The 70233-nt window shown below is 39.0% G+C and overlaps 13 protein-coding genes across 13 annotated transcripts in view; 9 read left to right on the top strand and 4 right to left on the bottom strand.

The window, feature by feature from the left end:
* The window catches only part of CBG02546, a gene marked incomplete at both ends in the record, with an annotated part of 292 nt that extends 184 nt beyond the window's left edge, over positions 1-108 (top strand). The window contains one exon of the mRNA XM_002630792.1: positions 1-108. This exon is cut by the window's left edge and continues 93 nt beyond it. Coding sequence (XP_002630838.1) covers positions 1-108 — 108 coding nt within the window.
* A 662-nt stretch (positions 109-770) lies between these two features.
* On the bottom strand, positions 771-10672 carry Cbr-casy-1 (the record flags this gene model as incomplete). Its single annotated transcript, XM_002630793.1, has 11 exons — positions 771-930; positions 1403-1536; positions 1810-1928; positions 1983-2064; positions 5755-5928; positions 7520-7681; positions 7729-8672; positions 8725-9616; positions 9666-9769; positions 10447-10551; positions 10597-10672. 11 exons carry the CDS (start codon positions 10670-10672, stop codon positions 771-773), a joined length of 2952 nt encoding a protein of 983 aa, XP_002630839.1.
* A 4772-nt stretch (positions 10673-15444) lies between these two features.
* On the top strand, positions 15445-15819 carry CBG25630 (the record flags this gene model as incomplete). Its single annotated transcript, XM_045242521.1, has 2 exons — positions 15445-15558; positions 15607-15819. The coding sequence occupies 2 exons, from the start codon at positions 15445-15447 to the stop codon at positions 15817-15819; spliced, it is 327 nt and encodes a 108-aa protein (XP_045098165.1).
* Positions 15820-27535: 11716 nt separating this feature from the next.
* CBG02550 lies at positions 27536-29696 on the top strand (the record flags this gene model as incomplete). Its single annotated transcript, XM_002630794.2, has 5 exons — positions 27536-27596; positions 27733-27885; positions 28937-29116; positions 29263-29391; positions 29437-29696. 5 exons carry the CDS (start codon positions 27536-27538, stop codon positions 29694-29696), a joined length of 783 nt encoding a protein of 260 aa, XP_002630840.2.
* A 433-nt stretch (positions 29697-30129) lies between these two features.
* Positions 30130-32038, bottom strand: CBG02551 (the record flags this gene model as incomplete). Its single annotated transcript, XM_045242520.1, has 8 exons — positions 30130-30240; positions 30669-30753; positions 30804-30925; positions 30976-31280; positions 31476-31573; positions 31619-31788; positions 31835-31926; positions 31984-32038. 8 exons carry the CDS (start codon positions 32036-32038, stop codon positions 30130-30132), a joined length of 1038 nt encoding a protein of 345 aa, XP_045092269.1.
* Positions 32039-43280: 11242 nt separating this feature from the next.
* On the top strand, positions 43281-43716 carry Cbr-ins-2 (the record flags this gene model as incomplete). Its single annotated transcript, XM_002630796.1, has 2 exons — positions 43281-43518; positions 43622-43716. 2 exons carry the CDS (start codon positions 43281-43283, stop codon positions 43714-43716), a joined length of 333 nt encoding a protein of 110 aa, XP_002630842.1.
* A 1362-nt stretch (positions 43717-45078) lies between these two features.
* Positions 45079-45486, bottom strand: Cbr-ins-3 (the record flags this gene model as incomplete). Its single annotated transcript, XM_002630797.1, has 2 exons — positions 45079-45164; positions 45231-45486. 2 exons carry the CDS (start codon positions 45484-45486, stop codon positions 45079-45081), a joined length of 342 nt encoding a protein of 113 aa, XP_002630843.1.
* A 4188-nt stretch (positions 45487-49674) lies between these two features.
* Cbr-ins-6 lies at positions 49675-50038 on the top strand (the record flags this gene model as incomplete). The annotated part of the gene is made up of 2 exons (XM_002630798.1): positions 49675-49912; positions 49959-50038. The coding sequence occupies 2 exons, from the start codon at positions 49675-49677 to the stop codon at positions 50036-50038; spliced, it is 318 nt and encodes a 105-aa protein (XP_002630844.1).
* A 1241-nt stretch (positions 50039-51279) lies between these two features.
* CBG02555 lies at positions 51280-51659 on the top strand (the record flags this gene model as incomplete). Its single annotated transcript, XM_002630799.1, has 2 exons — positions 51280-51532; positions 51580-51659. The coding sequence occupies 2 exons, from the start codon at positions 51280-51282 to the stop codon at positions 51657-51659; spliced, it is 333 nt and encodes a 110-aa protein (XP_002630845.1).
* A 4602-nt stretch (positions 51660-56261) lies between these two features.
* Positions 56262-56590, top strand: CBG02557 (the record flags this gene model as incomplete). Its single annotated transcript, XM_002630800.1, has 2 exons — positions 56262-56475; positions 56520-56590. The coding sequence occupies 2 exons, from the start codon at positions 56262-56264 to the stop codon at positions 56588-56590; spliced, it is 285 nt and encodes a 94-aa protein (XP_002630846.1).
* A 1367-nt stretch (positions 56591-57957) lies between these two features.
* CBG02558 lies at positions 57958-59156 on the top strand (the record flags this gene model as incomplete). The annotated part of the gene is made up of 3 exons (XM_002630801.1): positions 57958-58111; positions 58414-58704; positions 59005-59156. 3 exons carry the CDS (start codon positions 57958-57960, stop codon positions 59154-59156), a joined length of 597 nt encoding a protein of 198 aa, XP_002630847.1.
* A 5667-nt stretch (positions 59157-64823) lies between these two features.
* CBG02561 lies at positions 64824-67835 on the top strand (the record flags this gene model as incomplete). Its single annotated transcript, XM_002630802.1, has 4 exons — positions 64824-64888; positions 64940-65009; positions 65062-65239; positions 65287-67835. The coding sequence occupies 4 exons, from the start codon at positions 64824-64826 to the stop codon at positions 67833-67835; spliced, it is 2862 nt and encodes a 953-aa protein (XP_002630848.1).
* Positions 67836-68199: 364 nt separating this feature from the next.
* The window catches only part of CBG02562, a gene marked incomplete at both ends in the record, with an annotated part of 2654 nt that continues 620 nt past the window's right edge, over positions 68200-70233 (bottom strand). The window contains 3 exons of the mRNA XM_002630803.1: positions 68200-68261; positions 69139-69256; positions 69450-69674. Coding sequence (XP_002630849.1) covers positions 68200-68261; positions 69139-69256; positions 69450-69674 — 405 coding nt within the window. The remainder of the gene's footprint in view (positions 68262-69138; positions 69257-69449; positions 69675-70233) is intronic.

Here is a 70233-nt window from a genome sequence, read left to right as displayed (position 1 = left end):
ATCGTGATTGCTGTTTCGATTCCAATGATTCTCACTGCTACCGGAAACATGGATATTCCGTTCATCAAGGAAAAATTGACTGTAGTTGGAAATACGACGAGCAAATAGGAAAAATGAGAACTTGATTGTTTTTTTTTGTGATTAGTAGTGAAAACTACTGAACTACTGAATAAAACATGTACTAGTGATCTGGATTTTGAGTTTTTTTTTGAGAATATTGGTGAATCTGGTTTCGTGATATTTCACGGTGCGCAAAGACACGTGGATTAGGGCGTTCTTTTTTTTTGGACGGACGTTTTTATTGAGAAAAAGGAAACTGTAAAAAAGGAACAGACTAGAGAGAGGAACGGGGAGAAGGGAAAGGAGAAGGATAGAGAATTGAAGAAGACAAAATTCAGAGGACCGAATTTTGGGGGATGTGGAGTTTTTCTTTTATTTTTTTTTTCAAAATTTAGGTTTCCAAAATGAATGTTATTAATTTTTTTTGTTTCTTGGAGAGTAAACTTTTTTCTTCAAAAATTGTGTATATGTGTTGTAATCAACAGGGGGTTTGGGAAGAGCGAGGAGAAAAAAAATTATGACTCAAAAATATACAGAATACTTTTTTCAGTTAGAAACTGGATACCAGATGGTACGGGTTTAGATCAAAGAGTCATGTGGAAGGGTGGGAGAGATCGGTGAAAACAGACAGGGAGAGAGTGGAATGGCTAGGTAAAGGAGGAACATGTCAGAGATGGATGATCATAACTTAAAGGGGGAATGAACACGAGTTAGACACGATACGAGCGAGCATTTGTCGAAATGGCGTCTTCATCGTCCCACTCGAGACCTCCAACGACGCGTTGATTGGCATCCATATGCGGAAGAACTTCGGTTTGGTCCTCCTCATCCTCGGAAACGTCCTCGTCCTCCTCGCGGTATGAGCACTCGCTGAAAATTGATTGGTTTTTAAGACATTCTAGAATTTTCCAGAAAACGTGATTTATAATGTGTTTTCCTATTCCAGACGTTGGTTTTTCAGACCAACTTCTCTGGGTCAGCCATTTATACTTCCGGTTAAAAAATCAAAAAGGGATAAGGTGTTTGAACAGACAAATAACTCAGAAGGTACAACCATTCGGGGGTACATGGCGGTACAAAGTTATTTAGAGTTACAAAAACCAGAATTCGGGGGTAAAAAATTTAAAAAAATTCAGGTATTTGTATCTTCTGTATTAAGGATTTTGTACCCCTTAATTGCTTCGTACCCCAAAGACCCAAAAATTTTTGTACCCTCTGAATTATTTGCCGTTTGAACAGGATATGACCAGGACACGGCTGTTACTAAAACCTCAAAAATAAATAATAATTTCTTTTCTTTTGGATACAAAGACAACAAAACGACTGAAAAATAATTATTTACCTCTCTCCATCGGTTTCTTCTTCCTCTTCCTCATCACTGAACTCATCAATAGCTCCGCCGTTCTTCTCAACGTCGTCCAATGGATTGACAGTGATGTTCATGCCACTATCATCCCAATGCATTCCTCCGTCGCTCTGAAATACACGAAATCCAGTTTAGATTTGATTTCCTTCTTGTCGTCGCAAGCAGTCAAAGTGCATTCGTTTATATTTCTGCCTTGGCTAGAATGCCACCCGACTCGATTAGCGATTAGGGAATGGTCTTGCTGACCAAACTGATCAAAAAGTCTATAGCTGCTAGTTTTCCCTCCTTTGGAATGACTAATCAGTTATTTTCTCAGAACGAAAGTGTGATTTCTGGTTGGTTACAGATGCAAATTTATGATGATCTCTGAATCTGATTCTCACCTGTCTCTTCTGTCTTCGTCGTCGTGGCATCGGTGTATCGCGCATTTTGAGCACACCGATGACGAGGAGCACCAGAAGGAAACCGACACAAACAACGACGACGACGGCGACGGCGCCACCTGAAGGAATTCAAAATTATTAATGAGCCACATCATCTATTGATAAAGTCTTACCAGCGATCGCTCCTTGTCCGACATCGTATCCGTGGTGGGAGAGCAGCGCCTTTGGACGTGGAAGATCCATTTCCAGAATGTTCTGAAAAATAGCAAATTGATAAGAAATAGAATATTGAATAAACCAGAATCCATAAATCAAATTATCACACCTTGATTTTAGCCTCATCTAGTGAATACATAGAATGCCAAAAGGCCATTTCTAGAAGACGTGCAGTAGGAAGAAAAAAGTGGACGAAAGAGGAATTGAAGCGAAATAGGAGAAGAGGTGGAGGAGAATGGTTTGATTAAATCAGATTCGGATGGACGACCGACTGAGGAGATGCTCCTTTCGTTGTAGCCGAGAGTGTGAGAAGAAAAAACGAGAAGATGTTTTTGTTGTTAGTTTTTTTCTTCTTCTCGCCTTCTTCAGCTTCACTAACACCGTCGTTACGAAAATCAGAATATCAAAAAGTGGTGGTGTCTCGTTGGCCACCACCCCAGTCTTCAAATAAACATCTGCCCCGAGTGAACGATGAGACAGGACTCGGTTACTGAGAATGATAGATTCGTCGTGACAAAGTTTCAGAAACCCTGCCCGAGGGGCCATTTTAAGATGTGTAGACACACACTTCAGACGAAAAAAAGGAGCGAGAAAAACAGGAAACCGCGCAAACTAATTTCCTGGCGTCCGAAATATAAAAAAAACGAGGTGTTGATGGATGGAACGTTTAAATTTTTATTCAACGATCGCTTTTCTCAGATGAACTAAAAACAGAAATAGGCTGGAAAGGTACTGCTGCTGCTGTGCTCCGACGGCAGAAATCTGATGCGTAAGGGAAGGGCGCCATGGCGAAACGAGAATGAGCTGGCCCAATTTGTGCGATAAGATCATATTTCAGAGAGAAGGAGCCACGCAGTCTTTTCTTCTGAATAAGGGAAAGAAGAAATAATGAAAACTAAACTTGTGTGTGGTCAGTCCAGTCAGCTGGTCTCGGGGAAGAGGAATATGACATACATTTACAATTATTTTCTTCCTTTTCTGTGACTCTTCTTGACGAATTTTTTGGTTTTGAATGAATAGTGGAGTACTCTGGGAGTATGTTTCCTGTTAAGTTACAGTAACCGAAGAGGAGTAATTTCTGAACTACTGGTCCCAGAGAGAACAGTTTTCAAGTGGGCACACTTGAGAACACTTACCACGAACATTCTGGAATATAAGTATTGGCTTCAGAATTCTGCTCTGAAAGAGGGTATTCTGAAGAAAGGTGGATGGTGACGAGTAGAGAGGCTTCTTTCTGGAAGCAGCTTGTCGCTCCAGGGATGGAAGGCACAGGAAGAAGAGGAGAAAGTGGCGCTGCTTTCTTTTTCTCGCGCCCTTCCTTTTCCTTCTTCTTCTTCTTCTTTTGCCCCTTGCGCCCTCTTCCTCCAGTTTTATAGATTTGGTGCCAGAGACTCTTTCTGTGTATATGGAAGACTCTTTGCCCGTTTCTCGTCTTTTTTGGAGTTGAAAGAGTTCGAGAGGTGTCTCTGCGTCTTCGTGTGTATTCAGAAGAACACAGATTCCTCCAGAAGAAAAAGAAAGAAGAAGAAGGAGAATGCGTGTTTTTCATATTGTTGGAGCTCTAGAAAAACACCTCGACGAGAGAGTTTGTCACATTGGAGAGTGAATAGAAAGGGAATGTACTTGTAGGGAGAGGACTACGAAAGGTTAATGAAGACATCGATCAGAAATTCTGATGGATCTGGAGACCAGTGACTTTGGAAGACTGGTGACGCAAATGAAAAAAACCATCAGAAGCTTGGTTGTCTTTTGGTTTAATATGGAATTCTAGCAAAATTACTACAATTTCAGATACGAATCATTGGCACAAACGCTGCTTTTGCAAATAATTCCTTTATATCAATCCACCCCCGATACACCATCTGAATTCAAAAGAATATTCAATCTCCCTGGAGAGTTGCAACTTGTCAAAAGAGTTTTAGTTTCGAACTTCTTCACTAAACTTGACCCTTTTCCATCTGCTCTTTTTATTTATTCGAAATGAGCAATAAAAAAAAGAGATGGAAATTGAGCACATGAGAAGAAGCTCAAAACTTTGAACCACGTGATTCTGGATGACGATATGAAAAAGAAGAAAAATAAAACTGAGAGTGAGAGCACGCCAGGTGTAGTGAGAGAAGCTTTGAAAAAAATTAAAAAGTTGTCAAGAGGAGCAGATGCCAAAGGATGACGTCAGGTGAGCAAAACAGATTCTCAGAGTAGATAAAGTGCGAAATTAGAAAAAAAAAACAATTTTAAAATGGAGAAATTAAATGGAGCCGGGCTCAATGAACCGAAGAAATGTTGTTTTTTTCTAGAGATACGATAGGAAGAAGAAAAAGAAGAAAAAATCGCCTGGGGGTTCTATTTCGAAGGAATCGAAAACGAGTGAAAAAAATAGAAGACTGAAGAAGTCGCATTTATAATTCATAGTAGAAAGATGGACATCTCCTCTCGAGCAGCCGTCATCACTTTTTATCGAGTTGATGGAAAAATTCCATGGAATTTCATTTCGGCAAAAGAAGGAGAAAAAGGAGAAGACGTGGATTAATGGAAAGGTTGAAATCCGGAATTGAAAAAGTAAAAAAAAAATTTTTCGTATAATAAACGAAGGGTATGATTAAAATTTTCAAAAACGGAGCCATTTCATTTCCCGTATCTCCTATAATAAAAGCCCACCAAAACCGTCAACTTTGAGCTCAGTTATCTCGATTCATGTAAAGGATATTAAAAATTTGTCAACTGATAAAATATTGGTGATTTTATGATAGATAATATTTTAGTTGACCAATTTTTGATACCTTTGACAGGAATCGAGATAATTGAGCTCAAAGTTGACCGTTTGGATTGGCTTCCATTAGAGAAAATGCGGTAGTTTTTTTCTGAAAATCCGAAGCCGAAGAAAGTTGTAGATCCTACTGAAGAAGAGGAATCAAACAAAAGAAATATCCCTGTGATTCAAGGCTCTCGCTTTTATGAAAATGTGTTTTCAGTATCTTTCTTCTTAAGACATCAGCATTTTCTTATTCTTAAAAATACTCCAGAATGCATAGGAGTATTAGCAAAAAAAGAAAGAAGAAAATAATTAACGATCCTGGCCCACATGAATTAGACCAGCTGGAAAAGCGAGAAAATTAAAAAGTCCGAGAACTCTTCGAGAAGTCTTCTTCCGAAGACGTGAGCTTCTCATTTTGACTGGTTTTTGCCTCAGGCACATCCGAATGAAAGAGAAGAGCTCCTCACACGATGACAGATGGTTTGAGAAGAGACGCGGCGTCGTTGTGCCGGGGGTTTTAATTGAATTTCTGTGTTTCTACTGCTTTCATCTGACGGGCAACGTCGACTTTGTGCGTATGCTCTCTTTTGCCTCACTTCACATGTTTTTGAGAGATAGGAAATAACCTCACCGCGATATTTGGGAGCGGAAAAACGAGGAAGTTGTTCGTGGAACAATTATTCAAAAATTCAAAGGAAACAAAAGCGGAGAAGTCAGGAATAACATGTGAAAAGGGAGCTGAAAAGAAACGACCAATAGAAAGGATAACTGCACTGGTGACAGGCAAAAAAAAAGAGGGAAACGAATGAGCAGGCAATATGAAAAATGACAAAAAGGGAAGCCGAGAGCTCATTGGCTCTCTTTTCATTTTTTTTTCTCCTTTTTTGCTCATAACTTTCTATTCATTTCCTCTCTCTCTCCCACTATATTGTTCTCAATGGATTCTGGATTCAGACATCACTCTTTAAACTAACCTGAAGTCTTGAGCTTCCAAGTTGATCAAAAGCCGGCTCAAAGTGACGCTCGATAAGCTCCAAGCTGTCAAGAGCAGTTTCTCCAGAATTGAAATTGAACTGAATCGGATCAACTGCTTGAATTGGAGCTTCCGTGGTGGTGGTTGTTGTAGTGGTAACTTCCTCGATGGTCATCTGGAAAATTCAAATATCTCAATCAAAACAAGTACCATAGTCTTTTCGCTTCCTCTCTTCTTCCTGTGCTCATATTTGATGTAAACACGAGAATAAAAAAAGAGGAAGCGTATGAGTGGGTGTGTATGAGTAGGGGAGGAATCATAATTATGCCAATTAACGATGCGAGGATATTCTATTTTCTATCAATCTGAAATTCGTGCGCCGCTCTTTGAATCTGAGACGAGCGAATCTAGATGACGATGAAAGAAGAAAAAGATGGATATGAAAAATTAATGAGATGTGTTGAATCTGAAGAAAGGAGAAAAAAGCGTTGAAAGACAAGTGCAAGAGGATGAATCAGTGGAGAGTAAAATGATTGGATTCTAAGAAATCCTAGGTGTGGGAAAAAAGAATAAGTCCAATCTCGGATAATTCTAAAGAATCTTAAGATAGATTTTGTATGGGAAAGTGGCTAAGAAAATTAAATTTTCTTTTTGATGCTTGTATAGACGTTGAGGACTGAAATTTATTTGGCAACGAGGCTGTGCAAAATCACGGCCGCGGCTGGCTGTGACTTAGACCGTGGGTGTGTTGCCGTGACCTAATCAGTCCATAAAAAACGCTCAGCGGCCCAGAAACCACTAAGGCCGCTAGCTCCTATCTATCACTAAAAGGCCGTGGCTGGCCGTGGCACAGATATTGCAATTAATTTCAAAAAATGAGCATCTGAATCTAATAGAAATCCAAACAACTTGGACCAAAACTATTCGAATACAGCTCAAACTACAGAAAAATCCAACAATTGAACTTCTAAAGTCTTTCGACTAGTCTGACAGAAGAAGTTGCGAGAAGAAACAAGTCTTCTCCTTCTTCTTCTCTCAACATGTCGAATGTATCATCGCACTCCTGGGACTGAGAAAAGTAGAGCAATTATGGTTGTGTGAGATGTATGTGAGAGAGAGAGAGAGCAAGCAATGCCACACTCTTTCTCTCTATGAAAAATGCGCGAGTTCCGGTAAGGTCTTGTGATTTTATCCATAAGATGATTTTATCAATAAGAAAAATATGAAAGGATTATCCAGATCTCTTGGCAAAAGATTAGAGCTAATTTCTTATCAGTTTTCCAGAAGATTATGTCATAGTGCCAGGCACCAACGATTCCTAGAGTAGTGATATTTAGAAGACGTCCTGATTCTAGTAAAAACTGAGTATATTGATTCGGGTTTCAGTGAAAAGACGTATCGAGTGCGGTTTTGGGAGCTCAAATGAGGGCGATTCTGAATAGAAGATGTCTTCTCCTCTCACACCCGAAAACCCATTTCGAGGCGATGAAAACAGACGAGCCTAGTCATTATAGTCGCTGCTCAGAAGAGCAACGACATAAATGGATTTCAGAGGAGAAGAGTCTCGAGAAGGAGGGAGAAAAAAGAAGAAGAAGAATGGATGAATGAATGAGTAATGACTGTGGAATGTGAAAGATTGATGATTCCTTGAGTTATTTAGACGTGCGAGGTGCAGTTTGTAGCCTTTAACTAACAGAGCAGAAACCGATCTTTCGCACTCTCACAAAACTTTTTCTCATAGTCAGTATCACATGACTTTAACTAACCGTGACAAACAGCTGATTGCTGAGAACTCGTCCCTTGAGCATGGCACACTGGACAGTGTACGTTCTCTTGGCGTACGATTCTGGTCGAGTGTTGAAGTAGTGAACCTTTGAGAGAACTTCCTTGTATCCTTGAGCACTTTCCTCACCGCGGAGAAGAATTCCCTGGAAAATATAAAATATTTTTCTGAAGTTTCAGACTTCTTACTTACATCTTTGTCATGCTCGAACTCGATGTTCAAGGCGGCGATGAGTGAGGCTGGAGACGAGAAATACTCGACATCCATGTCACGAGCAGGTTGAAGGTGCATCTTACAGTAGTCGATCTTGTGGGATTGAGTTACGTCTTCCAACTCTCCATCAATATTGTTCTGGCTGATGGTGATTGTGAGATCTGGAACCATGGCTTGTCCGACCTTCACCATGTGTTGGGTGCTCTTCAATTGGGATGAAGCTGAGATCGAAAGAGTTGGTTCGGCGGCTTGTTGAACGAAAACGTATCCTTTGGTTTGTGGAAGCTTGACCTTCTTGTCATCCTGCTTGCATGTGACTTCAGTCTCAACGTGAAAGGCACGATGTCCTGGAGTTGGCTTCTCTTGGGTGTTCACATAAGCAATTCTCTTGAGCATCTGTCCCATTTGCTTTGAAGTCTCAGCCTTCAAGGTGAGAGTTGTCAAATCTGGAGAGAACGTGGCACTCTGTCCATCAAGAAGTTCATCAACTCCTGTGAATTGAAGTTGTTCTGGACAGGTGTGAGCACACTTGATGGCTCTCTCGCTCTCAACAGCTCCGGAGAGAAGATAGATGGCTGAAAGTTGTCCGCGGAAGAATTGAGCGAGTTTCTGTTGACGTCCGTGCCAGCATGCTCCGACGACAAGCTTCGTCTTGGATGCCTTGGTCTTGTGGAGCGGCCAGTCGTCAAGGATCTCAGGATTACGCTCGTCGGCCTTGAAGCTCTTTCCATCAACAATAACATTAACATCATCAATTCCATTGAAAAGAAGAGAGTACGAATGCCACTCGTTATCGCACACCTCTGGCATTGACCAACGCCATTCAGCAGCACGGAAATCAGCAGTGGCTCCTGATTCACGACGAAGAACAACCTCCAATTTGCAGTGACGTATGTAGACAGAGAAATGGTGGCGATTCATGTCTGAAATTAGAAGATGATTGGTATTTGTTCTGTCTGAAAGTGGTTAACTCACTGAAATCATCACTTTCACAGAGAATGTTCTGCTTATTGCTCTGCTCATCCTTGGTTCCAGCGGCATGTTTCATTGAGAAGCTCAAAGTGAAGTGATCCGAAATAAGTCCCTGATGAACATTATCATCGACGGTTAATCCTCTGGCTCCATCAAACTCGATTCCTTGGTCTGCCAAAATGTGATTTTCAGCGGAACTGGTGAGGGCTTCCTCGTTGAGAAGCTTGACGGTGGCAGTGGAAAGACCGCAAGATTGGATGGTCTGATTGTCGTAGACAGTATCCCTGGCGCATCCTTGAGTGACGTGTCCAGCACGGAGCTCAATGATGGATTGAATACTCTTTGGTTCGCAGACAGATTTCTTCTCACAGAATTCAAGAGCGACATCTGGGAGCAGAAGCTTGGATCCGGTTCCAGCAGCATAGTTCACTCTCTCGTTCATTGCGGTGATTCCTTGGACACATTTCTCATCAACATGAACTGTGACGAGTGAACTCTTGCTCTTGCGCATGGCACAATCGATAGCAACCACGGTGAGGATGTATGACTTGGATTGAGTGAAGTTGAGTGGCTGAGTGGTACGGAGAACTCCTTGGTTGTTGATCGCAAATGGAAGTTCCTTAAGTCCGTTGGTGATCTCATACTCACAGATTTCACCGTTAGGATGTCCACAGTCCTTGTCAGATGCTTTGAGCACACCGACTTCATCAATGACTTTTCCCTCTTCCACATGGAATGTGTACCATGGATTCTCGATTTCCGGAGCGTGGTTGTTGGTGTCCTTAACACGGATCTTGAGTGAGACTCCCTCGGATTTCACATTGTCGTTGTCGCACTTGACTGCTTGAACTTGGAGATTGTATTCTGGCTTCTTGCAATCAAGAACAGCGGCATCCTGAAAATTAAGTGTTCCTCCTATGCAGATGAGTCAGCTGGTGACTCACCTTGACTCTAAGAACAGCAGCTCCGGTGTACTTATCAACGACTTGGATATCGAATGGAACGTTTTCATTGTTTTGCGAAGTGAGAATGTAGTTGCAGACTGGTCCTGAAATCCCCAAGAGTTGCAGTTATTGTTGTTTTCCGAACAAAAAAATTCCAATTGCTTTTTTCCCTCAATTCATGTTCCCTCGAATCATCATGTCTGTCATGTCATGTCACATTTAATCCCTCACTATTCCATTTCTTTTATTTTTCAATCCCTACATGTTCTACATCAACGTCTTCTGCTTCTTCTTATTCTTATTCCTCACCACCAACGTTGTTGGTGTGGCTCCTAATCCCGTGCGTATTTGGAGCCAAGCGACGACGATGAAAAAGAAGCGAAGAAGAGAAGAAAAGAAGAAGAAGAAAACGAAACAATTAATGAGAAGGGGGCAGGCATTTGCCTTTCCGATGAGATTTTTGTGCAAATGAGGTGAGGGAAGGATAGAAAATGTAAATGTCATGAATAGTAATGAGCATGATTATTTGAGAGAGAAAGGAAGTTGATGAATTCCTTCTAGAATTTTCTAGTCCTCCCACTAATTAGTTTCGTTATTTTTCTTTTGAAAAATCACGAGGTGGACTCAATCAAATTCAAATTATAGTCTCTCTTCTGATTGCTGTCACAGGACAATAATTTGTGTGTTGTGTTCTTAGATTCTAGAAGGAATAAATAAAGGTGAATCAGTCTATAATCTCCCAAGAAGACAATCTGCTGTTATCCCCCTCTACCAGGCTCACCGGTTTCCGAGAGAATCGCAAAATCTGGCACTGTCGAGATGATATTCTCGTCCTCGCGCACCACAGCAACCAGCTCTTCGGCTCCTTGTAGATTTATGATTGGAGCTGAAAGTAAGATATTTTTCGTGTAGATTGAAGATTAATCTATACCTCGAGCAGCATGATGATGTTTGGCGTATGAGACGCCTAGAAGGGCTCCAACGAAAAGAAGGTAAGCAGTTCGCATATGTGGAGTAAGAGAGCTTTGGTTGGAATATGCGTCTAGAATAATTAGGTTGAGGGAAGAAGACAATAGAAATGAGTCGAAAAAAAGAAGAAGAAGAAAAGATGTAAAAAAGTGCAAAATGAGAACAATGAAAAGTAGAAAATTAACTACAGTAGACTAAGGGGGAGTGAAAAGGAAATCAGAAGAAGAAGACAGACGAGGAATTTTCAAGAGAAATAAAACGAATTGTAGGTTTCTGACTGATATTGTTATTGAAAGATATAAAGTATAGAATTATCTTTGAATTCTATCAAAACACAAGGAACTACATTCATCACTCAATTCTCGTCTTCTTTCCATTCCTCAACCCCACGTCATTATTTCATCTCCTTCTTTCAAGAATCGTTTCCAGCTCCTCCTGGCTTTTCCGGTTTTTTTTCCAGACGGTGACAAACATTTTGAAATGAAATGGTGGATGGCACGAGACTAGAAGAGAAGAAGCACAGAATTTTTCAATTAGGTGTCAAGAAAAGGTTTGTTTTCGTTTGTGGCAGGCCTGCTAGAGCTCTTGCTTTTCTATGCTTAAACTAAAAATAAATGGCAATATTGGATTCAGAAGAAATCGAGGTGTATGATGCCTCAATCATCAGAAACAGACCAAGTTCTGGAGCAAGCAAATAGAAAGATATCTCCTATGTTTTAGCTGGGGGAGAGGAAAAGCTGAAAGGCACAGGAAATGAGAAAAAAAGAAACCTGACGTTGATAAATGAAAAGCGTTCATAGAAAAGATGAAGGAGCTCCGTATAAGGGAAAGAAGTAGGGGGCGAGAAGAAGAAGAAAAAGAAGAAAAAAGTGGGCTGAAAATGAGGCGCGATGCTGAAGAAGAGTGGCGCGAAGGAGAGAGTCGGCTCCTCCTACTCCCTCATACCATATAATCTCCACACATCCGATTATCAGAATGCGAGAAATGAGAGGAATAGCATAGGGAGCTTGTGAGAGTTGCAGAGAAACGAGATGGTTGTCATGGTTGCGGGCTCGACTAGCAGAAAAAAACTCACAAGGCTGCGAAGAAGTAGGGGAAAAATCGGAGAAGATTCTTCTAGAAAAGGGAAGAAGAAAAAAGAAGAAGGCAGAAGTTCTTCTTCTTCTTCTTCTTCTTTTTCTTCTTTCAAGCATGTCGACTTGAATTGGAAATTAGGTAGCGGAGGTCTTCTAGGTCCGAACATGCAAAAATCGAGGATTCAAGAACAAGGGAAAGAAGGAGAAGAAGGTTGAAAAGAAGCAAAGCTAGCGCATGTGTCAATAGAGGTGGAGCATTCGGAAGAAGAGGCGAGCGGAAGGAAGAAGAAGACGACGGCAAGGAGAAGGAATAGAACAAAAAGTCAAAAGGCTGAATGATGATTCAAAGGAGCAGGTAAATTGACTTGATGTCTACTTCAGGTGGATTCCATATTTAGAACTGCAGCTGCCTACTACGTAACATGTTTTGATGTTTTTTCTGTAAATGCCACTGCATTACTTCCATCCAATTGATTCCAAAAACGAGGAAACAGTTCCTGGATGTCTGGTGGACGCAAAACAGTAGACACTCGATATGGCTATGTTGTTCTAGGCCCAACAACGACAGACGACAATAAATATTATTACTCATTCATAATTTATCAGCTCTCCTCTAAAACGGCCAAAACAGGCAGAGAACACGATTAGAGTTACCTGGTGTCATGTGAGAGAATAAATAGGAAGATGGAAGAGGTTTTCAAGAATCGGTCAGAGGAAGAATGAATCAGAGTTTGGAGAAAATAGAGGAAAATAAGGGGCTCAAAATGAGGGGAGAGTGGGCTAACTTAGAAAACGAAGGAAGTCATAAACTTGTCCGTTTTGCGGGCAAACCGAGAGAGGGAGGGAGCGGTGCCCTCGTTAATTTTAACGACTGGGGTGCTTTTTCGTAATTCGATTATCGGATTATGAGTTTTTGTGGGCGCATATAGCAGCATTAATAGCCAACGGGACTATGGGGGAACGTGCGAAGTGTCAGCAACAGATATCACAATGATCCAACTGGTTTTTTTTTTGAAAAAAGACATGCAATTCGTCGAAGAATCTCGAGTGATGGAGGTAGATGACGTTTCTGGAAATTTAGAGATTTGAGTTGGCTCGAGGGATGAAAAAGAAAAAAAAAAACGAAAAGAAAATCCTCGCGAGATCGGATTACGAGATATTGTCATGGAGACACATAATAGGGGGAAAATGAGGAGGAGGAAGCAAAGGTGGGACAGATTCTAGAAAATATGAATTTTGAGTTGATTGAAAAGTGTAGAAAGAGTACAAAATGGTTACTCACATGCCTCCAAATGGGTGGGGAAGAGAGAATCGAAGAAGAAGAAGACGCGTGATAATAAGGTTAGTCTGGTGGTGAGGGGGAGAAAGCACCAAATGTCGCTTTATTTGAGCGCATTCAGATGACTGAACAGTGTGTCAGTATTCGAGATATAGTGACAGATGAAATGAGTATTTTCGCGCATTTTTGAATCCAGGGATTAGGTTATTATCCGGATATTGAGATTTCATTTTGAGAAAACAAAATCACAAGAGCCCTTGAGAATTTTCTCGAGAAATCGAGTTTGGCTGTTCCGATTTTCAGACAAGTGGGCATATTCTGAAAAGGAATTAGCTGTCTATCATTGAGTTAAGTATTTTTGACGTAAAAACGGGGATTATGTCAGCTGTGATTGTGGTCAAGAGTCACCTAGGCCCCGCCCATTTTCAGAAGACGGTCTCTTTCCAATTATAGTGTCTACAAATTCGGTAATCTAGAAAAAGAAAAAGAAATGTACGAAATACAAAAATATGATGAAACCCAGCACATTTTTATAGTGATACTATAGTTGATACAATTTGAAATCATAGTCGAATCTGTTTTTTTAGATCCTTTCTATGATTCCAGCTAAGTCGTGGAATTACGTCAGTATTCAATCTTCTGTCCCAAGGTGACGATGGTTGGTGGAGTCAGAGAGGTTCTGTTTGTGTGCAAGATAGAAAACGGGAATAACGTCTTCCTTAATCGCTTGTGTGAGAAACACAAATTATCGCCTTGAGGCGACAAAATTAGAGGCTTTCTCTCTCCCATCGTCTCTCCTGATGTTGACACACGACAACGTGTATGTGCCTGTGCTTGGCTTCTTCTCCATATTCCATCGTCCTTCAACGATCGACAGAACAAAAAAAGAAGAAAAATAAGATGAAGGTTGAATTCTGTCTTCTGGCATGCCACAATAATTGGTAGCACGAGACGCTCGAAGAACAAAAAATGTGAGGAAAACGGAATGATGAAAGAAGAATGAGCATGGAAAAGGTGAAAAGAGAGTTGTTTGACGTCAAGAAACAATCGCTAGATGTGGACTTTCTGAAATGCGCGATGTCTGATCACAAAAGGGAATCAAGAATTGTGTCATTAAGATTATCTGAATATCAATGGAACTGATGAGTGCTAGTGTACTTGGAACATCAAGCTGGGGGATGAATTTTTAAAGTTTTTCAAAAAAGGTTAGAGGTTGGTCAGACTCTCAAACCTTTTCCAGCTTGTGACTAAAATTACAAGCCGACAGCTGAGGCAGTACCGGACATATCTATCATATTTTGATAACGTACCTGTAATAGGAGTGCCGTCACACTGTCAAGTTTTGAGCTCAATTATCTCAGCTCCTATGATATCTATCAAAAAAGTGCCAACCGAAAAAATGTTGCAATGTTATGATAAATAATGTTTATTTGTTGACAACTTTTTCATATTGAACGCCTTCTTAAGATGAATAGAACTTAAAAATTTTTCTACAAAACAGTTTTTTCTGTTCCAAGGTATCACTCAAAAATCAGACGGCCTGACAATAAATGGAAAAACAGAAAACAGTTAATAGAAGGGCCCCCAAACCGTCAAGTTCGAGCTCTATTATCTCAATTCCTATGCAATATACCAAAAATTTGTCAACTGACAACAAACTTCCGATATTACGATAAACAATTTATTACTTGACAACCTTTTCATTTCTTAAAGTTAGGGGCCCTTCTATTACAGGTGCTTACCGTGTTTTAAATGTACCAAAAGTCCTTAACTGACCAATTAGAAACAACTTGTTAAATGAAATGACTAGATATCTAAAACAGAAAAAATGATAAACATTTCTTCACAGAAGATAAACAATCGCATATGACCATATTAACCGGCGGGTTCTGCAAGAAATCACACCGAACAATGATCCGCATTTTCTAAAGATAACATTGGATACGGTATCCTTCTGTTTCCCGTGTTATCTCAAAATCGATTTCCCTTTCCCTTATACTGTTTCTCGCGAACGAATGCCTGTCCTTCTGCCTATGCGATATTATTAAGCAACTATCAAAAAATGTTCTCTCCCTCACTCCCACTCTCTCCTTGCCTTCCATCACTTTTCACTCCTTCTTCTTTTTCTTCTTCTGTCATTTTTTTGTCGCTTTTCCGTATTCTTCCCCTTCTATCTCCAGCTACCAAGCACCGCTCCACACTATCTGTCTCCACTCTCTTCACTATTTGCTCTATCTATCGATTATTTTTTCTGTCACGGGTCACTCTCTGATCGTCATACTTCTTCTTCTCCAACTGCGTCTATGTCAACACTGTTTTTCGAATAGGCGCAGCGACCCGCGAAACAACGGAAATTCGAATACTGTTACACCCCTCTCGCTCTTTACCGTTTTTGCAGAAAACCACATTTCCTTATCGCTATTAAACTAATTTTCGGTTGCTTCTAAACTCCAACATGGTACCGAAAAAGTCTTCGAAAACTTCTGCCCCAGTCGTTGCTCCAAATTCTGCTCCAGTCGCCGAGCAACCAGCTGAAGCTCCGGCGCCGGCAGCGGTGAGAGCCAAAAGAGTGAGCGAATTCATCGATTTCTATCTTTATGCTCACTTATGTTTTCAGCGTAGTGAAGCCGATCTTCTCGATCTTAACAATCCAAAGTTCGAGCTTCCATTTGTCACCGACAAGAGAGCCGCAGCTACGGGTCCAAAGAACTACGACATGGGCAAAGTGGCTCCAGCTAAAACTAAGAAGAAGGCTCAGAAGACTGACTCAAAGATCCCAAAACAGGCGCCGAAGAAATCTGCGAAGAAGGCTAAGAAGGCAAAGAAATAAATAACTTATAATTTATCCAATTTTGTTTAACTGGAGATGAAAAGTAGAAAGTCGGAAAATAAAAACATTATCAGAAAATTGTGTCAAATGATATAAAGTGAAAAATTGAGAATAGATTTCTGTGATCTTGGGAAAAGAGTATAGGAAGGAAAAATAAACTTTCAGATATGTTCAATAAACAAATTACAAATTACAGATAGTTGGAGTATAGAATAGTGACTGAATAGGAAACTGTGAGTAGTCAGACGATATGATGGAGGAGCAATAAAACTCCAGAATATGGAGTTACCGTAAAACAGATAAATCGAAAGCCTACTGAAATCGAAGGTCCATCTAATTGAAGGGAAACTTTTCTAGATTACTATGGTACTAGAACGGGTCTTTGAAATCTAATATTTGACATCTCTAGGAAATTGGATAGTTCATGGAGTAAAGTCATTGACAAAAATAGGAAATATGCGCAATCCATCAGTGGAAGTGTATCTGAACTGGAATTCAGAAGCAAGGAATCATATTCCTGTTGAACTTATCAATCAAAACACCTATTCACCAAGGGGCCCTTCTAGAAACCACACGAAAAATAGGGGAAAATGCATTGAAAATCATAGCTAGAATGAATGCTGTACAGACATATTAAGCTAGAAAGAGTAAATATTTTCTTAGAAAAAGATTTTCCAGTTCTCATAAATAAAAGATTTCCGAGAACTTTCGAGAACTTCGCGCCCACAAGACACTTGATTTCATTCAAAGAAATTATAATTCAGAGAAGAAGCATGGGTCAAACTTCAAGAGCAGGTTTCATCCGGTTCGAATCATGAAATATTCAAAAAACTAATCTCCTCTGAAAAATAAAATCCGTCTCGAATTTCCGTTTCGACTCACATGAGAGCACACCTGTTGGGGAAAAAATGTGAATAGGAGAGAGGGGAAATATGGTGTTCTCTATTCAATCGAGAATATTGTTGAAAAGGAGAAATGACACCAACGAGTGACTCATAGGAGACCGGATATGCTTACTCTCAAACTGACGATCGATAAAAAGTGTGAAGAATGGGGGGGAGTCTTGGGGCGGGAGGGCGTCAAAAGACTTGACTCCTTTTTTCTTCTTTTTCGTGTCAAAGAAATGCGACATGGACAAAAAAGGGGGAGCAAGAAAAGAGCAAAACGTCAGATAGAGACATAGGAATGACGAATAAGTGTGAATTGAGTTAGTAGTAGAAGAAGGAATCCTCAAATTCTGTTGTTTTTTCTCGTTCCCCTTAGCAATAGATATGTAATAGTTGTCTTTTCTCGGAAGAAGAGCTCTTTCAGGATCCGTTTTCCATGGAACACATACATATTCTAGTTGTAACTTGACGCCCAATGCTATTGGGAGCCAGTCGCCACGTCAGCATTCGGAAAGAAAAAGGAAAAAGAAGGGAGAAGAAGAAGAAAGTGGAAAATGAGATGTTATTTTGACGTCGTCCGTCGATTGCCGAGGCGTTTAATTAACGCTCTCGACCCTTCGGAGAAAAAAGGAAAAAGACGAAGATATCTGAAAAAGAAAATAGAAGAGCAGAAGCCGAGGAGGTAAGTTGGAAAAGAAAAAAAAGAAAAAGAGGGGTGTTCTCCCTCGGAAGTAATGTCGTTTTTTTGTCTGGATAATTGCCACAAACCATCCACGAATGGCCAGAAGATGAAGAGGAAAAAAGAAGGGAGAATTGATAGTGGAAGAATTATTGAGCGTTTTTAAGTCACATTGAAAAACGAGAAAGGCCGGGTTCAGTTCTTTGATGAATAGAAAAATTGAGAATATTAAAAGAGATCAATTTCGAGAGTGGGCGGAAGCAAAAGGAAGCAACAAAGAGAGATGTGCTAGTAATAATAACTTATCAAATATTTCAATATGATCAGTGAACACATGAATTCTAAATTATATCGTTATAAGGATTCTATAGTGGAAGCTTTAAGAAGTCGCTATATTTTTTGTTCCTTGAGATTTGAAAATGAAGATATTATGAATTGATCTGGTCTAATTTCAAATTTGAGTTCCACCGAAAACGAGGATGAGCGGAGTTTAGGTAGCAAAATCCTTAAAGGAGTATGTATCATTCTGAATGGTTTTCTGGTCTGTCTTTTCGATTTTTCAATAATTTTCATTGTTTTCGTGCTTTTTTTTTTATTTTTGTTTGAAAAAAAGTTCAAAATCGATGGAATTATCGAAAAATCAAAGAAACATGGCATAGGTCTTATGCGATTATTGTAAAAATTCACAAAATCGAAATAAAAAGTCAGCAAATTGCCGAAAATTTGAGTGTCGGCGGAGCTTAGGTCCGGCAGCGAAATCCTCGAATGAGCATATATTTTTCGATGAATTCCATCGATTTTAAACTTTTTTCAACAAAAATTAAACTAAAAATCACCTAAAACAATGAAAATTATCGAAAAATCAAAACATAATATTATGCTTGTCTGAGAAAAAAAAGGTTAGAGAGTATTTTTTGCAGTCTGAATACGGTATCGATATCGAAGCGGAGAGCCTAAATAACACACAAACGGTGGAGGCGCAGACTTTTTCTGTGCGTCTCAACCTTTTTTTCTCAGACAAGCATAATAGACGAGGAAAAATTTCAAAAAATACATGCTTCAAAATCTCGGACCTAAGCTCCACCCACGCTCGAATTTGCGGTCGTAAAGTGTATTGGCCTAGACCAAAGTGTTAAATTATCAAAGATTCGATCAGTGAACACAAAACTTCTGGATGACACCGCTATAAGGATTTTATAATCAAAGTTTCAAGAAGTCGTTATACTTTTCGGGACGATCTCGGGGACGTGACAACAAATTATTATGCGATCTTCTTTCTAGACAAGATGACGTGGAGGTATTCGAAGAAAAGTGAAGAGAAACTTGAAAAGAAGTTGAAAATAAGATACCGAAATTGAAACTGGTTTTGGTTTTTTTTTGTTTGGACACAATTTTAATCGAATTTGTTTGAAATTTCCAAACAACCCACTTTAGTAAAAAAAGAAAAGGTGATAAAAATCGAGATGGTGTTCTTTCCTTAGTTTTACTAATACATCCATCAATAATACGAGTCTTTCGGTTTTTTGGTTTTGTTCTCCATGTTCTTCGCCAAAGAGCCTTGTGTCAAGTATTTCATCCATCATAACGCATATCATGTGTATGTTTTTTTTCGAAAAAAAACGGACTGAACAAGTCAATTGAGTAGACGACAACGACCAAAAATGGCAAAAACAAAACGAAAAAATAATGGGTATGAGTGTGAAGATGATAGTTGGAAAATGGATGTAAATCTTCTTCTTCTCAGAAGTGTTCTCGAAGGAATCGAAATGGATCACCTAAAAAGAAGGAAATCGGAAAAAAAAGGGAGAACTTTAAAAGATGGAAAGCAATGTAATCTCGAAAATTAGAATCGAGAAAAGCAGCGTTGAACTTTTGTGCAAGTTTTCTTTTTCATTATGTTGACATCGTCACACCGAATCCCTGGGGTATACAGGAAGAATGGGATGGATTGGCGGTGTAAACGGAACTCACTCGAATAAAAAACACACCTGCGTCCGACAGAGTGTCTGGGTACTAAAATCTAGAAAACGTCAGAAGAAGAGACTTTGTGACCGTGAGAGTTTTCACTATAGTCTCTGATTGAATGGGGGAATGAAAATGAGTTTTGGAGTTGGTGGGAAAAATATTGAGATTTGATTTTTAGGTGGAAGAGAAGTAAGGAATTTGGAAAGGGGACTTTCTAATCATGAATATTAAGTGTGACCAGACATTATCACGGTAAATATGACGGAAGATATAATACCAATGAATTCCGTCAGAAGTTCGAGAAGTCTGATAAACAAGTCTAGACAGATATTGTTGTCGAAGAAGGTCAAAACTTTATGTCAAGAGTGAATAAAAATAAGGAGCACATACCGCAAAACTTGGATTAGAAAAGCAGGCCGTTATATTGTTCCAATGTATTTTTGGAGAGACCATCTATTACAGGGGCCCTTCATTTAAAGTGGTATAGTTTTCCAGCCATTAAAAGGGGGTCATTTTCCAGTCATTTTTTTAAACAAAAATTTTCGTTACGAAAATTCAGTCAACTTTCGATTAAAATTCATAAAAATCAGTCAATTTCACTGAAAATCAGCAATTTTTATAGCAAAAAAAAGTGCTTCAACGAATTTCTGTAAAATTGTGGAATTTCAATAATAACACATTTTGGAGGGGGGACGTTTTATTACAGAGGCCCACCTTTTTTTTCAAGCCCACCACGGAGGGTTCTTCTATTAGAGTGTCCTTCTAATACAGGTTTTACGGTAATATTATTCTGGTACAAAAAATCGGAATTATGTAAGAGAAATATCGGCGGTCGAGGCAGAAGGTCCCACAATGACAATTACAGTAATCTAAAAATATGTTCATTTTTCGCATTTATTTTCTCGATTTTCGTCCGTTATCCTGCAATTTTTCAGATTTAGAAAATTTTTGTTTTCCTACTTTTTCGGAGGTTTCAATAATTGTCTAAAGGAAATAGTAAACGAGAAAAAAATATCGAAACTTTTAGGTTACGGTAGTTTTCGTTACGGGAACTACGACCACAAGCTTTTCTCATCCAAAGCTCCGATTTGTTGAACCAGAATGAAAATATTTTCGAGAGGGGAAACTACCAAAAGCATTTTTGACACCAATAATTGTTAGCAACTAACAAAAAAAAAGAGAAAAATGTGCAAAAAAAGTGTGTGGGTTTTGGTAGACGAATTCTCTCTCACATTCGCCCTCTCTTTCACTTTTTATCGGAATCGCGAATCTCAACGACAAAAACGCGTTGAAGCTCTTTCTTTTTTTTCTCTCTGTCGTTTTTCCTCAACGACTACATTTATTTTGTGTGTGTTGCTTTTTATGCGCCTATAGTCCTTTGGGGAAGTTTTCGGAAAGGAAAGAAAGTAGGCAAAGAGACCGGCACAGAATATTCGTCGAGCTGGAACAAAACGGACCAGCAGAGCCAAAAAAAAAGAGAAAGAAGGCCATCAGTTGTTATTAGAGGGAGCGCTAGTGCTTCAGAAGGCGAAGCGCACCTATATAATTGTGTAGTCATGCATACCTCCGGACCTCTCTATGTATTTTTTCCTGAGCCTTTTGAGCCCAAATGGAGAGAAAACAAGTGAGAGTAAAATGGGAAAGAAGAAGAATAGGAAGGGCGTTTGGTATTAAAATAAGCTCAATTACAACGGAAAAGGCTATCGGCTCTCGCTTCACTCCGGGAGAGCCTCCATTTGAGTTGGCTTATTAGGGAAAAGAGTTTGAAAAGAGTGAGGAATCGAGAGAATACTCTCGTACAACTACTCGAAAAGCAATCAAATTTTGTTGAACGCGCTACTCTAATTGTTTCCGTTCCCACTCTTCTTCTTCTTTTTATGACTCGAGGGAGAGAGAAAGAGATGTTCAATAATATTTTGAATTGGGAAGGGATATTACTAGGTGTCTTTGTTCAGAAATTCAAAAATCAAAAACTCGATTTCCTTTCCTCAATGACTAAGTTTCAACCCCCGCTCTCTTGTTTTCATAACTTTCTCTCTCAAAATCTCTTTTTTTCCAGATTTTTGAAAAAAAAAAAGGGAAACGAGTCTCTTCTGTTTGCTTTATATGAGTGGATGTGAACGAGTTCTCTGAAATATGGAAAAGGAGGTTTTTGAGTTGGGATTATTATTTTTAAAGAGATTTTCTGAGAACAAAGAATGGAGGATGATGGAAATGAAATTCTAGGAATCTAACAGGAAATGAGGGAACTGAAAAAAATATGAAGATTTCTCTGTGAAAACTAATATTTGAGCTAATATACCATAAACACTCTAATAGAAGGCACACTTACACTTTGAGCTGAATTATCTCAATTTCTATAAGAGATATCAAAAATATGTCAACCGATTAAATGTTGATGATATTATGACAAACATTTTATCAGTTTACCTATTTTTGTGATCTCGTATAGAAGTTTAGATATTCGATCTCAAAGCGAAGCATAGGGTGGCCTTCTATTAGAGTGTTTACAGTATATTAGCTACACACTTGGGTCCAAGACAACGGGTCAAAAAACGCGCCCCAAATAACTTTTAGGCCAATAGAAATTTAATAATTTCAAAGTTGACGTGGATTTGATCTAGTTAATTTTAATCAACGAGTTGCAACGCGTCATTTTTTCGCGCAGCGTTTAAAAGTTTGATCCTCAGCCAAATAATTCAGCAGCGAATTTTTTTCTAAAATCTCACGTTTACTGGGGCGCGATTTCTGACCCGTTGCCTTGTACCCAAGTGGCTACACGGCTATTTTTTGGAATGCCGATTTACCAAGTTAGCAGTGGTCTCAACACGAAAAGTGTCAATTGAACTGCCGAGTCTTGCAGTTCTGTGATTGCATTCCGGAAAAATCGAGAAAAATATTGTTTCGTTCTGGAAAAATCAGAATGTAGCTAACAATAAGATTTTAACCGAGACTCGAAACAAAAAGTAATGTTAAGAAATTCGGTTTTCCCATTGAAAACAGATCAATCTTAACTACTAATACAAACTGAAGGATATATATGAAGCGAAATAAAAATAAAAGAAAACGGGACCACCAAGCGGGAGAGCACAAATAGAAAGAAAAGGACAAATGGAAAAAGGTTTCATGGCTTTAGAGGGAGGGGAGAAAACGGGCCGAGTGAGTACCCAGACACCATACGAATTCGCGCACGCATGGACGACAGCTCCGGATGTCAGTGAGAGATGAAGAAGAGCTGGAGACGCATGCAATCGGTTACGAAATGGGCCGATGGAAATAGCGTATAGGATGGAGAGACGCAGCATGAGTTGTCAGGGGAGATCCGAGGACATCTTCTGTTGTTTTTTGTTCGGGATGAAGGTCGGAAATCTCAACCAGAGAGAGTCGATTTGATTGTATTGTTCCTCGAAATTCGAGACACTTGATCTTCCACTTTTTTCTTGGAAGAAGAGGTCGAATTTCATTTTATTGCATGAGGGTGGAAATGAGAAGAATCAAATGACCCGGGATCGTTAATTAAAATGACACGCGGACATCTATCAATCTGTATCATATAATTATGCAATCGTAAAGAGATGATTGACAAAGTTATTATGAAATGTGTGAATAGACGACGTGAACAACAAAACAGAAGAAGAAGATAGAATCTCGATTTTGGACTTCAGGGAATGGGACTTCAGATGTTTTTCTATATGAGTTTTGAGCAATGCCACCTGATCAGTGGTTGCCAGACACTCTCATTTTTTTTTCGAAAATTGTTGTTTTTCGAAAATTCGCTCCTTCCATAAGGTTACACCGATTATCCATTCCATTTATCTACCCACACTTCACATCGCCTCACTCACACACAAGTAAAAGATGACAGATGGCTGTGTCATTTAGGATAACATCAAGAGAGAGAAGCGTCATAACATGAATTTATGCTCTTATTAGGAGGAGCACGCTATGGGGAATAACATTAAAGTTTGCAGATTTCATAATTCTAAACGTTTCGAAGTTGGCGAGGGGTATAAATTTTCCCAGCTCAAAAGTGCTTAAAACCGAGCATAAACATGAATAGTTTTCTTGAAATTTGAATTTTCGAATTTTCGTGGCATGACCCAAGTTTTCGAGAAGAATTTTTCTTGAAACATTTCAAACCCAATGTCGAAAAGATGGACCTTCATAAAAATAGGTCAAATTCTCACATTTTAAAATTTTCAAGTGAAAAGAATTGTTATGTCTACGTGAGCGCCTAGTTTTTCAATTTTTTTTGATGACGTGGTTATGAATAAAATAGTATTTAAATTTATTCCAACTAATTCAAAGAAAACGCTCTCCGTTTTGAAAAAGGTAATTTCTTTTTTGAAGAAATTCTGAAGTTCTGAAAATCTGAAATTCTGAAATTCTAATTCCGGAAATACTGAAATCCGGAAACTCGAAAATCTGAAAACCTGAAATTCTAAACTACTGAAATTTTGAAATTCTGGAAGTCTGAAATTTTGAAATTTAAAGGTTCTGAATGTGTGAAGTTCTGAAACTCTGAAATATTTAAATTTCAGAAATTCAGAAATTTGAAAAAATTAAATTCTGAGATTCTGAAATTTTAAGATTCTGAAATGTTATAATACCGATATCCTGAAATTCTTAAATTTTGGAATTCTGAAATTTTAAGATTCCGAAATCCTGAAATTTTGAAATTATGAAATTCTGAAATTCCAAAAATCTGTGATTCCTTTTTTTGAATTTCCAAAGTTTTCAGACTCATGAGACGTCGCAGCTTTGAAATGATCCAACAAACCCCCCAGAGCAAAAATGAATTCTCGGAAATCGTTGAAATATGGGTCTGTGTCAGTTGGTCGTGGTCGGCGCACACCGGCAAACCGTGTCAGTCTGCCTCGAAATGTGTAAACCAGAACTATCGGGAAAAAAACTGAACCTAAACTTCCCTAAGACTCATGAGTCTTTAGCGAGCAGAGACGGGGTCGTTTTTGTCTTCAGTTTTTAAGGGTGGTACAACTGATAAGAGCTGCAGAAAGTTCTTGAATTTTGTACCGGCGTTTTGAGTCCCAGATACTGTATTTTGGCAATTCAGCCGGACGCTTGGAAACTGAGGGTGCCTCCGGCCCCATCTGACACATAGGGTCGTCGCCTTGGTACTCTTTCGTATCATAAGACGGGCTCTTGCCCACTATCTGCAATTTTTCGCCAATAAACCTTGAGGGATCTATCTGGAGCTGGGTGACTTGTTAGATCCTGCTGATAGGGGCGGATCCCAGTAACCCTGGGTAAACGTATTATTGCACGCACTCGGGTTTTATTCCTGTTTGCAAGCAATGCCATTATGGTGTAAATGCGGAGATGGATATTTTGACTTTACCGGAAATTCATTGAGCTCTGAGGGGTGGGAAGAACAACAATCAGCAGGTAAATTTTTAATTCCAAAATTCTAAAATTCTGAAATTCTGAAACTCTGAAGTAATGATACTCTGAAATTCTGAAATTTTGAATTTCTGAAATTCTGAAATTTTTGAATTTCTGAAATTCTGAAATTTTAAGATTCTGAATTTCTGAATTTCCGAAATTTTGAAAATTTGATTATTTGATGTTAAAAAGGTGAACTCGATTATAACCAAATTTTCCAAATTATTCATTTTGTTTTTTTATTTAATTTTAAAAACTATTTTTTCAGAACTCTTCGATCTGGAAAGCTGATTTCTCCAGCGGATCCAACGGAGATCGTAGCGTTTCGATGGAGTCGAAAGTGAGAATTTTGAATTTCGAAATTTAAAAAATGGAGGGTTACTGAACTTTTTGAAACTTGAATATCTAGATCCTGTGTTTTTTTTGATTTTGGGACTTTCGGAAAAATTTGAAAATATTATTTTTTTCCTATTGGTCCCAAACCATCACATTTCAGAACGCCCCTCTAGCAGCTCCATCGACGTTTTCACAAAGTTAGAAAATTGGGAACACTACAGTAAGAAAAAATTTTAATTTTCTCAAAATTATGAAAAAAATTTCAGATGCATTTTCCGGATTTTCCGAGATGTGGACGGACTTCGTCTGGAAAATTATCAGAACTTTGTTGATTTTTTTGTGATATTTTTTTCTTTTATTTCGTTGCGCGGGTTTTCTCCGGTTGTCGTGGTTTCTTGTCTTTGTGGTTTGGTTTTGGTGGTTGGATTTTGGGATTAAGTGTTTGGTAAAGTAGCTAGTTCCCTTCGGAAATTCGTGAAGACGTGAAATAAAATTTGTCGGATCGTTTGGACGGAAATCTAAAAATTGGACTATGATCTGTAAATTGGACTAAAATGCAGGAAATTGGACTTAAAGTTGGACTAAAGTGTTTGGACTAAAACCTAAAAAATGGACTAAAAATTACAGTGATAAGAAAAATATATATTTATTTATCAAAAATATTGGTTTAAAGAAATGCGAAAGGTGTAAATAGGGTTCGAAAAAGGTGTAAAAGGTAAAAAAGTGTAAAAGGTCAACAATAAATGCTAAAAAAGGTGTCAAAGGTTAAAAAAGTGTAAAATTTATAATGTTAAAAGTCAATAAACAATGAACCTGTATATGTTGTTTTGTTTAATTTGTTTGTTAGAGTACCGTACAATCTGCACTAAATTAAGCAACTTTTGAGCAAAAAATAGTGTTTCAACAAATTACTGTGAAATTTCGGAATTTCTGGAATATTTTCCACTGAGAACGTTCAGAAGTTTTTATTCCAAACACGTTTTATGCCCTCAGAGGGCCCATCAATTAAATGGGCCTAATACATGTTTCACGGTATTTATGTCACTCTTCCATTCAATAACTATATATAGTTTTCCTCCATACTTCTTGGTGCAGCTGAACTTCTGATATCGGACACATACAATTCTTCGAAAAAAAAATTTATTTTTTAGCTAGCTTCCAATCCAAGCCCTACTATTTTTCTCCTCAGTTTCTTTTCTAAACCTGTAACTATAGTTATTTGCATATTTTAAGACATCCAACCTCAACATATGACACCTAAACCATCCTCCCTCATCCTCCTCCCCCATTTCAAATTTATTTCGTTGTTTGTAAATGCAAATTGGGCTAACAAAGCAATAGGTGTAAAATGGCATCAGAAGTAGAAGAAGAAGGGCAGTCTCTCGTGGCATCGTCTTCTTCATTCCTCTGCCTCTCGCTCCCTCTCGAATCGGTTTCAGTTTTGTATCGTCCGCGGATTCAAGAGTTGACCAAGGTCAATTCTGCGGTCCGCCTTTCCCATCGTCTCAAAAACTTGCCAAACTGACCAAATGCTTTTTACCCTTTCATCGTCATTTTTTTTGTGGTTTCCGCTTCTTAAACACTTCATCAAAGTCATTTTGTACTACTTTCTTAACCAGTATATACGATTACTTTCATTTTATCTTTTTGGTAGACTACTCAAATACCTTTATACGGGGTTTTTCGTTTATAGATCTAGAACTATGGTTAGGCGATTTCGATATATTCGTTCTTTTTTATTTTGGTATGAATATTTTCATGGACACAAATTTTTGAAATTGTACATGTTTTTTTCTTGGCTTTTAAAACTGGATTTGTTCCTCTCATTTTTAAGCATTTGCGTATATTACCGTACAACCTGTAATAGAAAGACCCCCCCATAATCGCCAACTTTGACCGTTTTTATCTCTGTTCCTGTGCACGATATCAAATATATCTCAATTGATAAAATGTTTGTGATATTATGATGAACAATTTATCAGTTGACTACTTTTTGATATCTGTGACAAAAACGGAAATAAATGGACTCGAAAATAAAGGTTAGGGGACCATTCTTTCACAGGTAATCTTGAATTGCTAGTTTATTAAACCTTTTTCTAAATTTTGCCTCACTTTTATCATCATTCACAATTCGTTTTGTACTTTCAGCTGAAAATAGTACGATGAAATCAACGCTGCTTCTATTATTCTTATCATCATCAATCAAGCAAGGTACGTGTTCATTTTGCCTCCTGAATCACTATTGTCCTCCTTTTGAAATGACATCATCATGATTCCTTTCTTCGAGACACAAAACAGTCATGCTGTTATCTCTGAAACCATCCATGCCAATTCGAGAATTTATTCTTCATTTTCGCCCCCATTTGTTTGAAAGTATACAGTTGGTTGGAAAGAGGGTTGTAATGAGTCAGGCACCCTATTCTCGAACAATGGAATAAAGAATTTAATGAATGGAAAAGGACAAGGTGAAGAAAAATGTGTAATATTGGGGCACGATAAGAATGACCGTAAGGGGGCAAAACACATGATCAGAGAGAAGAAAATGAGGAGAGGAGATGAAGCAGACAGATTGGCGGGAGGTCTCACATGTAGACCGTCCCAATTCGAACTTTTTCAGGCGAATTTTGAAAATTTTACTTCCAGGCGGAACTCAAATCAATCTCGGATCGTTTTTCCTTCATCCACAAAATGGTGGCGGATTCGATATGGGAATGGGACAAGGAGCGAATATTCTCGGGTTTGGAGGTGACCGTAGCTTTAGTTTAGCTGGTAACAGAGCTGGATTTGCACTAGGATGTAAGTATTAACAGACACATTACGGTATTCATGGTAAGTTTAACGGATCGAAAGCATCGAACATGCATCAGGGGCGTTCGGAACCGAGTTAGGAATTCCGAAAACTTTGACCTGAATATTTCCGAAATCTTGGAACTATTATTAATTTTGTTTGCGTTTCAATCAGTTTTTCAATTTATAAAAATCAATATTCTCCATTTAAAATTCTTCTTTTTTGAATATTCCGAAGATTCCGAATTTTTGAAACTTTGAAAATCGAAATATTCCAAAATTCCGAAAATCCGTAATTTTTGAAACTCGGAATTTTCCTCATTCCGAACAATTCCAAAAAAGCAATTCCAAATACCCCTGACTTGCATCGAGCTCATTTATCGAACTGCAGAAACAATTAAATTGTAAAGCATTGTCCATAAAAAAGCCCTAAAGCCTGAACTTTATTTCAAAGTCAAACATACCAGTGTCGCTAACCTTCCACAGTTTGTCTTACAATTTCCAATATACCGTAAAACCTCTAATAGAACGACACCCGGATCGTCCACTTTGAGCCTATATATCTCATTTCTTTTGAAAGATATCAAAAACTGGTTAACTAGTAAAATGTTTATCAGGATATCAACAACATTTTACTAGTTAGCCACTTTTTGATATCTTTCACAGAAAATGAGATATATAGGCTCAAAGTGGACGATCCGGGTGTCGTTCTATTAGAGGTTTTACGGTAATTACACATTTCTTTTTTAATAATTTTCCGTATTTCATCTAATAGAAGCCCACCAGAACCGTTAACTTTGAGCTCAATTATCTCGGTTCCTGTGAAATATATCTGAAATATGTCAACTGATAAACTATTTATCATAATATCATCAATATTTTAATAGTTGAAACAATTTTGATATCTTTCATAGGAACTGAGGCAAGTTGGCTCAAAGTTGACTGTTTGTGTGGGTACTGTAATAATTTATGTTCAGAAATTTGTAGTGATTAACTGTGTGTGGTTTTTTAAATAACTGATTTTTAAACTAATTTGATATCTTAAATCATTGAATTTCAGCAAACAACGGTGCCCTTGTTGGTGGTCAGCGTGTTGGTGTAGATGGAGGAATCGGCGGAGGTCGTGAAGGAGTTGAAATGGGAAGTCAAGTGCAATTTGGAAATGAACCAAACCCTGGACATCCAGCAGGACAGTTTGGAAGCTTTTTGGACAACATGAAGAACTTTTTCTCTTTTCTCGGTAAGTGATTCGGAAGAAGCAACCATATGTTTCGTGTTATCTTGATCAACCATCATTCTCTTTTTCTTCTTTGTTTCCTGCCATCATCAAGAAAAACACGTACAAGACACATGGACTTTGAACACTTACAAGACTGAAAGTTTCAGGTCGTGGAATGCCGATGCCTCCTCAACAGCCACCACCATCTCCACCATTCTCGTTGGGTGTTACTCCTACTCCACCAACATTGATTGGAACCGAGGGAGCTGCTGGAGAAAATGGAGGAAGACATAAGCGTGAGGCAAAATGTTTTAAGTTTGTTTCTAGATCCGGATTTTCAGCTCGTCCATGGTTTCCAGAACAAAGACCAGAAGAGAGACTGGATGAGACCGATATGGGAAGTGAGATAAGACCGAAAGAGGGAGAAGTAAAGTCTTTATCAACTGAAGAAGCAGAGCTTATTGGTCCCAACAATGGAGAAGTTCTACGGAAATCAGTGGAATTCAGTGTGGATCGGGAGCCAGAAGAGTTCACAGAAGACCTCTTCACTGCTCAAACAAGCCGACCGAGAGAACTTCCCGGACTTGTTGAGTTTGCGTAAAAATCCAAAATCTGAATGATATTCCAATTAATCTTCTTCTCTCGAAATCCAGTTTCATGACTTTAATCCTAATATCTTTAATTCCATACGGGTTATTTTTATATATCCATTTATGTATTAGTTGATCTTTTTATCCATCGTCATTTTCTCTTATAATTTATGTAAGAAATCATGCTTTGTTGACTGAAGCTTTATGAATAAATCTTTGATGAAACCACCAAAACGCACTGAACTATGAAATGGTATTATTTGAAAAAAAGAAGAGAAGGGACAAAAAAGAAACACATTGAATGTGTGGTAGTCGTAAAGTATACATATTCATGAATTGAGAAAAGAAAAAAGTCACAAAAAAGAAGGAATTGGACCCGCAGAGTGGTTTTTGTTAAACAAAATAAAAGGATCACAAATTGTGTATCATACATAAAAATGGAAACTATACTAAAATTTTTGCAATAAGTGAGAAAGTTTGGTGCATTTTTTGTTGGTGTTCGCTCTTATGGGTGAAGGATTTTTTGACAGCTTTTCGAAGTTCCGGATTGCAGAGCTGGAAAAAATATTCACTAAATAAATAGGGACACCGAAACAAATATTTTATTGCCTTAAAAGCTATGAGTTCTCTGATATTATTGTGGAAATCCAAAAGAAGTGCAATTTTTGCTTGAAAAGGGGGCGAATAGGGACGAAGATTTGAATTCCCGCGCAGTGAGAAGTCTAGGCCACGGACGGTTGCAGGACACCATTTTTTAAGTGGTTGATGGAGATAAGAGTGGAGAAAATCCAGAAAAATCGTCATATAAAAAAGGCGTCATGCCGCTGTGGCCTGGGTTTCTCACTGCGCGAGAACTCAAATCCTCGTCCCTACTCGCCACCTTTTTTCATTTTTAACGTTATTTTTTTGGGGGTTTCGGATTTTACTGAATTTTTCCCCCCTTCACCCCTTCATATACTCTCTGCCAAAAAAATGAAAATTACCATATAAATTGGAAGTCGGAGTGCACACGCGGTCACTACCAGTACAGATGATAAATCCGCAGACAGCATGTACTCTTCCAAAAACCTGAATCATTATTTTTCATATTATTTCCATTGAATTCCCAAAAGGATTACCTATTTGTTAATGAATCAAGATCCACAAATTCCCACGCCGTGATGAACACATTCACAACGTTCGATATCAGATAAATGACACAAATGAATAACATTGTGGCTGTCGCCTGACGTACGTTTGTCTGAAAAAAAAAGAATAGTAAAATTCTCAATGACATCATTAACAACTCACCCGACTTTGCATTCTTAGCGAGAAACGTCTTCTTGACCTGTTTCCAAAAGCATGTTCCATTTGGGATCGAAGTTCCAACACGATTCCCAAATTGATTAACAGTAAAAGGAAGAATGGGAGGAATACAGTGACAATGTTGCGGAACCAGAATTTGTAAATACTACCGTACCAGTTGGATTTTGTGATTTCGGTTACATCCACATAGTACTCCATAACTGTATTCTTACAAGTGGGATCCTCATTTGGGAACACATCCAACTCCATTAACATTCCACCTTTTGTAAGAACTCCAATTGCCAAGCATGCTAAAATGAACTTAGTAACTTTATAACTTTTTTTGGCCTCCCTTCTAGAGTTCTTCAAGACCGAAGCTCACTAAACAAGGAAACTAAAACTTCTTTTTTCGTCATTCCTCTATCTCTCTCTCGAAGGACACGAGATTCTGCACAATGACTTGACTATGACTATAATTGGCCCAATTTTATCGTAGTTTCACTCACCAAAGCACCACCAGCTTCTTCGTTTTTGGAACTGCTTCAACATGTAACTTCTAACTGTGATCAGATATCTTTCGTAAGCAACTGCTATCAGAATATAGCTGAGATTTCTGTTGTTTTTTCAAAAATCTATTTTCAGTAATTACCATGCAGTCGTCATACAGACGTGTGTCATTGCCAGTCCATAGACAAAAAATGGCCACCAAGCTCTGGCAAGTTCAATCCATTTCGTCCAATCTTTCAAAGAATCCACGAGAATTACAGGCATATAACATACGGAAATGATGATGTCAAAAAAGCACAGGGCAAGAATGAACTGAAAAGTTTGAATAGAAAAAAAACTCAATTTTCAGACTACTCACATGAAAGTAACATTTGAAGCATCGATTATTTCTAATCAGGGAGATGAAAAGAAGAACATTGTTGGAAATGGATATAATTGAAATTATGGATCCTGAAAATACCACTATATTCATTTTTAGCCACTGGTAAAATTGCTCAAATTCCTCACCAGCTATGACCATAGCAAACGAAATTGTCGATTTTGGACCATCCTCTTCGCACATTTGCTCGGTTTTCTGCAACAGTATATGATGAGAAATACAAGGTACAAATAAGAATGGAGGCGGATTCAGAAATTCTCGAATTTCACTAGAATTCTGATGAATGAATGTACTCTTCTCTATGCGAATAAGGACCAACAATTGACGTTTTGTTTCCTCATTACAGAAAAAAAATGAGCGGAGAGAAAAATGGCTGAAAATGAGAGCAAAAGGATGAAAAAGAAAAAGGAGAATAACTGAAAAGAGGATTTTGTGGTGTGAGGTGGGGATTTGGTATATGATGCGATAGGAGGGATCAGATAAGGACACATTTCTATTAGAAATTTTCTAATACAAAAAACAATTAAGGCTCGGAAGGTTAACAAAGAAGGAAGAACAGTAGACATCAATAATAAATAAGGAACTAGTTCTTTCAAAAGGGATCTACCAGAAATGTCAGGCATGAATTTTTTGAGAAGCGGATTCTGGTATCCGGATTTCGGAATACCGTAAAACCTGTATTAGGAGGGCCCCTCTAATAGAAGGGCCCTCCGAGAGAGGCTTGAAAAAAATAGAAGGGCCCCTTCAAAATAAGTTGTTCTAAATTGAAAATGTTCGTACGTTTTCAGTGAAAAATATTCTGAAAAATCCAAAATTTTATAGAAATTAGTTGAAACACACTTTTTTACTCAAAAACGTGCTCAACGAGAGATTTTGGAAAAAAATGTTTTTAAAAAAAGAAGGACCCTCTCTAGTTGAAGAGCTCCTGTAATAGAAGGGCCCTCCGGAGGTAACTTGAAACAATAGAAGAACGGGCCCTTCCAATACAGCTTTTACGATAAATGATTATTTTCGGGTTCCGGAATCCGGAATTAAAAAAAGCGGAATCCAAATTTCGGAAAAATGAGTTCTTTCAGAAGCTTCCCATTTTCATATTACCAGACTACAATACGTATCAAAAAGTTCATAAGAATTGACTAAACTCAAATCCTCCGAGGAGAAATTTTGTACTGGTAGAAAATTTCGAGAATCGCGTAATCCATTTCTAAAAAAAACTAGAAGAAGGGGGCTTTTCTGAAAAACAAAGAGATACACCTGCTAACCGAGATCAACTCATTGTTGAAATTGTGGAAAAGTGAGAGAGAAAACATTAGAAAAAAGTGATATGAGAAGGAGATGACAGTTGTTCGGGTAACAGGAGATGTCGAAAAAAAGAAGAAGAAGAGAACTGAGCTTTCTCATATCTATATTCTCTAATTGACATAACCTATGAGCTCATAAAATGGGCTAAAGTAGCTATGGAGTGAGCCAGGATGTAATCTTTTTCATGGCTATGTTTTCTATTCTTGAGCTCTTTTTTTGTGAGCTCCATCTAAAAAAACCGATTTTCCAGATTGCTCCGGGAGCAAAAAAAAGACGAAGAAAAATAAACAGAAAAGTAATGTATAGGGATTGCATTGGTCTGTCATAAAACGTCTCTGCTCATTGAGTAAATTGAAACAAGTTGTTCAACGGGAAAAAAAGAAGAGAACAATTTCTAATTCCAGTCACACACAAACATATTATCATCAAATCCTAAAAGGGACCCCCTATGATGTAGGGAGAGCACTTAGAATATTGAAAAAAAAGAAGAAGAAGAAGCTCGCGTACGTTCATAAACGGAAAAGTTATGAGAGACATTTTTTTGATTGTTGTGATTTTCTTTTTTTTTTTCAAAAATGAGTCACTCAAAACTGACAAAATGAATACTTCTGAACGTCTCGTGTCTGGAGGTAAAAAATTGAAAAAAAGACTTTAAAAAGGGAAGTATCTACTCGAGAATACATTTAGATCATCCAAAAAGTAGTTCCATTTTTTTTTCAAAAATGATTAATTCAGTGGTGGGAGGTAGCCATTTTTGGATTAAGTGAATTTTGAGATCATGTCACATAAAACAAGGAAACAAGATTGTCGGGAGACAAGATAATTGAGAAATGTACCAGTGATTGACACGTACATGTTCTAGTATGAATATAACTATTTCCTTATATAGGTCAAAGGTTTTTGGAAAGTGTCAATCAGAAAAATACAGATGAAAAAATGGATCTAGACATTTGAACCCACTCGAAATCTCTCATTGAAAAAACTGCCACAACTTCTTCGGATTCAAAATACGCCCATGTAAAATGTTATCACAGGAAAATTCTGACGAAACTACAAAAAAATAATGAAAAATATTTACATACTTTAAGTACAGTGTCCCGAACCAACAGAAACAAAAAACAAGGAACTCTTCCTTATGATCAAAAAATAATAAATATTTCAGAAACAAATTAGCTACATTACAAGTTATGAATGATTTGTTATTGAGGATGATGGTTCCCTTGGGATGTGAAACGATGGAACTACTTGGTATCCGTAAGGCTGACAGGAAGGAGGATGAGTGACGCAAACCAGACAATGTGAAAGTTCGAAAAAAGTTGCTCTCTGGGAGAAGAGGTTAAGGAAGTTTAAGATTTACTATAAAGATGAAATGCGAACTTTTGGTGATCTTTGAAATGAGGAAGTTCTTTTTGGGTTTTTTAAAGTCTGTGTGTGGGCACTCGAAATGTTGCGGGCTTTTGAAAATTCGGCCTCCCAAGGGTATGGAATAGTACGGAAGTGATGATGTTTTCAAGATGATGATGTTTTCAAGAGCCCCATGTTAGACAGTAAAAAAACAGAAGTAATTGGTAGGCCGGTCTAATTTTAAGACTCCAAAAATTTTCAAAAACTGCTCGCCCAAGTCAAACTTCGAAAACTTCAAAGAAAAAAAAGAAGAAACGAGTGGAATTGAATATCCGAAGACGTCCTCGCTAGAAGAAGTGTCACGTAGTTTACTCTAGTGACCCGATATTCATGGTATCGCTTACAACTGACGACTCCTATTTTAACTTTCCGGTCAAATGTCGAAAATGAAAAGAAGGAAAAGAAGATTGTACTGATCGATGTGACGATGTCCCCCAAAAGAGTGCTAAATCATGACACGAACTTTGTGCCGGGCCCCCAAAAAAGGGCTGGAGAGAGGTCTCTTGAGATAGAGAAAAAGAAAGACAATGAAAAAGAAGAGTTCCGTTCTTTTTTGTAGATGCAAGATGGAGAAGAAAGGGTCTAGTAGTGTGAAACGAGGAAGCGATTAGATTGGAGTGCACCGCATGGATGGCACGTCAACCCCGGAAGAACTCCTTCTTCTCATCAAGAAAAATAGAGGTCCAGATTTATATTTGAGAATATGAGGAAGGGTTCATAAATATGCATTATTCCTTTTCATTCTTCTTCCAGCTCTTGTTGTTTTTTATGATCACTGCTTTTTCATCAGGAAGTACGTGACAAATCGAAAATCAGAGGATTATGATCACTCGGTAAAACTGTCAAATTGTATCTTGAAGTAATCAGAACAAAGTGATTCTCTAAAGACATAGATACAGAGTTTGTATTGTAAAGTAAGGGTACAAACATGATGAATATTGAACTTTGAAAAACTATTTTGAAGTTAAAAATAATAGAAAATCGATCCAGATGAACCGTTGGGATCAGAAATGTTCGGAATGGCCTTTTCGAAATTTTTCAGAATGTCGAAATCTCCGACTTTCGAAATTTCCGGTATTTAGGAATATTCCGGTTTAGAAAATTTAGGAATTTCGGAAATACTGAAAGTCATTCCGCTCGAGACCCGCAAGCGCTTGCGCCTTTGCCATATCGTAGTCCGAAAAGCAGTAATTCCGAAAATAAAACATTTCTGAGTATTCCGACCGGGATTTCATTCCAAATTTTTTGTTGTAAATGCTCGGAATTTTCGGAATTACGAATTTCGTTCCGAACATCCCTGAGTGGGATACCAAGAAGAGAGTGATGATGGTGGATTTTCAAGGACGTAGGGATACAAATATTTGAAAAATTATACGACTGTGGTATTAAAAAATTCTTCTTGATCTCTATTTGCAGAAACAGGAAAACCATGGTCAGACTGTAAAACGATTTGAGTTTCAACTTTTAAGAAAAAAACAGTCAGTACCAAGAAGAGCCTAGAAGTTAGTGACAATCGGTGACTCTTCAACGGATGTTCGTCGGAAGTTCGGGCGTAGATTCCACACCACTTTCTTCTTTTTCTTTTTTCTTTTTCTTTTTATTCTCTTTTTTGGAATGTTTTTTTATTTCAGTTAGACTGCGTAAAATCCTGAAACCAACTTCACAGATTCTTGTGCGAATGACAGGCAATAGGAAAAAATTCGAAGAAAAACAACCAAATGGATTTGGTGTTGATAGTGGAAAGAAGATGAGTATTTGAATTATTTTATCAGTATAACGTCGCCTGGACTTCATTCATAGTATTCCGAAAATTCCAATGAAAAAGATTAGAGAGATTATTGCCCATCGTAAAAATATTTAACCTCTGAACAAGCCTGAAAACCAAATAAAATAGGAAAAAGAAATGGAGCCGAGTGACGGCTTCAGGATTACGGTTGGAGAAAGAAGGAAAGAATAATAGTGAATCTCTCCCCGTCCAGATGGATGATCACGTATTCATTTCGGATTAGTCAAGTACAATCAATTCGAGATTTCGACAACCAATACTAGATATTGTAAAATATTCATTTGGAGAGAGCTTTTGCTTCCTTGTCTTGCAGAGATGATTGAAAATTTGTCAGTGCTGATTCAAAGATGTGGGGGAAGACATTGCAGAGGCGTAGGGTAGTAGGATTAAACCTAGCATTTTTGAAACGAATCAAAAATTGGACGAAAAGTGAAATTCGAGACGTTCTTTTTTGACTTTGAATATTTTGATGACTGTTTACTGAACATTATCTATAAAATATTGATACCGTAGCAACTGTCTTACTAGGGAATGGCGTGAATAGGGTCTGGAGTTACGTCACATGACCTATATCATTGGAAAGCTGATAAAAAGTTATGGACGAATATGCATTCAAAATTTGCTATATATATTTGACCAATTTTGGCTATAGAGCCACCAGCTCGGAGGAAATCAGGTCTAAAACTGTAAATTCTCTACTGTTTTCCTTCAATTTCAATAGAAAATATGGACGCTGGTGGCTCTATAGCAAATTCTGATTGCATATTCGTCCATAACTTTTTCTCAGGTTTCCAATGATATAGGTCATGTGTCGTAACTCCATACCCGATTCACTACATTCCCTGGTTAGAAGGGACACTGTCAAGTTTGAGTTCAATTATCTCAATTCCTACGCCGTTAGGTTGGCAAACCTTTTCATGGTCAAATGGGTTTGTCAACAATATATCAAAAAATGTGTCAACTGATATCATGATAACAAACAATTCACCAGTTGACAACTTTCATATCTTTGACAGGAACCGAGATAAATTAGCTTGAAGTTGAAAGTGAAGGAACTCTTCTATTACACGTACAGGATATAAATATGGAGACTTCGGTTTTTGGGTCTAAAACCTAAAAAAGAGGGTGAACTTTATTTTCTGATAGAAGAGAAAAACCACAGTTATTCGAGAAGCTATTCGAATTTAGATATTTTGAACTCGATGCATGCCTTCAAATCTGTCGAAACTGATTTGACTGCGCGCCGCAGATAGTCCGGGTCCAAATCGTTTTAGACTTTGAGCAGGGCACGCTTCAGAGACTCCAGATTTGGATGACATTGAGCCATAACACAGGTTCCAGGAATCCCCAAACGTAAAAGTCGAGTGGGTTGGTCCAGCGATGATGTGGGCCACCTTGTCTCTGTCACCGGGAAAATGGGCTCCGAGCACTGCCAGTCGATTTGGAGCCATGGGACGGATCACAATCTTGTTTAAGAATGAAAGGTTGCTGTCCAAAGTGACTAGTGACCCTCTGAAGTAAATACCGTTTGGTTTTCTGAAATACAGCAATGTCCTAAAAGTTTCCGAAAATCGAACTTGGTGCCGTGTCAGCAGCCCATGCACAAAGTCTCCGTACTTATGAACCAACCAGGCATTTATTTTTTGTGAACTTTTGCTGAGTGTACATAATTTCTAAAATTAAAGTTTCAGAATTCATAGAAACCTGCTCAATGTTCAGGTTTTCTTATCGAGTGCTATCACCATAATTATTTTTAAAACCCGTTTTATTTATTTTTTACAGAATTTTCTCTTTAAGCTTTTTTACTTGGTATTTCGTTTGAACGTTTGTCTTTTCTTTCATAATATCTGTCATTTCTACTATAAATCTCCCCTTCGAAACAATCTTTGGTCCCCGTAGTCTCACCAACTTACATAATAATAATTCATTTTGTGAATGTTTACGTGATCAAAATTCACCATCGTTTGTTTGTCTGTTATCACTCGACCACCGCTTGTCTGCGATGAGTTTATCAATTATACACTTTACATCTATTTCTCCAGAAGAGAGAATCTTCAACCGAAATACAGACATATTACAACTTGCACCGGCCGGGTCCTATTGTTATATTGTGCCCTCTTGCGTTCTTCTTCCAATTGCTCAATCCAATTGGAACATCCACTCTTCCGAGAAGAATCAGATGGACCCACGTGGTTGGGTACCAACTGTCGCTCTCTTGTCATTTAAAAAATTGAATGTTGAATGATTTCCGATAATACACATTTCTCAGCTGGAAATTATATGTTTTATTGAACCGGATTGCACTTGCTTCTCAGAACGTCTCTAGAGATAATGCCTGTTTACGCCCATATCTGAATGTTATCTTGTTCTTGACATTTCAAGTTTCCATTCTGTAGTTTGCTGGCAGGATAAATTCTATTTGAATATACATCAGATTAAGAGACCAAAACAGTTAGGAGAGACCAAAACAGTTAGAAAGAGACCAAAACAGTTAGGCAAACTGAGACGGCATAGAATATGAGTCAAGGGAAAGAGAAATCGAGGAAAGAGGATACCGAACGAGTCAAGAACAGTTCCATTGAACAGAATTGTAAACCAGTTGTCGAACAGTACATACATTTCGCGATTTCATGTAGTGCGATTTGGTGGAATGGATTTGAAAAAACACCCAAAAAACCCAAGTGGTCCTTCATTTTACAGGACCAACAGAAAGGTAGTTAAAAATTTAAATTTGAAAATTGAAAATTTCAAATATCCTAGAAATCTCAAGCTTCATACCACTGAGCCTCTATGTGGCGAAAGGGATCAACAGACAAAAGTCTTGCTAATCAGTACACTTTGTTTAAGAAAATCATGGCGTTATAGCATAAAGTATTTAAAATCGTATTTTTGTTTTTCTATCTCGATTTTTTCAATTTTGTAAATCAAAAAAATATATACTTCCACACGGTCTCCCAGAGTGAAAATTTTTGGAAAAGTTCTCTCGTTGGTTGCACTCTAGCCAAATTTTAATTCTTCACGCGCCTCCCCTTTTCTCTCTAGGGTTTCCATTTGGGTGCGATTCACCCGACCGCACCCACCCGGGGCCTCCCTTTTTATTAAAATTCACACGCATTTAATTGCGAAGGGCCGCGGGGGGCCGCGGGTGGGAGCCGCCCGGGTGGGTAGCGGGTAGCCCGCTTCTTCACCCGCCCAAATGGAAACCCTACTAATAGAAACTTATCACTAGTGTCATGGAAATCACAGAAAAGTACGAACTTGAGCTATTTTTCAGAAGAAAAATTATTTGCTGTGTTACTGAAGACGTCAGCTATCAGCTGCACAAAATTTTTTTTGAAAATTGGAGCATTTTGAGCATATGAGTCAGTGAACACCGAGTTGATAAAAACCGGTTTCATTCAACCGTGCATAAGTCTATCAGGTTTTTACGAAATCAAAAAAAAATAAAAACGTCATCAATACCGCAGAGACATTTGCTACAATTCCTTCGTCTTCGATTTTTTACTTAGGTCCTCATTTTATTGAAAATCTTGAAAAAGTGTCAAAAATCGGGGGTTTTTGGGAATTTTGTACTGAAATTTGTACCCTTCACAACTCTGCGAGTATCCAACCGATCATAATGATCAATAAACCAAAAGTTTTGTAATAGGTTTGTAACTTAATTTGCTCATAGAACAAGAAGAGTTGCTTAAAAACTCGGAAAATCCGAAAAAGTTATTCAAAGCTTCATATGTTGCTTGATAGTTTGAGACAAGTGTTGAAACTTCTTACAGACAATCTCGGGTGTGATTTATATCACCCATAAAAAATTTTCTAAAAATATCCATCTTTGAACGTTTTTGAGACGTTCTTAGCTGTTCATCCAGGTTTCCGATTAAATCTGTGGAAAAAAAAGTAGTGGCAAACTGACGAAATCTTTATCGTAATATCAGTAACATTATGTCAGTTAACCACTTTTTGATATATTTTACAGGAACCGAGATATATAGGCTCAAAGTTTTGTACTGAGAAAAAATAGCGTGAGAGATGAAGAGACGCAGAGACATTTTTTCTCTAGTTTTCAAATCAAAAATTTTCACGCTGGGAGAACGTGCTTCCATCACTTTAACTCAATCATCTCGGTTACTGTAAGAGAAATTAAAATGTGGGCTCTTCTATTACAGGTTTTACAGTATCCCTTGAATGTGGTTCCCTTTTTTTTAGTCGTTTGCACAATTGATGCTCATTTTCAGAAACTACTACTGCCCTAAAAGGTCCTCTTTACTGCAAAAGGGCATCGTAATTATCTGTCTACCCGCCCGCTATGATAATCAAGATTCTTAAGAAATCTGGCTATCTGATCTCCCGAGAAACCAAGAATAAATCAAAAAACAAACATTTATTTGATGTTTCTGAATGCGAATACTGTACTCCTATGGAATGACCACACTATGTACCTTTTAACTTCGAGCTAATTTATCTCGGGACCTGTGATAGATATCGAAAAGTAGTGGCAAACTGACGAAATCTTTATCGTAATATCAGTAACATTATGTCAGTTAACCACCGTTTGATATATTTTACAGGAACCGAGATATATAGGCTCAAAGTTTTGAAGATCCCTTTTCAACTTTCTCATTTGAATTTTTTCAGTGTTTTCAGATATCACTGAAATTTACGTTATCATGTTTTGTGTTTCAGATTTTTAGGACTTCAGTTAATTGAAGACACCAAACATAACAAAAAAGGTTTCAATAAAAAACTAAAGTGCCCTTTAGTATAAAAACAGAAATCAACAATCTCGCGTTTCATGTGTTTCACAAAAGGTTTCCATTTGCTGTGTGATGATCATGACGTTTTTTTGTGATCAGCAGCTCAAAATAGTGCAAATATACTTCTCAAACATGGCAATTATATGAATTTACTTGGAAGAAATATATTACAAGAATCCTTCACGAGACGACTAGAAGTTGAAAAACGTCAGCATCGCCAGAAGGATTCAGAACTTTGCTGTTGTTTTGGACCATTTTGACTGTGATGTGGCGAAATAGTTAACTGCAGGGAGCAATCAGTGATGACGTTGTTAAGCATTTCAAAAAAATTGATCATCTGTTGATCTGGAAAAGAATTTACCATAAAACATGTAATCGAAGGGCTCCAAACTTTTAACTTTGAGCCAATTTTTCTCGGTTCCGGTCAAAGATATAAAAAAGTGTCAACTTGTTTATCATAATACATATCAGAAAATTTTTGTCAGTTGACTTTTTGATATCTAGCATAAGAATAGAGATAATTGAGCTCAAACTTGAAAGTGTGGGGGGTCCTTCTACTACAGGTTTCGCGGTACCTCCCACACCGTTTCTGAACCGAATAGCTGAAAATCTGCAGAGCAATGTATACAAATTCGGAGAATCAGAAATCTGAATATAGGTTCTAGTCTTTTTTTTAGGAATTACAGCCTTGAAATTTCTTAAATCTTCATTTTTCTAGTCTTGCATTCTTAGATGTCTCTCCATGTTCAGTGTCTCATGACCCTTGAAGTTCGGAATTCTGATCTGGCCCCTTCTCTCGAACAAAAAAAAACACAACATTCTTGCACTTTTCGTCTTCCCCTTTTTTTCGAATTCTCGAATTGGTCTGACGAGATTGATGCCCGCCGGACCGTGAGCTCTTCAATCGAATTTTAAATTGTGTTTTTTGCAAAAAAAAAAAGGTTTTTGCTTTGCAGCAAGCCGAAACGTTAAATATGAATTATTTTCAAATCAGAAAAAGAACAAAAAAGAAGAAGAAGATTAGTTAGACAGGGATTAGCAGATTTAGATATTTTGCAAAAATTTCGAAACTTTTTTCTGACTGCTGCGGGTGGATTCTTGAAAAATATTAAAATGTATTTATTGGAAATATGATTTGAAACCTTTGACATCTGATGATTAGGACTAGCGTCAAGGATCAACTATAGGATCAACTACATCCTGCTCTGTCGATAACTTTTTCTGTTGTTGTGTTGAGATTCACCTACAAAATTTCTGACGATGTCGTGTAAATTTGTCTGTGATTAATACATACGTCGTCTGTGACACACAACGTATCAACAATAACAAGTTACCCCAGGTAGAAACCACAATTTGGAACTGAAGCAGAATAACAATTAAAAGAGCGTAGACATGAAAAAAGAATTTTCTCGAGATTCCATTCATACAAGACCCTTTAGGAGCTGAACTTGTGGACCCAACACTGGAGGTACCGCGCAAATACCGACTGACCTACGGTGGCGTAGGCTTACACCGCCTGACGGGGTAGAAGCGGCACGATAGCAATGCGATATGTGAACACCAAACACTGTACACGTTACTGCAGAATGCACACCATAGCTAGAAAAACTCCTGAAGATCTCATGTCCCCCTCCTTTAATTATTTGGAAGATAATGAAAAATTCTTGTAGAAAAAAGAGAAAGATGCACTACCAATCCTTCACAGTAATGGAAATGTTCTGAAAAAAACAGTAGGAACATGTACTGTCAATCCTTTGCAGAATAGCTTTAGTGTGAAACAGGAATTCTTCTCGGGTTCCCATTTTCTGACTTATAAGACATTCGCTCATTCCATTTGTACTGGATACAATTCAAAAAGCTACAGTACCACCTCCAATGCAAAGAAATTCAAATGCACACTTTTGACCTCTTTCCCTATTCTCCATCTGTTTCAGTTCAATTCCCTGCTACCCACCTGTCCCACGTACCAGCCGTTGCGCAATACCTCCATACAGTGTGTCCATGTGCTACGTCTCCTCTTGCGCAACATCTTCCACCCGATTGCCACGTACCTCTAATCCCCAATGGGACGGGAAGAATGGGAAGGACACCTTGGACCACGCCTTCTTTTGTTTGAAAGCTACTATAAAAATGGATGAATACGCAAAAGGACTACGCAAAAGAACTTACTTTTCCTAAAGAAATGAACGCCCAGGTTCTCGTTCTTCTTCTAATTCTTGACATCGGTGCTGCCGCCACCAACTTTGACTATTTGAATGATCACCTGGAAATCAACGAGTTGAAGAACAACCAAGTCGAGCATCCAGAATTAAAGCATCTCACTTCTACTCGTGCATCCCGATTCCAAGAGAACAAGATACGGTTCTGTGGAAGACGTCTCGCTTTGTTCATCTTTGCCACTTGTGGAGAATGTCAGACAGGTAAGCTTTGATATTTTTCGCACCGTTGTTTTTCAGAATATCTTGTAAATGCGCTCGGGCGCTAAAGATGTTTTCGTTCTTCCAACAAAACCTTAAATTTCAGACAGTGGGACAGATCTATCAGTTCTCTGCTGTGCCCAGCCATGCAACATAAAAACGATCATCGACGCATGCTGTCCTGATACTCACTTCAAATGATCCATAATATTCTATGCCAAAAACGATGTTCAATCTTTATAATTACGGTTTTCAGGACAATATTAATGTATTATTTTTCTCGGTAAATATTTTTCCATCACGTTTTTTTCTCTAATTTGGCTTAAAACTCTTCAATTGTATCTTGTGCTATCAATGTTTTGTTTGATGCCAATAAACTATTATTCTGTGTGTATTCTGGTAGAGAAATGTGCAGGGATGTTTGGAACCGAATTTGGAATTCCAACTGGAATTTTTCGGAAGCAACTTTTCGGAGTTAAAAATTTTCTGAGTACTGTATATCAAACGCAGGCGAACAGTTTGATTGCAGGTCTCAAGAGGTTTTTTCAATTTTGCAATGAGAAAGTGGCGTTTTTATTATATGAATTGAATGTTGAAAAGATCCGAAGATTCTGAAATACCGAAATTTGGAAACTCCGAATTTTCGACATTCCGAAAATCCCTGGAAATGAGCATCCAGTAGCGCTTTTCTAGGTATTACAGACTATTTTCTGATAGGTTACAATATGTTCCTCGTTCTCTATGTCTATGTCTAGTTTCTATATCTAGTTCTATAGTTCTATGTCTAGTTTGAGCTTGACGTTTTCTGATTCTGGCTTTCTTTGAACCACGTTGGTGGGCTGAAACTGGTACTTCTGTTCTCTGTTTTATCCCAAAATTCACTGAGTTCGTGTTATGTTTATGTGCCATTTACAATTGTCGTTCTTCCTCGAAATTCTTCAAAAACAATTCTTGTCTTTAAAAACAATAATCCAGATAGACGAAACGGAGGTGTGAGGTTGAATTCAACAAGAAAGAAGCCTATAATTAGAGCAGCCGGAGAGATTCTTGGTGATTCAATTGTTCATGTGCTTCAAATTGTCACAACGTTAGTCATCTGAAGATGTCACGGGCTCCTTTTCTGACTCTCTTACGGAGCACTGATAAACAAATTTTTGGATTGTCAAATTACTTTCTCTCACTTTTGGTGCTATATTTGAATCGTGTGCATCTGCGCGCACGTCATCTAGAATCATCTGGAGTATTGAGCTACCTAGGCTATCAAACGAAAAATTTTAAGTGGCAGTTTTGTCAAGACGTCTTCCCAGAAGCAGTATCGTCAACAACAGCGATGTTTCAGATGCTACGTCATTTTTATTGTATACACAAATAATTGGAATGTACAGGATGGAAAGTTGAGTATCGAATAGTAAAGAAAAGCCGGGAAAAAAGTCTGGTAAATTTCGGGAAGGGGTTGGAAGAAAGAAAATTAAATGATTAACTCGTGGAGAGAAGACAAGCAATTAGTTGGCGGGGATGAATTGATCTAGAGAACAGTTCCCTATCCGAAGATCCACGATCCACTTAGCGTCCTGGGCAACACAGCCCGATGATCTCCTCCATTGTGCACATTGTCTCGCAACATGAAGTAGCGATATTCACGTCTTCTTCTGGAATATTTGGAATTCAGAAGTTCAAGAATTAGATTCTGGATATATTCTCTTATAAAAACTCACTTGTGCATTGCCCTCCACAAGCCATCGTCACCATCTTCCACACCTTTCCTCCGCACATCTTCATCTTGTCTCCACGTCGTGAACGAGACATCATATTTTTCGGAAATTTGTGGAAGCCAAGATCCACAAAGTCTTCTGGATCTTCATAGTCGTCCACTGGAAGGCGACTCTCGAAGTCGTGCATCCAATTTCTCATAAGGCTTGATGCTCCGAGTTGGAAAAGAACCAGAAGGACGAGAAGAGGAAGGAGTTTCATTGTTAAGGAAATAAAACTTTGAAGAAGAGAGTCAAATCTTTTTGATTTTATATTGGACTCGTCGAGCTGAAAGAGGGGAGGAGTTAGTTTTTGATTATGTGATAAATAATGGGGCGGAGTCAACAATTTCTCATAGTAGGCAAGAAGCAGAACAAGGAAAAGAAGAAGGTATCTCGTGTTTCTCAGGTGACTACCGTAGTTGATGCATTAGCATGTTGACGAGATTAAGAACAAAATTGTTTTCAGAGAAAAGCTGCGATTTCGAAAATTCCAAGAAGAAGTGCAAAACATAATTATATATGATTCTGACGAGACATTTTGCAAAGTTCGTTAGATCTGTTGTCAACAATGTTTCTTGAATAATATTTAACAGCAATTCGGATGTGTTTTCAACAAATGACCAAAACTGGGAATGTAGATAGTTCTTCAAGTTATCATCTTACTATTAAAAATGTTAAAGGTGGGCGAACATGAGCAAAGAATGACTGTCTCAAAATTTTGTTCATATAAGCCTCTCGAGGAGTTGAACTTGTGGGACGAATATTGGAGGTGCCGCGCCGTAACCAGTTGATCTACGGTGGCACAAACTGAGGCTATTGGTTTTTTAAAAGCGTCACGATAACGACACGTCGTGTGAACACGAAGCATCATACACCGTCACGTCAGAATGCATACCCTAACTCTAAAAAAAAATTCAGCAAAATCTTCTGTCCCTAGCTTATTTGTGTTGCGTTTGAAAATTCCCCGAATGTTGGAAAGCAGATAGTTTTTCGAATTTTCGTATGAGAAGAGTTAAGAAGGGGACGATGATGTGGAAACATAGATAGCTGATTCGAGGACCCGGCAAAATATCCGATTCTATGAACGAATGAACATTTATAGGTCATCTCAGGTCTTACCATCTAGAGTATCTTAACTCGTTTTTTACGGAATTTTTGACAAGCGTTTCCTCTTCCTGTTTTCAAAATAGGGAAGATTTCAAAATATTGAAATCTTTTGCATTTTTGGCTCTCGTTGAGATAAGCCGATATTTAGAAAACCCATGTTTTTAGCGTTACCTAAACATCAGACATGAAAAAATGAATGAAATAAAAAACAATTAGACAGGATGAGCTAGATGGTGTGAGAAAAACATAATAAACTGACAAAGAAGCGAAGAAGAGGTAAAAATCCTTAATTTGTGTTTTTGTGTGTGCGTAGAAAGTGATTGTTTATCACTGAGAGCAGCTACATATCAAACAGCCAAAATATTCTGATGTTGTACACCATACAAATCAGGAGACAAATAAGGATATGGGAACTATAAAATTTTGAACTTGATAGACGTCGAGAAACATCTGATTTCATTGGGAATGTTATTGACATGAGTCCTCACGATTGAGGAAGTGGAACTGATAAATAAAGTAGGCTAAAATAAGGAAAATATCAAAGTTATTTTTCTAGATACGGTAATTTAAAATTCAATCGTCGCATCAATTTCAAAAATTCTCAAAAAGCTAACGGAAAACCTGAACTTCTTTTTCTCTTATCAGCAGAAAATGATCAGTAAATCAAGAAGCTCGTTATCATGAAGATAGCAACACAGTGGTATGAAAACATGAAGCCTATAGGCTAGGCTATAGCTTAATTGTTTGATACCAAGAACTTTAGAATATCGTAAAACCTGTAATAGAATGGCCTCCTAACTTTCGACTTCAAGTTAATTTATCTCGGTTCCTGTAAAAGATAAAAAAGTTGTCAACTGATAAATTGTTTATGTCACAAAAATTTTATCAGTAGACATTTTTTTTGATATCTTGCATAGGAACCGAGCAAAATGGGATCAAAGTCGATGATTTGGGTACCACTCTATTAGAGTGTTTAATTTACAAAGAAACTGGAAACCAACCAACAAAATCAAAACTATTGGATTTCTTTTTAAAAAAACATTCCAAAAATTTCACACTTTCAGAGAACAGCATTTGCAAAAATAATGTCTGCTTTTTCTCAGCTCCCTCTCTCTTTTGAGAGTGGTGTCACCTGAGCTTTAATCTTCAAGAAGTACTTCTGTAAAAGAATCAAGAAAAAGCAAAACTCTCTCAAGGTCACGAATTCTCGCGAGAAGTGACTTTTTTGCTAATTATAAATTCAAAAAATGTTTCTGAAAATATGCCACAAAATTCGAAATATATGACTCAAGCTGGTCTTGAACTTTGCTTCTTTCTTTTCGAATCCTTTTAAAAATTCAAAAAAACGCGGATCAGAAGAAACTTCTTCAGAATTGATGAGCCCACACGTCAAACGAAACTTTTTCGGAGCTTAGAGTATTGGAAAAGGAGTAGGCGGAATTGAATGTGAAATCGACCCCTAAAATCTGAAACAGAAGCTTTTCAAAAATCCAAAAGTGACGTATTATGATTCTTTACGATAGTGATTGAAAAGCAAAAAAAGATGAGCAATTCCGGAACAGGTTGTCTACCATTCTGAAGACAAAAGCAGTAATTATCACACAGAGTTGGGCTTTCTGATCGCCTAGCTTTGTGTTGACTTGGTTTTTGAGTCATTTTTTGTGACTGACTCGCGGTACAGTATTGATAAATGTGAAAGAGTTCAAACTGTGCGGATCTGAATTTTCTGACTTTAGATCTGGCTCATCGAGAAAGGATGTAAGCCTCCACTTGAAAAAATGCCCAAAGTACGGGTTTTTTCTCTGAAATGCCTCGCTTACCAAGTTAGCTATCGATATCTCGAACTCACCGCAACAAGATGGTGTCAGACGATTATCTATTTTGGTACGAAGTTCTGCTTAACAATTTTTAGATTGTCCTGATCACTTGGAACAGACTAACAGTCTGGCCCGATGCGTACATCTTGAAGATAATGTCATCATAATTATAGTGAATCACGGTATTTTTCTGACGACGTCAAAGACTGTTTTTGGGTGGGTTGGGAAGAGTAGGGCTTGTGGGAATATTTACTACATCTGAATGTTTGTTTGATGACGTCGCATGTGCATTCAGATTATGATGACGTGGCTATATACGCAATTCATCATAATTATACATGTTCAAATTTTCAATTGAAAAAACCAAAAGCTCAAAAATTTAAGTTTGATTTCACACTGATTCCTTTGGCACGATACTACTCAAGATTCCCAGGGCTTCTGTCTAGATTTTAGACTTTGAGAAGTCTAGAAGAGTTTTGAAAAAAGTTAGTTTGAGAGAGGAAAATAAAAACACATGACCATTGTGCAAAAACGGCGTGGGAACTTGAACAGAATCCATCGAAAAGAACTGTGTTGTTGCTGAGGAATAAGTGCAATTCACGGGTGTGGGAGAAGGATTAGTAGCAACAACATCATGTGTTCTTTTTTGGCAGAGATCCGAGAACTTCTCGATCCGGCCGTGTGAAATTATTTCGTACAACGGAGGGAATGTTTAATTTTTCAATGTCTCAGGGAGCTTTGGCCAAAGGTTGAGCGTCAATTAGGCAAACTGCCCAGGTGGGCGAGTCGTTGGTTTGGGCAAGGTTTGGTCCAAATTGCCAAGGTTTTACGCATCTTGCCCACCGAATAGGCGCCTTTGCCCAAACCGGGAGTGCAAGGCAGCCCACTCTTATGGCAATCCGCCTAAATATATGAAAAGTTCATCTCGTTCCGATCATCATCTGATTAGTGGAACACAACCCACGCAACCTTGCGAATCCAGTTAATTCGGTGACCTCAAAAAGATACAAGCGCCTCTTCAGCTGGACCCGTGCCTCCTAATGGAATCCATTCTCTACAGAATCAAGCATCATCAGATGATTTTATTTGTGATAAATGCCAAAATAACCCTTTATTATCCGATGTTCCTTGTCAGCTTTCCATAACATTAGTGTAAACATCTGAAACAAGTTTCGCATCCGTCTGTGACCATTGAACGGTCTGTCGTTCATATTATTTCATGACACACAATATTGAAGCTCTTTTCAGTTCCAATCGGCCCAGATATTATTGTCTTCCTATCTTCTATCTATCCATTCTACCGCCGGTGTCCCGCCGATGCCCCGCCCCGTCTCCGCGCCCACTGTTATCTTCCATTTTAGACTGTCTGCACTTTGCCACGCCTCTTATTCGAGTAGTATAAAAAGCTTGGTTCCGAGAATAAATATCATTTCACATCACATTTTCTTATTCTCATAACAATCTAGTAATTTGCAGAACCAAAAATGAAACTCCTCGCCCTCATCGCCGTAACTGTCCTTTTTGCTCAAACCGTCTCCTCATTCCTGGACCGAGATGCCACTGCTCGCTACTTGAAGGAAATGGAAATCGAGTTGGAATTGGAGAACAACCTAAAAGCTCTCTCGCGTGCTCGTCGAGTTCCAGGCGCTCCTGACGCTCGTTCTTGTGGACCGAAACTCGTCAAATTGGTTCTTTCAGTTTGTGGAGACATCTGTACTCCAAGTAAGAGTGGTTTCATCTCTGATATGTACCGATTTTTCAATTTCAGAAAGCGGCCTGGACATTGCCACCCACTGTTGTGCAGATCAATGCAGTGATGACTATATTAAAGAAGCATGTTGCCCATGAAAACCCTCTCGAATCCGTCTTTGATCTCTTCTAATTTAACTGTTATTTTATCAGCAATGTAGATCTCTCTTCTGATGATTACTCCAATCTAGTTGGCTTCAATAAATGAGTTGATTAATACTTTTTCTTGTTTTTTTTGTCCAGATAAAGAAGAATGACCTTAAACAACTAAAAAAATACTTTAAAACCTGTAATAGAAGGGAATTTCAATTTCATGACATTTGAAAATACCATAAACACTCTAATCGAACGACCTATATCTTTAAACTTTGAGCCAATTTTTTTCGGTTCCTGTGAAAGATATAAAAAAGTGGTCAACTGACAAAATGTATCAGAAATATTTTGTATCAGAAATATTTTGTCAGTCTACCACTTTTTGATATCTCGCATACAAAACTAGATAATTGAGCTCAAACTTGACAATATGGGGGCCCTTCTACGGTATAAGGTTTAACTTGTAACTTGTAACTTGTTTTTAGGGTATTTTTGTGATAATGGAAAATCAGTATTTTCAAGTGTTACAGATGGGAAAAGAGAATTTCCTCGAGGGATGAGAGCATAACAGCAAATCGAAATACATTTTAAAAATTACAACGAGACTTTTTTGATGTTTACCATCTTTATTGGAGATGGATAACATACTTGTGCTGGGACGGGACGGGCTTTTTTCGAAAATTTCAAGAAATTTCAGCTAATTTTCAAGGTTTCGGAATAAAAACAACGCTCATTTATTTTCAGATCAACCAAAGTAGTTTCTGCACATCATGGATCAAAACATTTTTTTGTTTTTGTTGTTTTCCGATTTTCCAATTTTCCATATTGCAACCTGATTAACTACTTTCTTTTTCCGTATTTTCTCATTTGTCGTTTTCCCATCCCTTTCCCTTGTCTATTCAGCGCATCCATTGGTTTATATCTGCACTTTCTCTCTTATCTCTTGTTTTTTCATGAATCATAAGTCATATTCGATATCATGAGCTCCGACGAAAAATCTAAATTACTACTTGCCAACACACTCCGCCCCTTTCGCTTCTCTCTGAAGCTCTCTCTTTTCTTTGTCACGACTTTTTCAGAAGCGGAAGGCGGAGCTCCAGCAAGAGGACGAGGCTCAGACTCCTCCCCTTCTCCGAGATAATCCCTCAGTATAAAAACGTTGAAAAATCAGAAATCCTTCATACCTTATCATAGGATACCCACATTTCGAAACATCTCAATACCCACATCTTCCCCTTATTCCCATCATGAATTCCCTTGCCATCGTTCTTCTTCTTGTCGCAGCTTACATGGTCAACGCAACCGCTACATTCCACGCTCAGGATCTCGACGGATCGTCCGAAGTTAACGATCGTCTCATTAGACAGCTCGCCTTCGAGCTTGCCGTCGACGATGCCATCGAGAACATGCCAAAGTCGAGAGCCCGACGAGCATCAAGAACCTGTGGACCACGTTTGATTGCCTTTGTGATGAAGGTGTGCGGAGATCTATGCTCACCACGTAAGCTTCAGCACAATCCTCATCAGTTTTCAATAAGAATTTTTCAGAAGAGGGCAAGGATATCGCTACTCACTGCTGTGGAAGTCAATGCACCGACGAGTACATCCGTGAGGCTTGTTGCCCATAGACACCTCCGTCTCCCTGGCTTTGATCGTCATCCAGTACCCCAGTCGTTTTCTCTTCCAGTGATCTCCCCGAAATAATTTTGTTTCTTCCATTTGATTCTGTGATTCTGATTCTCTTGATTTCTCCACCAATTTTCCCTGTGTTCATATATATGCAGAAACAGAAATAAAGGTCCTTGTTGAAAAGTTGTTTACGGATGTCCAAGGATTGAAATGTGAAATTCGCAAGGCTAATTGTCCTCTTCTCCGCAGTCCTCTCCGCAATAGGACCAAAATGAGCCGCGTTCTCCTTCCGCGTACTTCTTCTTCTTCTTCTTTTCGGTTCACTTTCTTCCGCCAGTCATGCTCTTTGAAGAGCACACGTGACTTTTGAGCAACACCTGTCAGGGAGCCGGCCAGAAATCTAAAGTGCAACACGGAATTATCATTTGCATCTTCCGGAGATTCGATTGTTGCCGAGTGCATTGTGTGTGCAGTGCAAAAAAATCATCCGATTCAGATTGAGAGACACGAATTTGATGGATGAGTCTAAAGCTGAAGAAACACCCCGTTTCACCTCAGATGCCCGGAAGTTGATATTACCATTGTTGTCTAGAAATTATCCCAGGTTTCCAGACATAAAGTGGTCAACAATAACAACTATACAGAACTATACAAAGAAGAGATCTAAATTTTTATTTTTCATATCAAATTATCAGTTTGCTTTACTTTTATTTTCGCTTCCCAGAAGAATAGCGAAAGAAGAACGAACCCCTGTGATTACGGTAGGGAGGACTCTAATAATTAGGAGAGAGTGATTTTCGGAAAACTTTTCGGAAAACAAGCAAATTTTGGTTCTAGCCAGTTGGATGGTTCTGATCAAATATGCGACTCATTTTGTATCGAGTGCAGAGAGATTAGGCTTCTGATAACGAAAACAGGCAGAAAACATGTGAACCGCAATTCAGCCATTTTTGAGCAACTTCTCCCAGATCCTGCCAAAAATCGAGTCCTCTTAACTTTCGACCAGAAGTTACAAACCGACAGCCAAAAAGTATAGAAGACACTAGATTGTATCTGAAGTACTTTTTATAGTTAAAAAAAATTCGGTGCTGATGAATATACAATTTGAGACAAGTTTCAAAATAAGTACGAACTATAAATCAATGACACTACCGCTTTAAAAGTTCCAGAAAAGCCCTATGATCTAGATCTTCTGGTAATTTCTGAAATTTCATAGACCAGAAATGCTAGTTAGTGTGGGAAAGTAAAGTTATCAGTACATTCATGTTTCTATTATTGTTCTAGACCGAACCATGTGGGTCGTGGGAAAGTAATTTATCGCACGAGAAAACTTATTTTCAGTCTTGTACTTGAGCGTCGCCGACAACTTCTGATCGGAGATTGGTCAGATTCAGGATAAGACCATTACTAAAGCCAACCAAGTTTCGAGAAACCTATGACAAGGTTCCAACCTATTAGTATTTCCACTTTCAGGTTCCCAACAAAATATGACCATGGCCCGCTATAGAGCCGTTTTTGGGTAAGTTCCGACCAGAACCTGACGAATGTCTGATCATTCGGAATCATAGCACACTTTCTGCTAGACTTGTGAACTTCATTCTTATAAAAAGGTCAAACTACGAATTACTGTCTTGTTGGTTTCATGACAAATCATCAGTCATGTTGGGACAAGCCGTGTTGGCTTTAATTTTCAAACTGCATCAAAAATTAAATTTTCTGAAACAAAAAAATGCACGTACAATCGAATTTTCTAGACTTGTATCCATTAACCTCATGTTCGCAGAATGCTTCAACCATGGGAAGCATGGAACATCGGAACAAAGATCCTTTGGGATCAGATATTAATACTTCCAATCCACCTAGCAAATCCACATCAACCCTTACAAATAAGCAAATGTACAAAAGTGTATTTCGAGAAAAAAAAACCAAGATAAGTTCATTCCACTTTTCCCCAGCAGAACCTTCATCAATGTTCACTTGTCAAAATTAGTTAATGTCAACTCTTCAGGAAATCTGTTGAACTTGTTGTCCTGTTTCGAGTAAAGTAGAAGCGTACGGTGCCTGTCTCTACCAACCTTGACATCGTTTACTTCCCGTTCTGCCTTTCTCTCTCCCTTTTCATTTGTCTTTTCGGAGATTTTTGCGGTTCAAAATAGTGCATTTCGATTAGATGAACCGAAATTTTCGGAATAGTTCATTTGCATCGCAGTTCTCTACGTGTTGTTTTCTACTGAAATAAAAAGTCAGTACACTCTTGAAAACAGAAGAGTACATCATCAAGACATTGACAATTATCATCGTCACGTCTTCTTAATCTAGAGGGACTGAGCTTTGTCTATACTGATTGCAGGTTTGAACTCTGGAACTCTGGTGCTTATGCATTTTATAGTTTGTCGCTGGAAAGTCTAAATTTGGGATAAGTGAACGGATGCTCGTCAAAAAAGCTGACAATCACGAACCGAACTTTAACAAAAAAAAATAGAGCTATACTTCCGTTTAATTATCAAAGTGCTATCAAGCCGGAAGCCGATTGAGAGGATACATTTCAATGAAAAAGCGTTTTCAAACGTTTTTGAATTAAAATTATCATTTCCGGCGTGGAATCTATTACATTGGAAGTGCTCTAGAGGATGTTTGATGTGAGACTGGTTCCATTGATGTTCGAATATGAGGAATAAAGTAACATTTAAAACTGAAAAATCTCCAACAGGAAGACGTGAAAATCGGAAATATCAGAGCTAATCTTATCAAAGACATGTGAATCATGGTTGAGTTTTAGTTTCAGAAAGTGACAGAATACATTATAAGATTTGCATAATTAAAGAATCGTCACTCTGTCCTAATTCCGCCAACGTTTTCTTTCCAAATCCTATTGTTAGCTCTTTTGTAAAATCGGGTTTTTGAAAATGCTTTTCAAATGGGGTTTTCGCCGATGCAGACGCTGCAGAAAAATAAATATTGAATTCAACTCGAAAGATTAAGAATCAGCAAACTGGGAATATTTTGACACCTAAAATATGTTTTCTCGACTAATGGCTCGACATTACTAGTTCAATGAGCACCTCATATTGAGGGACTGAAACGTCATTTTTTTCTTGGTTTTTTAAACATTAACAAGAAAAGAAGTAAATTTTATTACAGATCCGCAAGCATTCCATATATTACAAGCAAGCAATATAAAATCTGCATGGGAGAAAATAGTTTATGAAATGATTTTCTGAATTATCTTCCAATACTGTTACGGGGAATCTTCAAAAGTACACGAAAAATGTCGATGGAACAAAACAACATCTCGCGGCGGGATCGTTCTGGTCAATGCTTCTCGGCTTCTTGAGCTCAGAATCGGTATGTACAACATTTTTGTCAAATCGATTTTTGAGACTGCAAAACCATTATTTTCTTCATGTTTTCTTCGCCGATGACAATTTACAGATACTTCCACACACATTGATTGGAAACTTGTGATATTTGATTCCACAGGTATGAGGTTCTCGGATATTTCGAAATATGTCATTTGAAAAATAGAATCGACGATTTATGTTTCGGAAATTAGTTTCATTTCATAAGATAACGAACTTCATTTCGAGTTATTGGTCTGACAAGTCAACACCATACTGTTGTTGTGAGAAATAATAGGTAATAGGTAATTTTTAGAATAGTTATTAAATCCAAGAAACTTTGAACATATCGTGCCTTACTTCTGTTCAGAATATTTGAAATGACTTCGAAAGTTCGCCAAACAACGGCAAAACCACAAGTTTTGTTGATGATTCAGTAACGTAATTTTACAGAATAGCGATGTTCTGAGCAATATTCTGCTCAGACTAGCACAGACCGGACTAAAAATGGAACACATAGAAAGGTAGGCTCGAAAAATTGGATGTTGGAAACTTGGAAAAAAATTGGATGTTGGAAACTTGGAAAAAAATTGGATGTTGGAAACTTGAGAAATGAAAATAACGATGTACCGTAAACATGTATTAGCAGAAGATCCTTTTAATTCAAAGACCCCTCACCATGAAGGGCTCTAAGAGAGACTTGGAAAAATAAAAAGGTCCCTGTAAAAGCTCTCTCAATATGTGTTGTTCGAAATTTAAAAATAAATGTTTCGAAAAGAATAACCATAAAAATAAAAGAGCCCTTTCTAATTGAAGGGCTCCTTCAATAGAATGGCCATCCGAAGGTATCTTGGAACAAAAGAAGGGCCGGCCCTTCTAATACAGGTTTTTACAGTAGTCGATTTCATAGCAAGGAAAGATCTCGGTGAAAATTCCATTTCCATAATTTTCTCTAATCCTTCTCCCGAATTATTTTTTTTTCAAATTCTGCTCCATAGTCACAATCAGAGCACTCCCCTCTAACTTTGTTCCCATTAAATCAATCCTTGATCTCACACATCAGTTTCAGATCACGCCATTCCAACTTTTGATCTCAAGTTGATTTCTTCATCTATTCTTCATCTACACACATCTTCATCTACGCACACACAATTATCTCCAAATTTCCCATTCCTTACTACTCGAAGGGGCGGAACTTCTGTGGTGGTATACCATATAAAAACGAAGCGCAGCATAACAGAATACTATTCGAAAGAAGCGAAAATGAATTCCAAACTCTTCGTCGTGGTGACTGTCTTCTTGTTTGTTCTTCTGGTAAATGCCAAATCAGGGTCAGAAGAGTCAACGTCAGCAGAGATGAAAGAAGCTATTGATGCACTACTACACCAGCATACAAAGCACAATCGTCGTTCATGTGGAGCTGGGGCAGTGTTCAAAATTATGGAGCTGTGTCCCAATTTATGCACAATCTCAGATGGTAACCGCTTAAAAATATTCAGCTGATCAGAATTCATATTTCAGATAATATCTACGAAGATATGTGCAAGGGACATCTTTCGGATTACGCCATCATCAAACGTTGTTGTCCGTAGCTCACCATTCTCTTCACTTCAAGTCAGGAGACGTTCCTTATCTACCTCTGAATTCAAACTACATACATCTCAAATAAATAATTACCGTTAAAATGTTTAATGAACACAAGCAAAAAATCAGAATACAGATATTTCAGACAGAACACATTTCAGCTTCTCGGACTGTTGCCTTTTGTAGCTGGATTCTTTTCAATTCGTCGAATTGATGTGTCAAGTGTTTACTTCAGGACAAGAACTACAAAATGTAAAGTGACCGTATTAGTGTAATGAGGGAGTTAGTCATAACCCTAGGTGGCGCCTTGGGTTAGACTGTCCATCCAGACCAGTTCCAAATTTTTCAGAATCATGTGATCCGTCGTGCCTGATCTTTAACGTTGAATTTCCATTGTTTTTGGACTTTCCAGTTTTCAAGTATGCCTGGAATTGTAGGCTACGATTTTCATGATTTGAATACATGAATGATTCTGTAAGTTTCCTTCAGTGATCAAAGTCATCATGGTATTGAATAAAATATTTCGTCATGTACCCCTGAAATGATTTTGAAAACCTGAAAATTTCGGGAAGTCAGGAGCGCCACTTCGACAGCATGGCCAAGATCTTCAAACATATAAGGTTTCGAAATGTGGAAACAGTTTTTTCAGCCTTCTCATAAAAATGGAACTGAGTCTAGTAATCTTTACATCTGTTTTTTGTTTGAAGATTATAATTTTCAGCTGAGAAAGTTGTAGCTGATACAGCATTCTTTTTCAAAACTTCCAACTTTAGATTTGAGAATGTTTTTTCTCCTATAATAAGATAATAGAACTTCGGGAGAACATTCTAGAAGTTTTCCTACGTAACGTTTTCCGGCAGATTTTAATAGTCAAGAGATTAGAAACATACTGTAGGAAAACACCGGGTTTCAAAAGGCCTGGTCAGAAATCGCGCCCCAGCGAACGTGAGAGTGGCTGAGTATCAATTGTACAACGATGAGAGAAAAAGCGCGTTTGTCAAATCAGCGTCTAAATTTATGTCGGGCTGGATTTCTGACCAGGTCTTTTGGAACCCTGTTAATCAGAAAAGTAGGTGCTCTGACTCTAAAAGGTCAGAATATTGAATACTGTTGAAGAGTTGAATGGCTGTAAAAAGTTTTTTGCAATCAGAAAAGTATCGCTTACGTGCTCCAAAATCGAGTGCTTTAAAAGTTTGCCTATTTGTAACCTAGAAAACGTGGAAATGACTCCACTGATCTCAACAACAAGACCTCTCAAAACTATAAAGCTTTTGTCTCTAATCGTTAAGAAGTCAGCGCTGAAAGATATCATTTGGTGGTAATCCAATTTTAATTCCTCAACACATTTCAACACTCTTTTTTTCTCATCTAGAAAATGACTGGAATACAAGAACCCGTTCTCCCGCGATGGATCGTTCTCTGGCTTTTCGTCTCCGGAATGATCTGCACTTATGACGTGGCATACACAATGAACCGTCCTTTCACAAATGATCCGGCCAGTCCGAGGGCAAATTTGCTGTTTGGGGGATGTAAGTTGCCCCGATCCGAGGTCACAAAAACCCAAAGTTGTTTTCGAATAGCTGGGCAATTAGTCTTTCCTAACCTTGTGTGATAAGGTTGGGATTGATAAGCATGAAAAAGGAAAGATATGGTATTTCTCGAATTGTGTTTGTCTCTTCTTCAAAAGAACACTTCTTCCGATTCAGTTTGGTCGAATTATTAAGGTTGTGTCTGTTGTCGTCACGAACAAGACATGTTTTTTAATGATATCGGGAGAATGAAAAAAATGGGGTTGTATGTATAGTTCCCAAAAATAGAAATGGAATTTCAGGGGCCCTCTACTCATCGGTTGATCGTCACTATCTGACAACCAATGACATCTTCACATGCTCAACGGGACGTGTCATGCTTCTGGAATGTCTTCTGAACTTCATCGCAATCGGTCTGGCAGCTGCTCGTAACCGTCATGGACTTCTTCTCGCTTTCACTTCTAATATTATGGTCCTCTGGAAGACGATTCTCTTTTTCTCTGTGTTTCTGGGACAACCCGATGGACACCTGCCACCAATGAATCCAAACAAATCGGTTTGGTCGAAGTTTATGATTTTCTGGATTCCCAACGGTGTGTTTAGTTTTCGTTTTGATTCAGATATCACCTTTCTGTGAAATGTTTATTGAAGTAATAGTTGAGAGAAAATATAGAGAGCAGAGAGCTTCGTATAAAATAGATCCAAAACTTCCGTTTCCTCCATTTAACGATTTCTAACCCCAATCCCATTCTCACCTTTTATTCAAAGTCTAGAAAGGTCCGAGAGCCTATCCCGGAACGCTATCGGTTGCACTTTTCAAAAAACCGAGCTGCCCGGGGATAGACTCTTGGCTTCAGAAAGACATTATTTTATTATGCCCTAACATTATTTAGGTGTATGGATCATCATGCCTACAGTAGTCCTCTTCGCCCTCTGGAACAAACTCGCATTGCCTCCGAAAATCTCTGAAAAATACTGGGAAGCGAGCAACAAATGTCGAGGAGATCTTAGCTTCGAAGATCAGAAGAAGGTTGCCCTCGACTGAACTTTTCCCTATCAAGATTGTCATAAATTTCCCCCTTTCCTCCCCCGTTTCTACCGTTTTATGAAAAATAAATCTGTGAAGATTGAAATCTCTCTAAATATTAAGTATCTATGAATAGAATCTTGGTGAGTTTTATTTGCGAAAGTGTGTAACATTTATGAAACTGTTTATGTTGATTCTAATGCAATGAAAACTGGAATTTCGGTTGGAGTTTCAAAGATTATCATCACTGTCAAATAAAAACTTGATAAAAATGATTGATGTTGCAAGGCTTATTGATCAGGAACGCACGTGGGTTCAAGCCAATGGGTCAGAAATCGCGCCCCAGTAAACGTGAGATTTTAGAAAAAATTCGTTGCTGAATTATGTGGCTGAGGATCAAACTTTTAAACGTTGCACGAAAAAATCACGTGTTGCAACTCGTTGATTAGAACTAATTAGGTCAAATGCACGTCAACTTGGAAATTATTAAATTTCTTTTGGCCTAAAAGTTATTTGGGGCGCGTTTTTTGACCCGTTGGCTTGAATCCAAGTGGGAACGTTCTATTTACCAAATTCATAATTTTTTAGGCTTTTCGAAGACACATCAGATATTTAGAAACTCCACCTACAAAACCGCTCAATAAGTTATAAGATATAGATAAACTTTTGTTTTTATTTTCGGCCATTTTGACCATTTTCAAGAGTCTGGGGCTCGGCTGTCAAGTTTTCGATCACTTTGAAAATTTCGGAAAGTATAAAACAGACATAGGTTGAAAACTTTGCTTTCACAGAATTTTTCAAAAATTCCTAGTTTTTCAAATGTGGTCAACTGACAAAATGTTTATCGTAATATCAATAATATTTTATCAATTAACCACTTTTTGATATCTTTCACTAGAACCGAAATCTATGAGCTCAAAGTAAACGTAGAGGGTGACCTTCTATCAAAGTGTTTATGATAACTGGTGCTCTGATATTTTCTCCGAGCTGAAATTTTCAATTCTTCGAGCTCTAAATTTCAATAATGATTCCCTCCCTACCATAAGCCCTTTCGTGTTTTGTACCCACACTTCCCAGATGTTCCGATGTCCAGTTTTTCTTTTTCTTCTTCGTCAAATATCCCAAAGCTTACGTCACCTCCTGCGACTCCAAGATCTCACATATCAGATTTTTCGAAATTGTTCGAAATCCTCCCCCGCGATTTTTCCAAACACCAAAAAAACTCAGCGACGAAAATCCCGTATTTTTCCGTTTTTCAAAAAGACCCCTGTTCCGATATTTTCCAGTTGTTATGTTTACCCAAAAACGTTTTGAATTCGGGTGGGATAGCAGATTTCAGTCGACGATAGACGAGAAGGCGGTAGAGTGGAGAAATCATCATTGTAAATTGTAAAAAGAAGAAGAAATTATTGCAAGATTCTAATCGTGAAGTCTGAAATCTATGAAGACGTGTGAATACTGGGAATTCTGTAATAAAGGAGAAATAAGTACATAAACAAACTCATAAACTTTGTTGTTAGCTTTTCACACATTAAAAGCAGAGAATTCTGCGAAAAGATGGGCATTTCAGATAGGCTACTGAGTAGCTACACTCTCAACAGTAACAACTGGTTCAAAGAGCAATTAGCTGAAGATTCCAATCATTTCGTCTTCTGCTTTCATTTTTCCCTTGTTCTAGAATTTTCGTTTTATTGGTGGAATAAAAAATTGGCATTCCAATACAATGGAATCAATTTTGCACGGGTCATAAACTCGATGCCCTCTTCCTTTTCCACCCACAACCTTTTTTGATCGTATTCTTTATTCTCACTTTCCGCCAATGCAACAAAACGTTGTACAACACAATCAGAGACGGAGTTGACAATGAAGATAATGGGGATTCCTCGGAAATCTGTAACACAAAAAAACTCAGAGAGTGCCCAAACGATGCGTAAATTATGCAACATCATTTGAATAGGGGCACACGGGCGCCAGCCTATTCAAATCAAGATAAGAAGGAGGCCGGAAGAAGAAGAAAGGGGGTGAAAATGGTTTGTATGCCATTGGCGTATATGAATTAGAGAGATGAAATGGGAGAGAGTGTTGAAAACGTGTGAATACGTTTACATATACAGAGAGACGTTGGGATGTACATACGGGCAGAACGATGACTTTCTTGGTGAGAAAATGTAAATGAGACACATTTGTTGAAAAGGGGGAAAAGCTACCATGGTCGCCAAACCGGGGTCAAGTGCTTTCTCTCTTTTTTCCGATCGGAATTTTGTAGTTTGTGGGAAAGTGAGGGGCTATTAGCTATTAACGAGGATGACGATATTCAACATTTTTTAGGAAATTGGTCAAATTATGTTGCATTGTTGGAATGGAGGTGTCTGTCATACGTCCATGTACCTCAAGTATCTCTGACATTTTGTTCGCTTTGTATTCCATCGAGAGAATTAGGTAAACTATTACTGGAATACAGAAGAAGTTTCTTGATTTATAAAATTAAGAACAATCGCAACAATGAAGGTCATCCGTGTTCATGCCTAGCAACTTTTGAGTTATGGAACCAAAACTGAAATTTTTTCTAACCTCAAATGACGCAGACTACGCCGGCACCTGGACGTTTCAGAACTCGACATTTCAGAGCCGGACATTTAAGAACCCGACGTTTCAGAAGCCGCTGTTTCAGAACTTTCCTGCATTTTTTGCATTGTGGTTTCAACTAATTGGATTGAGCAATACTTATTTTATTTCATGTGCAAAAATCAGTGTACAAAAGTACAGAAAAGTACTAAAATGTTGAGTTCTGAAACGTCCATAAGCCGCTACGCCTTCTGTAAACAATTTTTTCCGTTATAGAATTTTAATAAAGTCCGAAAAATCTGATCTGAATCCAACCAGACGCACTGATCTTCAGATTGGCGCATAATTACCCGGACTGATAAAAAAAGATATATTTTCAGGCATAGGTATCTTGGAAACACGAAAATTGGTGGAAATGTAATTTTACGTTTGATTCAAAGCTACTGAAATTTTCAAAGAGATTCCTCAAGTCCAGGTATTGTTGTGATTGCCAAAAATTGAACGTTTTTCATGATTAAAATGAGATGGAGCAAATTTGACAAGCGATAATTCAGCTCAAATTCAGTCATATGGCTTGAAACTTTTGTCAGTTTACTGATTAATAATTTGAATTTCCGTACTCTAAATTTGAGCCCAGTACAACGCTTTGCTCAAGTTATATGCTAATATAAACTTTAGTCCGGGTAACTATGCCACCCTGTCTTTCAAACCGCCGAAAATGATTTTTCATCAGTCCCGGCATTTTTTTCTCGAGTAGACTAAACTATTTTCAGGTATGATGAAACCGAAATTCAAGCGTTCCTGTTCTAACTGCAACCTACTCGGCAAACCTAAACTAATGACTCATTTTGAAATATCTCAGTTGCTACCGCATCTTTTCATTTTCCGTTGTAAAATCCCTGACTCATTAAATATCCAGTTCCTTTTCAAAACAATCCGACCGAAATCATTGCTTCGTCAGAGGGTGCGATCAAAAACAAACAGAAGACAATGAGCGAATTCTCGCGGCGGGGAATGTCCAGAAGCGTTACGTAATCCGAACGGCGCTTCCGATCAACATCTTCTTTTTCCGATCCCTATCTCTCTTCACTTGCCGTGGCAATAAATATTAATGCCCGAAACCATGCCGGCTTCTCCTCCCTTCCCGCACTTTCGTCTTCTTTTTTTGCAGAACTTTTTTCAGAGTGTCGATGGCACGTCGTCCCTCTACACCTCATTTGCATACGGAACACCACACCAAAAAGAACGGGTTTACTCTTGATTAGGTTGGTATGCGTTCGCGCAAGCATTACCTGAAGGACACCCCTGCCACGTCATGAAGAGGAATTTGGTTTATTATGATAGGGTAGAAAAGCGCCGAGATAAAACAAAACCTCCTTCAAACCGAATCCAGAAATACTTTGCTGCTTCGTGTTCTTCTACTGGCCGCACATCCACCTATTATCATAACGATGTTCATCATAAAAAGGCGTTATGATCTGGATTCGCTTGAGAAAAAGAGAAAGGAATGAGGGAAAAGAACAAACTCAAACAATGACTAAATGATTGTGGAAGCAAGCAGTCAGCAGCACTTATCCCCTGCCACAAAACATCACTTTCTTCTTTCGTTTTCCAATTTTCCGTATATGTATCGAAAAAATTCGGAAAGCCTTCTGAAGTGGCAGGGACACGGAGAGATGACTGATTAGTTCTTGAAAGGAAAATTGAATTTCGATCGGGTCGGTATCGAATAAATGGCACTGTTTGACCCTGGTTGAGTGATTCAGGAGGGGCACAATGTGATTTAGGAGTTATCCAATTACAATTCAATTTTGTTTCGGTTTTTCTTATACCACTCATGGGAAAACTGAAGAAGGGAGTGGTGGAGGAGACCATGAAGGGGTAAAAAAGGGATGCAAAACATGACAACGGATGAGTGACAAGATAATCGGACATACTTTTTGAGAGAAAATGAGAAGGGTAAGAGGAAAGAAAGTGTCCAGTCCATCCGGTAAGGGACTTTCACTATGAAAAGTAACGAAGAGTCTAAAGATGTTTAAATGAACAATTTTTAGTCTCGTAGGTTGTCAGACGTCTTTTGTCTAAAAAAAAGCTGAAATTGAAAAAAAAATGTCTTCGGAGTTACTGTAAACGCTCCAATAGAACGCCACCCCTAATTTTTAACTTTGACTCAATTTATCCCGGTTCCTTTCAAAGATATCGAAAATTGTGAACTGATAAATTCTTTATCATAATAACACCAATATTTTATCAGTTGACAGACTTTTGATTCCTCTCATAGGAAGCGAGATAATTGAGCTCAAACGTAGAGAGTGGGGTTCTATACGGTACAAGATCTTGCAAAATATTTTATAACACCGCTGATAAGAAAGTGGATCTTCAGAATATGCATACAAATGTAAAAACTTCTTTTCGAAACTGAAAAAAAATTGAAGAAATTTCTAATTACCAATCTTCGAATAAATGTTCAATTAACAGTTACAATTTGGTCTCGATGTTCTCTGATGTTCCCTTTATTAATTCACTTCCCTTTCCTCCTACACTACCAGGTACTTTTTCTCCAAGTTTCCGCTGATGGAAACCTTTTGTCACTTTAGCATGTTCCTGTGTCGTCAATTGAAACCCTCTTGAATTTCGATTTCATTGGGAATATATAAATGCCATCAGTCTCTCCGTCTCTCACTAAATTTAGAAATTGAGAAGCATTATGTTTTTCTGTTGCTTCTTTGCTTCTTCCCCCTTCTTCCAACTTTTTGCGTAGAAGGAGACCCCAACAACCATTTTTGTAATCGTCTGTATGTACTCCATGTAGGCGTGCCGTTTGACGCCGCCCACATTTCTGTCGACGATACACGACACCCATTGCCAAATGTGCCTCTATAAAAGGCGCTGAAGGCATAAGGCGAAAACCATAACGCTTCTGCCATCGTTCAGCCTAAATCTTCTTCTTCTTTCCAACTACTTTTCGAATAATTCGTTCCTTACATTTCTATTTCTAATCTCATTTTTTCATCTTTCCTTCTTCATATTTGCTTAATGCATTGTTTTATATAATTAGCTCGTATATATCTCGATTCTTCAACTTGACCACTTCATTGTTTATTGTCTTTTTATTTCAGAATGAGATTCTCATTCGTTTTGGCCATACTAATAGTTGCCATCTATGCGGCACCTCTTCCCCTGGTGTGAGTTTTTCTCTGATGCTCCCTGTTCCCACAACAATCATTATTATTCAGAGAAAAGATCAAACGCACACTAGCATTTTTGAAAAAGGCCAAGACTATTGGAGAGTATGCTATTAATACGGTATGTAACTCCATCCAAGATAATCCAGTTTTTATTAATATTCCGTTTTTAGCCTACTGGAATCTATCCTATCAAAGATATTAATGATGATAACTTCCTTGATATTTTCAAATTCCGACCTGAAATCGAGAAGTTGAGACAAGAAGAGAAAGCAAATGCTGCAGCTGCTGCCAAGTCTACTGATGCTGCTGTCAACTCTGCCGTAGTCGATACCGGATACGGAGGAGATGGTCAGTTATTTTATTTTCCTTCAATCTACTGATTCAAAAAATTTCAGTTGCCGCTGCTGCTCCAGCACCAGAGCCAGCAACAAGTGGTGCTCCTGAACCATCCGCTGAGCCAGCTCCCACTACAGTCGAAGGATCCGGGTCCATTGAAGGATCAGGTGCTCCAGCTGAAGTTGCAACCACCGTCGCTGCTGATGGTGCACCAGATAACTCATTCACTGAAACCTTGACCGCCGAAACTGAACCAGCTATTATTCTTCCACCAACTCAGCCACCAAAGCAGCTTTCTCCACCAGCTAGTGGATATATTACATCTGACCAAGAGAAGCCTGCTGCTCCAGCTGAGGAGACGCCTGCTCCAGCCGCTGAAGATACCCCAGCTCCAGAAGCCGCCCCAGCCGCCGAAGAGACTCCAGCTCCAGCTCCAGAGGCCGCTCCAGCCGCCGAGGAAACCCCAGCTCCAGCTCCAGAGACTGCTTCAGCTGCTGAGGAAACTCCAGCTCCAGAAGCCGCTACAGCTCTAGCAGCTGAAGGAGTCCCAGCTGGATACGTTGATGGTACTGCTAGTGCTCCAGCACCAGCTTCTGAACAACCAGCACCAGAAGCACCACCCGCTGAAGAGACACCAGCTCCAGAAGCTACCCCAGCTGCTGATGAAACCCCTGCGCCAGCCCCAGAAGCCGCGCCAGCCGCTGAAGAGACACCAGCTCCAGAGGCCGCTTCAGCTGCTGAGGAAACTCCTGCTCCAGAAGCAGCCCCAGCTCCAGAAGCAGCCCCTGCTGCCGAGGAGACACCAGCACCAGCCCCAGAAGCAGCTCCAGCTCCAGCTGCCGAAGAAACACCTGCTCCTGAGACTGTTTCTTCTGCTCCAGGAGCTGAGAATCCTTATGGAGGAGACGCCACCCCAGCTCCTGAAGCCGCCCCAGCTCCAGAAGCTGCTCCAGCTGCCGAAGAGACTCCAGCACCAGCCCCAGTTCCAGAAGCCGCCCCAGCTGCCGAAGAAACTCCAGCCCCAGAAGCCGCCGCAGCCCCAGAAGCCGCTCCAGCCGCTGAAGAGACATCAGCTCCAGAGGCCGCCCCAGCCCCGGAAACCGCCCCAGTTGCCGAGGAAACCCCAGCTCCAGCTCCAGAAGCTGCTCCAGCTGCCGAAGAGACTCCAGCACCAGCCCCAGTACCAGAAGCCGCCCCAGCTGCCGAAGAAATTCCAGCCCCAGAAGCCGCCGCAGCCCCAGAAGCCGCTCCAGCCGCTGAAGATACATCAGCTCCAGAGGCCGCCCCAGCCCCGGAAACCACCCCAGTTGCCGAGGAAACCCCAGCTCCAGCTCCAGAAGCTGCTCCAGCCGCGGAAGAGACCCCAGCCCCAGAAGCAGCCGCTGCTCCAGAAGCCGCCCCAGCTCCAGCCGCCGGACCATACGATGGCGCATCAGCCGAACCAGCCACCGAAACTCCAGCCACCGAAGCCCCAGTAAGTGAAACTCCAGCTGAGACTGCCGCACCTGAAGTCGCCGGAGTACCAGACGCCGTTGCTGCTCCAACTGAGGCCCCAGCCACCGATGCCGCTGCTCTTGAGTCTGCTCCTGCTCCAGCTGCGGAGCCAGCACCAGCCGCTGAAGCTTCTGCGGGATATGATGCACCATCAACAGGACCACAAGATGCCCCAGCTCCAGCCCCAGAAACCTCCTCAGCCGCTGAAGAGACTCCGGCTCCAGAAGCTGCTCCAGCTCCAGAAACCGCCCCAGCCACCGAGGAAACCCCAACTCCAGCTCCGGAATCCGCTCCAGCCGCTGAAGAGACTCCAGCTCCAGTAGCCGCGCCAGCTCCAGAAGCCGCTCCATCTTCCGAGGATACTCCAGCTCCAGCCGCAGCAACCGAAGAGACTCCAGCCCCAGCCCCAGAAGCAGCTCCAGCCGCAGAGGAGACTCCAGCACCAGAAACCGCTCCAGCTGCCGAAGAGACTCCAGCTCCAGCTCCAGAAACCACCCCAGCTGTTGAGGAGACCCCAGTTCCAGAAGCCGCTCCAGAAGCTGTTCCAGCCACCCCAGCACCAGCTTCTTCCGATGCCTATGCTGCTGCAGAGACTGCCTCTCCAGAAGCCGCACCAACCGATGCTGCTCCAGCCGCTGAAGAGACTCCAGCTCCAGAAGCTGGCCCAACTCCAGAAACTGTTGTAGAATCCGTCCCAATTGCCGAAGAAACTCCAGCTCCAGCCGCAGAGGAAACTCCAGCTCCAGAAGCCGCTCCAGCTGCCGAAGAGACTCCAGCACCAGCTCCAGAAGCCGCTCCAGCCGCGGAGGAGACCACAGCTCCAGAAACCGCTCCAGCCGCTGAAGAGACACCAGCACCAGCTCCTGTTCCAGAAGCCGCTCCAGCCCCAACTGCTGAAGAAACCCCAACACCAGCACCAAAAGACGCTTCATCTCAAATCTCATCAAGTGGATACGACGCAGCCCAAAGCACGGATACCGTTGTCGCTTCTTCCGCTCCAGCTGCCACATCTGATGCATCTGGAGCCACGAACTACGAAGGACAACAGTTTGCAATTCAAGCCGCCCGCAAGAAGGTTCGTCGTGCCGCTTTCGTTGGATGGGGTCGTGCGTGATAATGTATTGTTCAAAATCGCCGAATCTCTCGTTTCGTTTTTTTTTCTTCTTCTTCCCATCTCATCACCTCCATCTTTCCACGCCACTCCCGCTCACACTCTTCTTTTTGTTGTACATTCGTTGTTCAAATAAACTTATTTATTTTTTCTCTAATCAGAAACTTTTTTTTTTAAGTTTATGTCTTTTCTTACAAAGGTGTACAAAATTTATGAAAGCCATTGACATTAAGAGCGTTGCCAGATTCATACAGTAATAAGTGATTACAAAAGAGGAAAGAAGAAAAGGAGCAGCACGGCGATTCGGTTTTTAATTCAAAAACCCGTCACGAAAGACTAAGTTATAAATGGAGAAAAAATTGGTGGTTTAATTATCCAGTAGTTTGTCCGATGTCGCATTTATGAATTCATCGTCATCTTTGAATAGTTCTGAAAACCAACGAATTTGAACTTTCAATCTTGAAGTATTACAAGGCAACAGCAAAACCTTGAAAACCAGGCCCACCCAAACCGTCAACTTTGAGCTGGATTATCCCGATTTCTGTGAAAGATGCCAAATGATTGTCAACTGATAAAATATCAGTGAGATTATGATGGATAATTTATCAGTTGACACAACTTTAATACCTCTCCTAAGGATCGGAATAACTGAGCTCAAAGTTGACGGTCTGGGCTTCTATCAGAGGAAATACGGTATATGGGTTTCAGTGGAAAAATAGTTTTCGAAGAGTTTTCTCAACTTCTAAGATGTTTTAGAGCATGAATCTTAATGGGTTATACTTGGATACAAATAAAAATTCACATTTCATACATTTTCTCGAATTTTTCAGCCACTAGTATTCGGAAATCGAAAAAAAACCTTTTTAAAGAAAATGTCTGAAACCTGAAATTTCATTAAATTCTGAGAGTAACTTATCAAATTACATGTTTTAAAACGTCCTAAAAGTTGAAAAATGTACTGAAAACGAGATGTTTCGGTACTGAAACCGATATACCGTAGAACCTAATATAGAAGGGCTCTCATACTATTAAGTTTGAACTCAATTATCTCAATTCCTCCGCAAGATATCAAAACTTTGTCAACTGATGAAATGTTTTTAATTTATCATTTATCAGTTGAAAAAATTTTTAAACCTTTGACGGGAAACGAGAAAAATTAGGAGGCCCTTTTATTACAGATTTTACGGTAACTCGGCTGAAACTGGCTAGTGGATTCTAACATTTTCAGAAGTTCCTAAATAGGTTATTCTCAACCTACTCTGTAAATCTGGGTTCACAGGTGTTGAGGTTTCCTTGTTAGACTCACTTCTATTGAAGAAAGGCAGAGAAGCGAAAACCAGAATGTGACCCGAGAGGTAAGCAAAGAAGAGGATATCCAGCCATGTGTGAGAAATAAAGGTTTTGTTGACTTTTTCCCAACACATCTGAAAAATGAGCAATATGAATCAGGATTAGATGAATAATTGGGATATTATATATCACAAAAACGCCAATCATTCCATCATTCCAGAAACATGCGTCACCCATTATTTATCAAGGAGAGGAGGAAGAAGAAGAAACGAGCAGAAGACATAATCAATCCTGAATTCAAAAAAAACCACAACAAAACATGCTCACAGTCACTTCAGCAACCTCTTGATCGTCGTCTGATTCACAATCGAACGCTTCTTCCAGTTCTGTGATGTAGATTTCTTCCTTCTCGGCTCCATCAAAATGTGCATGGAAGTGTTTGGCTGCCGCACCGCCGTCGGTCCATGCCCAAAACACGGCGATACCCAGAACGATGATGTAGACGGTGACGATCAGGAACATCACCCACGCCAGTTTTTTTCGTACCAGACACTAAAAATGGAAACGATTTGTATTATGAAAATATGAGGGTGGAGGATACAATTTTCAAGATATATCTGAAAATCATATTCAAACTGGGGCCGCGGCCGGCAGTGACTCAGGCCGTGTGTAGGTTGTCGTGTACTGGTTAGTCCGGTCTTTCGAAAATCAGCAGCCCAGAAACAACTAGGACCGCTAGGCCGCCGTTTCCTTCCTATCCTATAATGGGGTTATTCAGGTGAGGCAACAAACCTAAAACATAGCAAAAAACTCGGAGAATGAACCGATCTGGCTGAAACTTCGGGGAAAACTGGAGAAAAATATATGGAACATATATATTGCCAAAATTTGGGGTCAAAATATCCACTTTGAAAATTTGGCTGGAGTTTCAGACATTTGGTTGGATTTCAGACCAGATTGGTTCATTTTCCCAGTTTTTGCAGAGTCTTTTGCTATTTTTTAATGTTCTTGCCAAGGTTTTTGCTTCACCTGAATAATCCCATAAATGCCCTAGACAGAATTCTATAGCACGGTTTTGTTGAAAACAAGCACGAACTCGAATTTCAAGTTA

Source organism: Caenorhabditis briggsae (assembly GCF_000004555.2).
Source record: "Caenorhabditis briggsae complete genome, chrII, whole genome shotgun sequence".
Lineage (NCBI taxonomy): Eukaryota > Metazoa > Nematoda > Chromadorea > Rhabditida > Rhabditidae > Caenorhabditis > Caenorhabditis briggsae.
The sequence above is the reverse complement of the archived record's forward strand: the minus strand, read 5'-3'. Positions and strand labels throughout refer to the sequence as shown.